This window comes from Hibiscus syriacus, unplaced genomic scaffold (genome assembly GCF_006381635.1).
Source record: "Hibiscus syriacus cultivar Baekdansim isolate YM2019G1 unplaced genomic scaffold, ASM638163v2 tig00110584_pilon, whole genome shotgun sequence".
NCBI classification, from domain to species: Eukaryota; Viridiplantae; Streptophyta; class Magnoliopsida; order Malvales; family Malvaceae; genus Hibiscus; species Hibiscus syriacus.
Window position 1 is genome coordinate 4238109 of NW_024062792.1, and position 72089 is coordinate 4310197.

Genomic DNA, 72089 nt, shown 5'->3' on the forward strand with positions numbered 1-72089 from the left:
CTTCATTTCTTCATGTAAACTCACATATCATATCATGTAACATATATCTCATGTGCATGTAATCATATAAATCGTATCGTATAACTTATATTATATCTCATGTGTTCATGTAAACATGCATGTTATATTTTGTTCATATATACATCACATAATCCTTTCCTATAGTTCATATTTTATTTTCCCATATGGCATATCACATAGCACATATAATCACATATCAATTCATATAATCAAGTATACATACATTTCATGTCATTCACATCCTTATAATCAATACTCCATACACTACAACTATTGGAAATAGACTTATCACAAGTCCAATTCCTTATAATCCTATAAACTAAAATGCACTTATAAGAATCATATCAATCATATAACATTTTAGGAGTCACTTCTTACCATAGTAACTCTGTCACTGGCTAATCACAAGCCAATGTTCTTTGATAGCATAAGTACAATTAAATTGCACTCACCTTAGCCTTACTTTGATTCGATCCTAATTCTTTGATTATTTCGGAACTTGTTTAGGCTCAATATCAACATAAATATAACATTTCAAAACAATTATCAGAAGCCTAAACCTTAAACTAGATGTTAATAACTTACGTCGGTTTAATGAACCAAAATTCCATTTTTCATTTAGGGGGTATCGATACCCCCCAGGGGGTATCTGTACCCCCTGCACAATATGGAATTTTCGTTCAAGCCTAGAAAATCACTGTTCATGCCTGAAAATTCACTATAACAACTTAAATTCTTCATGTTTCATTCATTTTTCTATTCTTAACTCAAATATACATACTTAAACTAATTTATATTCATTTATTTCATCTTAAACCACAAAATTATTTCTCCATATAGAAATCAATAATCATACCAAATTTTCCATGTTATCCAAACTTAATTCTAACACTTCTAACTGCTTATTCTCATAGATGACAAGTCAAATTCAACTTCAAATTCAACTTATTAACTCTATTTCAAGATTTCATTTAAGAACTCAAAATCTTTAATCTCTCCTATACCTTTCATCTTGTTGTTTTAGAACAAATTAAGCTTTCCTTAAGCTTAATTATCATCTAATGATCAAAACCTAACCTTTAATTCAACAAATAATCAAGTAAGTAGGAAACTCACCTTTGCTTGTATGCTCCATGGTGGAGAAGAGAAGAAGATGAGAGAAAATGAATTTCACGTGGGTTTCCCTTATCTTATAAGGGACATAAAAATCTTTCTTGTCAAATGACCATTTTGCCCTTTAATTTTCTTAATAATTACTATAAACGTTTAGGACATATCTCCACATAAATCATTGAACTATTCAACTTTTCCACTTTAATCACCAAATTTCGAAATTTTATAATTTAGTCACTAACCCGTAATTTGGGATGTTACAAGACTCTTATAGTATCTTTATTATGTGACTCCCAGCCAGCGATATGTGTGGCTCATAGTCAATTTTAAAATCATAAGAAAAGGCACATTTGCATAAGACATGAGTCAATAAGACATTTAAGAATGAATAGAGTACTCTCTCTAAAGTATGTTAAATAAAAAAGGAACCTAGTTGATCCACTTACCAAAGGCTTAAGTAGGAAATTGGTTTTGGAATCATCGAGAGGGATGTTCCTAAAGCCCGTTGGTTGAGGAATTGTGGATACCCAAGTCAATCTAATTGGGTTCAATATGGTCAAACGAAACCATGGAAAGACTGATGGTGTACATAAACACCCATCCCTATGGCGAAATAATATACATCACAAGGTTGAGCGCCTTTGCTCTTAATAAATTCATAGCCCAGTTTTTTTGTGGTCTTAGTAAGAAAAAACTTGATGAATTTACCACTCTAATTGAATAAATACTCTTATTAGGTCTATAAGCCTATTGAGAATGACTAAAATAGACTTACCACTAGTAAGGATGAATTCAACCCCAAGAATTTGGGTGATCTTATTCGAGAAGGATTCATTGAATTCACCAATAAAAGAGGTTGAGTTTTATATTCTTAATGAATTATTATCCCAAAGTTGGGTGGTTCATTGTTATATGAACTTGAAGAATTCACCTATTTAATTGTGAGATTAAACTTAATATAAGAGTTCTTAATAATTTCATAACCTTGATTCGGGTAGTTTATGAAATTACCTACGTAAATGGGAATGATTAGCCAACTTCTATAAAAGATGTTGTGCCATCTTTTTAATACACTGATTGGAATCCTAAGTTATTTTTGCTTTATTTTGTTTATCAATCGATGACTTTGATGGATGAATGAGGTTAGTAATGTATTATAAGTTCACCCTAATCCTAACATGTTCAAGATTCATTCACTTTTTTTTAAAAAAAAATTACTTATCTCACTATGTTCGTTCAGTAGTTCAATATATGTTCATTGGTATTTAAGCTACTAATCTCACTATTGCTGTTCTTGTTGTTTAAAAAAAATTAAAGATATATTTACGTATTAATGGGGGGAATGTTAGTAATGCGTCTTGGTCAATTAGCTGTATATTACAACTTGATTTTTGGTGGCACAAAATTTTATATTAATCACGTTATTTTAGTGACTAATTTCATTCTTAAATGGATGAATCTACACCATGTGCGAGGCTAGGTTCATTACTAGTGCATCTCTCATCCAATCCCATTTTGGATATTGTTGACCCTTGTTTGAAACAACCTTTTTGGCCGAGATTATAACAATTGTAATTGTGCCTTAATTTCAATCCTTTCCCACTGTAAGCTGCATTTTCCTTATAAATAACGATTGATTTTCATTAGTTTGGATCATCCTTCAATAAGATTTCTAAAGAAAAAATTATTCTCTCAGTTTCTCTATTGTTTCTTTGTTTCGTAAATAAGAGCAATGCCACCATTTCGTCTACTCTAGATTTTGAATATACGTTTTCTAAAGAGACTGTGTTATCCTCGGGGGCATCGTCCAGTGCAACAGTTACACCAATCGGAGTGAATTTTATTCTAAGGAAGTGGTTCACCATGATATAGTATAAAAATAATCTATTTTATTTTTATTTTATTATTCAATCAGTGCTAACGCCTCAGTTTTGCAGTAATATTTCAACAATCATAACATATTTTCTACATACATGAGATAATAAATAATATGTAATCATTCATGCTCAATACTGATCCATGCATAAAATTAATCGGCAACCAATATACAAAATCAATAAACCTTAATTTTAGAGGTTATTCATCCTTATTTTGTGTGACTAGAGGATTTGAGTTTATTTACCTTTATGATCATTGCTCCAACACATCCATAAGAGACATTTTTTTTTTAATTTTGATACACAAATTGCTTTGGGTATTTGTGGATTGGTATCAGTGTCTCTAGTTCCCTTAATAACCCATACTTGTCAAATTTTAAACAATTTTCTATTTTTAATAAGACAAGTATATAGACTATGACCATGATAATGACAATGTGAGCATTTTGTCATTATTGAACTAGATGGATTTCTTGAAATGATTTCTTTTTCTTTTGTTAAGCATTCAAGCTTAATTTTTAAAACACAATTTTTTTCCAGATCTTCAATTTTGATTTTTGAAAACTCAAAACTTATCCTCAAAATTTATTTATTTTTTCAAAATTCAATTGTGATTTCAAAATAAAATTATTTTTTATTTTAAATTTAGAAATCAATTTTTTATATTTGGAATTCATAGTCTCAAATTCCAAATACAATTCATCATAGGTATCTTATAACTCATTAAAATAAGAATTTAATTCACAGAGTTAAAAGTTACCATTGAATCTTATTGGATGGCAATGAGACATAGGTTGGCTACTTTATCCTCGTCATTAGAGACATATTCATTATTTCAAGCAGTCAAGAAAGCATTATTTTTACTTGATCTCTTCTTATTTAGTAGGGAACAATCATACTTGACATGCCCTATTCTTTGGCATTCAAAGCACACTGAGAGTCCCTTCTTTTTTCTTGATTCATGCTTCCCATCATTTTCTTTAAAAGTCATAAACTTCTTGAATCTTTTAATGTGCTTGGTCATCTTCACTTCTTCACTCACCTCTTCAGTTGAATCTTGATTATTCTCATTGGTGAACATGAAGGCAATTCCTACCTCCTTCTTCTTCTTGTCCTTCTTTTCTTCTTCTTATTTCTTTGGAGTCTCAACTCATGAGGGAGCAATGATCCAATGAGTTCATTAAGAATGAGGGCGGTAGCCTTTCCTTCCCATGACATTGGCAAAGAAGAGAGCATCTTTCACATTACTTTTTCATTAGAATAAAACCTTCCCAAGGATCTTAAGCTCATTGATAATGGAAGTGAATCGATCAGACATCATCTTTATCTCTTCATCTGGCTTCATCTTGAAGTTCTCATAGTTGAGAGTTGAAAATGTCAATCTTGGACTTCTTCACTTGGCTTGTTCCTTCATGGGTCACCTCCAACTTGTCTCGAATCCCCTTACCATTAGAGAATGAATATATTCTACTATATTTGTCTGGGACAAGAGCACAAAAGAGGTTGTGCATGGCTTTGGCATTGAGTTGGGCTAGCTTCATATCTTCATTTATCCATTATGACTATTTCCTTATAAGCGCGAGAGAGCCGTTAATAATTGTATCTCAAAATTAAAAGGTCAGTGTCTTGTATGAAAAACACCATTTTATTCTCCAATACGAGTAGTTGTCACCATTGAAGTAGGGATTCCTTGTGATGGAGTGAAAATCCTCGAGGTAGTACGAGCTAGAGGTCAAAGTCATCTTCTCAATTGTGTTAGAACTCGATAGATCTTCTTTAAGGATTGTCTCTAATATCAATTTTTGGGAATTTTTAGGCTTTAAAGATCAATTGAAAAAGTTCCAAGAGGGGATGAATTGGTCTTGTGAAAAATTTTGGTGTAGAAGTAAAGGGATAGGAAAATTTGTACAAAGATTTAGTGTGGTTCAAATTCCTCAATGAAGTCTACATTCACTACCTTAAATTCACAATAGGGATTTCTAACATATTCATTAATTTCTTCTTTTTTTCTAGGAATTAAGAGTAACTTTTACAAATCCATATATTTTCAAGGCTAAGATAGAATCGCCCTCCTTTTTATAAAGGGTAAAAGATGTAAACAAAAAAATAACAAAATGTGTTTGCAATAATTAAGCTCACAATAAAGAATTCTAAAGATTTGCAATTAAGCTCAAAGCACTTACGTACAAGAGAAAAAGGAAAATAAATAGTGAAAGGGCTTTTCTCTTGATCTTGATTGTTGGGATAGGTCTTTTAACCTTCTTCAAATGTTCTTGTGTAATTTCTAAAAGTTAAAAAGTGTTTGTGGTCATTTTTAGCTGTTGGAGATGATTTGGAGCTGTTGGAGACTTTAATTGCTACAAAATAAAACTGCCCAGAATAGGAAGTATTGGTACTTTCTTTATAATATTTAAATAAACTAGTCATTAATGATAAAAAGATTATATTTTAGTTCTTTTTACTTAAAATATTGATTGTCTAAAATCCATTGACATAGCATTTTAGCTTCATTTAGTTGTATTTAGAACATATTTGCATGTGGTGGATAAGTTTTGTCGAGGCAGAGTTTATTTGAGTAAACTGATGCTACTGAGGAGAAGGGTTGTTTGTTGGTTGTGAAGATATTGGAAATGACTGACGAAGAATTTATTTGTCAAGACAAATTAATTTGATAGGACCATTATAATAGAAGACGACGACAATGAGGAACAAATTTTCTTGCTAAGGAAGTTTTTATATCACAAGTCTGACACAACTCAAGACAAAACTACTGACGTCATTTGGCTAACTTTCCAATACACCTCATGTGAAACTATGCCCCTGCTAAGGAATTTTAGACCACTACTAGCTTCCATATTATTCACATAATAGGCATGAAACCAAGGATATTTAGGGAATTTCCAAGGGCACTAAACCCTAGAAAGTCACACTATAAATATCTCATTATACCACCCTAAAGGAGATGAGAGAACATACCCTAAAAGTGAGGCTTGGAGAAAGGCGACTATAGTACATCCTTTTCCATCGTCCCCCACTCGATCGTCCTTGGTGGCCTCCATAGCTAGGCTTTGCCGAAGCAGTGGTCAGGCTCTCCAGAGAGGCTGGCCACTAGAGTAGTCATGGTGGTGGTCTGATGACACGGTATAGCTCTGTTCTGGGAGTTTTTCTTTTGCTTGTTCTTTATTTCCATATCATTTAAGGGCTTGTATTTAAATATTATTTTTGGGATGATGTTTTCCACACCATAAAATGTTTTTGTGGTGTTGGAAATGCTGGAATGATACTTTATTCAATTTTTAATAAATATTAAGTATGTTTTTGTTGAATGTTGTTTTGTTCACTGTTTTAATATTTTGCCTTGGCACTGTAAGATCTTTTGAAAGATTGTCTGGTGTCATGGAAAAACATTCCTACTCTTTGTAAGAGCTTGTGAAAGATTGTCATATTTCTAAGAGTTGATACCTAATATTCGAAAGAGTTACGTTAGATCTACGTGAATAAGGGAACTAATCCAGGATGGTGAGGTTCTAATCCACCTTAGAGATAAGGAAAGGGTTTCATTCAAAAAAGAATGGTGAATGCTTGTGTAGATAGGCTAGAGCTATATTTTACTCTAAGGGGTATTGTCGCAGCAACAGTTTAACAAACCAAGGGCTACAGTTCATGCTGGGTAGTATTTCCGTAGAAAAAGTTCTAAGAACACTCTAGTAAATCTTGTCGGGCAGCATAGGCATAGCATACTAAATCATCCTAGACATAGAATATTTTTTTGTCGTAGTGAATCCAACCCTAGTGCTCCATTAGAAGTCTGATTGTGTGAACTTTTTTAGAATATATTGAAATAAACATTTTTCTTTTCCTTAACAACTTTTATTTGTTTACCTTCGCATATTTTTCTAGCCACGATAAAACTTTTCTACTCAATTTACAATTTTTCTTACCTCGACCATACATTTTCCCATCGGTTTGCTACACTTGTTTTTCCTTTGTGAATACCATTAGACAAGAATCTTAGGACTAGTTAGTGACACCTAATTCTAGCTATAGCAATCATAAAAATTTCCCACCAATCCCTGTGGAGACGATAACTCACTTACTACTATATTACTTGATTTAATTTTGTATACTTGCACAGAATTACGTGCCACCACACACACTTATACACGTGATCATGTTTTTGGCACCGTTGTCGGGGATTGACAACTAGAGGAATTTTGATAATTTTTCCATATAAATTTTTATTTTCTTGTCGTATTTTTTAGTTAGTTAGTTTTTCATGTTTGTTTTTCTTATTTTCTTTTATAGGTTTTTGTCATTGCATGACTAGGATATCTGCTGACGAACCATTAATACCCATCAAACCTGAGATTGAGTAATTGTTCAGATGAAGGCGACGTGCTCAGCGTGCTAGAGGCAATATTGGTCAATTTGGTGGCTCACCTAATGAAGATGCTATACAACATGTGAGTGCTTTCCTTGAAGTGTGTGATTTGTTTAGGAAACAAGGTGTGCACGAGGATGTTCTGAAGCTAAAATTATTCCCCTACTCTTTACGCAACCGAGCAACAGCTTGGTTGAGTGGAGTCCCATCCGACTCAATGGAATCTTGGGCTGACTTATGCAAAAAATTTCTACTTCAATATAATCCGCCCAATATGAACACCCAGATTTGCAACGACATTGCAAGTTTTCGTCAAGGAGATGATGAATCTATGTATGAGTGTTGGGACTGATATAAAAGGTTTTTTCGCAAGTGCACCAATCATGGTTCCACGACTAGACTCAAGTTGTGATGTTCTATAATGAAGTCAACGCACCGATAAAAGTGATGTTGGATGCCTCGACGAATAATACTTTTCTTGACAAATCACCCGAGGAAGTTTTTGATGTCCTTAATAGGATAGCTAACAATGATTATCAATTCCCATTTACAAGCTTGGAATTGGAAGAAAAGTATCTGGGGCATATTAAATTTACGGCAAGTTTCTGCCAAACTTTCTGCCATAACAAATATGTTAAAAAATATACAGCGTTTTAGTGAGGTAAAAGAAGTCAAGGCAACTAGTTCAGCATTTATTCTATGCCGTGAAAACTATCATGAGAGTGAGTGCCCAGAAAATCAAGAGTCCATCAATTTCATGGGTAATTTTAATAGAAGCAACAACAACCCCTACTTTAATACCTACAATCCAAGAACAACAATAATCATGCAGGCAATTTTAATAGGGTACAGAAAAATGTTTTTAAACCTTCAAGTTTTCAGAATCAACAGATGCCCTGGAAAAATATTAACAATGGTTCAGCATCTTCCTTAAATTATAATTCCCTCGAAGCTTCACTACAAGAATTTATGGCCTCGACAAAAGATTTCATGGCTTCAACAAAGGCCTTGATGCATGAACACTCGTCAACAATCAAGAACCAAGGCAATATGTTGCAAAGCCATAGCTCATCTTTGAGAACGTTAGAGAACCAAATGGGCCAAATTGCCATGTCATTATATTCTCGCCCACAAAAAAGCCTCCCTAGAGACACTGAGGTCACTAAGACTCATGGAAAGGAGCAATGCAGTGCATTTATGTTGAGGAGTAACACTTAGATTAATCTTGATGATAAGTTTTGGGGGAAGATGCAAGAAATTTCTTTCCAAGGCATTACACATGAAGAACCTAAAGGTCAAGCTAAACAAGAAGATTTACCCGATGAGAAGGAAAAGGATGAGGGCTCAACAACTCACCCTAATGATGGTGGAAAATTTATTGCCAATGCAAAAGTTTCACCCACACTTCCCTCAATGGTTGAAGAAGAATAACGATGAGCTCCAATTCAAAAAATTTGTTGATGTCCTTGATATGATGTATATCAGTGTTCCACTGCTCAAAGCCATTGAACAGATGCCTTCCTATGTCAAATTATTGAAGGATATTGTCACAAAAAAAAAAGGTGGAAAGACTAGAAAATGTTACCACGGTGAAATAATATTGTTCTGCACTAAGTAGACTACCGCCGAAACAAAGAGATCCTGGCAGATTTATTATACCATGTTCCATCGGTGAAAATTATGTTGGAAGAGCCCTATGTGACTTCAGATCCAGCGTAAATGTGATGCCCATGTCCATATTTTTGAAGCTTGGAATGGGTAATGCTCGACCAACCACCATGATTTGACAACTAGCTGATCGATCTCATATTCATCCTGAGGGAAAAATTGAAGATGTCATCGTGAAAGTGGACAAATTTGTTTTTCCAGTAGACATCCTCATTCTAGACTGTAAGGCCAAAGAAAATGCACCTATTATTCTTGGGCTACCCTTATTAGCCACTGGGTGAATTCTAATAGATTGGGATAATGTCTTCAACACTCTTAAATATATTGATGATTCAGAAAAATGTCATTGTATTGGAGATAATGACTCAATGGAAGAACCTTGAACGGAAAATTTTAGCCAAGGTAAATTTTTACATCTAGATGAGAATAATACTTGTTGCCAAGATAATATTTTTCAGATGAATGAATGTAAAAAAATTTCCACGGTGATATTTTACAGCCAGATGGATACAATAATTTTGGCCCAGGTGAATTTTCTCAAAATGAGGCAAACAAAAATATTTTCCTAGGCAAAATTTTTTCGATTGAGGCAAATGACAGACAAAATGCGAAGTCTGAGGATATTCATTGGATGTGGAACAATCTAGCTTACTTCATTCTAGACCATGTATGAGATTTGAACCCCTTAATTTCAATTAATTCATTTCTCCAAAACATTCGCTCTAGCATGCACCTGCCATGGAACTTAAACCTTTGCCATCACATTTGATATATGCTTAACTAGGTAGTGATGATACTTTGCCAATTATAATTTCTTCTAGTCTAATCCCCGAGAAAGAGGGTAGTTTGTTGCATGTTTTGTCACAACATAAAAAAGTTCTCGGGTGGACTATGACAGAGTTGAAGGGAATCAACCCTACAATATGTAAGCATAAGATCCAGATAGATGATTGCCATGGTAATTCTATGGAATCCCAAAAGATACTTAACCCAATAATGAAGAAAGCAGTGATGAAGAAAATCATCAAATGGCTAGATATTGGGGGCGATCAATCCCATATCTGATAGATCTTGGGTCAGCCTAGTTCAATGCATGTCGAAGAAGTATGGTGTGAAATGGTAAAGAACAAGAATGATGAGCTTTCGACAACGAGAACCAATACGGGTGGAGGATTTGTATGGATTATCGAAAACTAAATAAGGCGACCTAAAAGGACCATTTCCCCTTCCTTTCATCTATCAAATACTTGATCATTTGGCGGGCAAGGCATTTTATTGTTTTCTAGACAAATATTTTGGGTATAATTAGATTACCATAGCACCCGAAGATTAGGAGAAGACCACCTTCACCTTTCCATATTGTACCTATTCCTTTATAATGATGTCATTCAGATTAAGCAATGCCCCGACAACTTTTTAGAGGTGTATGATAGCCATTTTCTCATATATGGTGGAGGGCTTCTTGGAAATATTCATGGATGATTTTTCCATCTTGGGCGATGACTTTGACTGATGCCTCGACAATTTATCTAAAGTGCTGAAGCAATGTGAGGAGTCCAACCTTATGCTAAACTTGGATAAATGTCACTTTATAGTGACAGAAGGAATTGTGTTGGGACACAAAATTTCTCTCCACGACATTGACGTTGATAAAGCCAAGGTGGAAGTGATTGAGAATCTGCCTCCACCCATCACTATGAAGAGGATAAGAAGTTTCCTATGGCATGTGGCATTCTATAGGCGTTTCATCAAAGATTTTTCAAAGATTTCAAAATCTTTATGTCTTTTGCTGCAACAAAATCAGTCATTCGTGTTCAATGATGAATGTCTCAGCGCGTTCACGAATCTGAAGAAAAAACTTACCTCGGTACTAATTGTTGTTCCACCTGACTGGGATGCCCTTTTCAAGCTGATGTGTAATGCAAATGACTATGCAGTAGGGGCAATGCTTGGGTAATGAAAAGTTAAAATCTTTTATGTCATTTATTATGCTAGTCGTACCCTAAATGATGTACAACTTTTCTATACCACCATTAAAAAAGAATTGCTTGCCGTAGTATTCGCTTTTGATAAGTTTGGCGCATACCTTATGGGCACTAAGGTCATTTTATAAACTGATTACTCAGCCATTAAATACCTAGTGAATAAAAAGGATGTCAAGCCTAGGCTTATTAGATGGATACTCTTGCTGTAAGAATTTGAATTAGATGTGAAAGATAGGGAAGGTACCGAGAACCAAGTAGTAGATCACTTGTCTAGGCTAGAGAACAAAAACAATTTCCATGACATGAAAGAAATTCAGGAGGAATTCCCTGATGAAAAAATTTTATTTTTCGCGGGAGCGCTGTGGTATGCTGACATAGATAACTTTCTTGTTAGTGGTACTATACCTCAGATCTATCTTGCCAGGGTCGAAAAAAGTTCAGACATGATGTACGTCATTATTATTGGGATGAACCATTCTTATTCAAGCAATATGGAGATCAAATAATCCGAAGGTGTATCCTCGAAGAAGAACACAATGAGATCCTATTTCATTTCCATACATCCCCATGTGGAGGGCACTTTTATGGGATGAGGACTACAGCAAAGGTCCTCCAATCTGGCTTTTATTAGACCACCTTATTCAAGGATGCGTAAGACTTCTATAAGTCATGTGATCATTGCCAACGCACCAGGAATATATCAAAGAGAAATGAGATGACATGGCAAAATATTTTGGAAGTTGAACTCTTCAATGTATGGGGAATCAATTTTATGGGACCCTTCTCATCATCCTTTGGTGATCTGTACATCCAAATGGGTCAAGGTTGTGGTAACACCTAGAAATGACTCCAAGACTGTGCTAAAATTCTTTCATAAAACATATTCATAAGTTTTTGAGGTCCAAGAGCAATTACCAGAGATGAGAGCACCCACTTTGACAATAAAATTGCCATGGCATACCACCCCGAGACTAATGGACAGACTGAGGTCTTCAACTGTGAGATCAAGCAAACACTTGAGAACGTGGCCAACCCAAGAAGAAAAGATTGGTTACCAAAGCTCGATGAGGCACTGTGGGCTTATCGCACAACATTTAAAATGCCACTAGGGATGTCTCCATTCAAGTTAGTTTATGGAAAAGCATGTCATTTTCCCATGGAACAAGAACACAAGGCATTTTGGGTCATTAAGAAACTTAATATGGATGCATAGCTTACTGGAGAAAGGAGGTTGTTAAAGCTAAACGAGATGGAAGAATTTAGAGCTCAAGCATATGAAAACGAACGTCTCTAAAAATAAAAGACAAAAAATTGGCACTACAGAAAAATTTTGTCGCAGTAATTTTTTTCCTGGCCAACAAGTACTGCTCTACAACTCAAGGCTCAAATTGTTTCCAAGCAAGTTGAAAACCAGATAGTCAGAGCCTTTCATAGTGCATCAAGTGAATAAGCAAGGCATAATAGAAATCATGAACTTGGATAATAAGACAACTTTTAAGGTGAATGATCAAATACTGAAGGTGTACAACATAGCACCAATCCTGCTGACAAATCGGAGTTGCTACTCCACAATGCCTAAAAGTTTACTTCTCTTCTTTGAACAAATTTTTTTCCCCAGACAAAATAATTTGCATTCTGTATATAAATAATTCTTCTTTATTTTATTCTACATGAGTTATTTATCTTTATTTTATACTCTAGTATTGTTTCTTTAGTAATATTTTGACACATGTAAGCTTAGGGTTAAGGCTCACACATGGAAGGAAGTAAAACCCTAATAAAAATTTTAGGCTACAATTTTGAGAGGGAAATATCTTTTCTTTTTTTATTTTATTCCTTTTTTATCCCATCCTAAAATATTTTTCATTTATTACCCTATCTTACTTATTTACTTTTCTTTTGTTAACCCCCAGAAAACCGCTCACTAACTCATCTTTTTTTCTCAAAAACCACTCACTTTATTCTTTTCTCTCTCACAATTTCTCTTTCTTTCATTTTCATCTTCATCTTTTTATTTTCCTTTATTTTTTTCCTTTTTCCCCTGAAACCTCCATAGATTGTCATTTCAAGTCTAAAATTTTTGCTTTCTCCATTAAAAATCTGTCGCCAAGACAACATGGTTCATTTCAAATCAAACTCGGGTGCTTCAACCTCTTTTGTTACGGCCACAAACTTCCAGTGCTTTCAAAGTACTGATGCTGAGAAGAAGATTAAAATGCTACAACAACGCCAATTCTATCTTGAAGATGGGATTTTATTCCCTAAAGTTGATGAGGAGCCTTTCGGGCCTGAACTGATGGATATTATCAAGCAATATAAGTGGGAGAAGTTTTCCAGGCACCCTAAGGTTGTGGCACCGACACTGGTAAGGGAGTTCTATGTACTTTTGGGAGATCCTTTCCAGCACTCAGTGTATATTCGAGGAAAGTTTATACGGTTTACTACCTCCACCATCAACCACTATTTCTAACTAGGCAAGGATAAAAACCAACACAAGAAGATCCTTACCGAGGCAGACTCTGTAACTTATGATGGAGTGCTTGAAGATTTATGCTTTAGTTTGGCCAAATTTGAAGGCAATGCCCCAAACCACAAGCTTGCTAATTGATGTTCCCTCAAGTTGATCACTAATCTATGGAATCAATTCTTAAAGGGAAAGTTGATGCCTACATCCCACAACAGAACTGTATTATTGCGATGATTGATCATGCTTCATTCTATCATCTATGGGCGGTCAATTGATGTTGGAAAAATCATCTTCGAACAAGTCCATGAGTGTGCAAAGCGGGCCAAGGGTAATTTACTTTTTCCATATCTAATCACTGCTCTAAGTAGGAAGAAGAAGGTACTCGATGAGCCCTTGGAAGAATTCATCAAGTCCAAGGAGGAGAACACAAAGAAAAATGTGTCTGAGCTGATGAGTTTCAATGATAATGCCTCGACTAAAGGCCTGGAGTGTGGTGCAAATTCTATTGCTACGGTGATGATGGATGTTGTCATGACCACCACATGAGAGATGAGAGAACGGCTCGAATGGTTGGAAGGTCATATGTAAAACTTCTTTAAATATGTCAAAGCGAGGGATGCCCAACTGAATGCATTCTTCAATGAGCTATTGTCAGTCACCAATGAAGATCTACCGCCCTTCCCTGATGATATTTTGTGCAAGTCAGCACCAACATGCGGTAGCACATTCTTTGCCTTGGTACAAAATGTTCCACCTTAGTCTTCAATCAGTGTCCCTCCCCTTGCCACACGATTCTATCTGGTTCCTGATGAAAGACAGGCCAGATTGATGACTACCTCAGCTCGACCTCTTCCTTTTCCTCAAAGTACACTCAGGTGATTCTGCCCAAATTGTTCGAAGAAGAATTTGCCCCAGCCAAAGTTGTTGTTGAACTAGTTGATGCACAGTCCACCACAAATCAGCCACCAGATTTGACCACCGAGCCGGTTATCGATCCCGAAGCTAGCCAGCCCTTGAACGCACCTGTTGAGACCTCACCAATTGAGGAGATGCCACTACAAGATAGTCCTCCCAAGACCATGTGTCACATCAAATGCTTTGATGGTCATTTTGCTATTTTTCCTCAATCACCGCAACACTTAGATGAAACTGGATCTGTCAGCCTATCCTCTGAAGCGACACCGAATCCGAGCATCCAGCAGAATTGACCCACCACAATGAGGTAACTCTTTACATTTGCATGTATTTTAGATTAATTTAACTTGCTTTCATTTTTATGCATTGAGGACAATGCATCCCTAAAGTTTGGGGGAGGTGGTGTGCTTCACACTAATAAATTGTATTGACAATGATTAGTACATGGCATGAGTAATGGTTAGGATAGTTGTATGGAATGAATTAAGGATGCCTGATGATGAAAGAAAATTTTTATTGTCTAGACCAGAATTATTGTACATGACTGTTTAGAAAGATATAACCAAGCTTAGGACTTGATTCTTTGTGATCTTGTTAACACGATTGTAAGTTTTCTATGCTTAAGGTACTTAGAAAGCTTTTAGGATATAACTTTTGTGTGCCTTGGTATAAAATGATTGAAAAGATTAAGTTGAACTCCTTAGCATTTTGAATTTTGTTGAATTGCAAATAAATGCCTCAGCATAACTGTAGAGGGACACTCCTCTCTGTGACAGCATTACCTGGAAACCCCCTTAAATAAATAGTAGCCTAGGCACATGAGTAAATAAAAGTAATCACGGGATGACTCTACCTGACTAGCTCGGGGGTGGAAGGTATGCTCCCTTTCACCTAGAGTGTGGGACGGTAGGTGTGATGAGCTGACTCCCCTTAAAGCAGTGTTGAAAAAAATTTGAAGTTACATGTTGAATAAACAGGAGTGAAGCTATTCTTAAAGAATAATTTGATACCTTGGCAAAACAAAAGAACTTACTTAAGAGTTTTGTAAATTCGTTAAGCATATACTAGATATAATCACGTACACACACTGACAAAGAGTCTTAACCTATGGGAAGGTGCTTGATTTCTAATTTAGTCTAGCATGTTAAAGATAAACTTGTTGCTGAGGGATGAAATTTTAAACCACTTGATTGATCTAATTTATACTTTACCTTGACACTTTATGTTTATACTGCTCATTCTCCATTGCTTGAGGACAAGCAATAGCTTAAGTTTGGGGGTGTGATAACTCCATATAAAGACTATATTTTAGGTCCTTCTACTTAAGTTATTGATTGTCTAAAAGACATTGGCATAGCCTTTTAGTTGCATACAGTTGCATTTAGGAAATATTTGCTTGTGCTGGATAAATTTTGTCGAGGCAAAGTTTATTTGACTAAACCGATACTGCTGAGGAGAAGGTTATTTGTTGGTTGTGATGATGCAGGAAATTACTGAGGAAGAATTTATTTGCCGAGACAAATTAATTTGTTAAGGCCAGTGTAACAGAAGACGACGACTATGAGGAATGCATTTTCTTGCCAATACGATTTTTTATCTCACAAGTCTGACGCACCACAAAAGAAAAAACTACTAACGTCACTTGGCCAGCAGTCCAATACACCTCACGTGAAACCATGCCCCTGCTAAGGAATTTGGAACCACTACCATCTGCCATATTATTCACACAATAGGCATGAAACAAAGTGTATTTAGGGAATTTCCAATTGCACTAAACCCTAGAAATTCCCACTATAAATATCTCATTATATCACTCTAAAGGAGAGGAGATAACATACCCTAAAAAGTGAGGCTTGGAGAAAGATGGTTGTAGCACATCCTTTTCCACAATCCCCCACTCAACTGTCCTTGGTTTCCTCCATATCTAGGCTTTGCCAAATTAGTGGCCAAGCCCTCGACAGAGGTTGGCTGCTAGAGCAGTCATAGTAGTGGTGTGATGTCATGACATAGCCTTTTTCTGATATTTTTTCTTCATCTTATTCTTTATTTCCATGTCATTTAAGGTCTTGTATTTAAAGATTATTTTTGGGATGATGTTTGTCACACCATAAACTATTTTATTTGGTGTTGGAAATGCTTGAATGATATTTTATTCAATTATTAATGAAAGATTAAGTATGTTTTTGTTAAATGTTGTTTTGTTCACTGTTTTAATTTTTTGCCTTGGCATTGTATGAGCTTTTGAAAGATTGTTTGAGTCACTGCAAAACATTCCTAGTCTTTATAAGAGCTTTTGAAGGATTTCCAGTTTTCTAGGGGTTGATACCTAATATTCGAAAGAGTTAGGTTAGATCTACGTGAACAAGGGACCTAATCCAGGATGGTGAGGTTATAATCTGCCTTAGATATAAGGAGAGGGTTTCATTCGACTAAGAAGGGTAAATGCTTGAGTAGATAGGTTACAACTATAATTTACGCTGAGGGGTATTGCCACAACAACAGTTTGACCAACTAAGGGCTGTAGTTCACGCTGGGTAGTATTGCAGTAGCAAAAGTTTTAAGAACACTCTAGTAAATCTTGTCGGGTAGTATAGGCATAACATACTAAATCATCCTAAACATAGAATATTTTTTTGCCATAGAGAATCCAACCCAAGTGTTCCTTTAGAGGTCTAATTGTGTGAGGTTTTTCAAAATATATTGAACTAAACATTTTTCTTTGCCTTGAAAAATTTTATTTGTTTACCTTCGCATATTTTTCTCGCCATGACAAAACTTTTCTACTCACTTCACTTTAAAATTTTTCTTGCCCTGGCCATACCTTTTTGCATTTGTTTGCTACTACTTGTTTTTCCTTTGCAAATACCATTAGACAAGAATCTTAGGACTAGTTAGTGACACCTAGTTCTAGCTATAGCAATCACTACAGCAAAATTGTTCTATAGCGGTGTTTTTAGCGGCGTTTTGAGAGTAAACGCCATTAACTTTAAACATATAGCGGTATTTCCATTCAAAACACCGTAAAATGGTAAATTTAGTGGTGTTTTATACAAATTTCGTAATAGGGTTCAAATATAGTGGAACTTTTTCAACAAACACCGCAATAGGGAGTACTTTAGCAGAATTTGTGAAAAAATGTCGTAATAAGATTCATATATAGTAGCGTTTTTACAACAGACGTCGTAATAGATTAGTACTTTAGTGGCATTTTTTCAACAAACGCCGCAATAGAGTTGTATTGCGTCATTTATAACGGTGTTTTTTGACCAAACACCACAAAATACTCTTACTTTAGTAGTTTTTGTATACAAACGCCGTGAAAGACTAAGACTTTCATGGTGTTTGTGAACAAACGCCGCTATAGACTTGTACTTTAGTGGCGTTTTTGTTATAAATGTTGCAATAATCATGTAATTTAGTGACCTTTTTGTAATAAATGTTGCAATAGTTATGTACCTTAGTAGCGTTTTTAATATAAATACATCTATTGTTCAATCCTTTATCATATATCCCCAATTCTCCTGCCCGATCCCTAATTTTTTAGCGCATCTTCTATCTCTCTAAAGTTCTTCCTTGGATTAGCAGTGCATCTTCATCAAATCGGTGCACCACTCAGCACCGTCGCACCGCCAGTGACCACCATTGCACCACCAATCATCATTGTTGCGCCGCCAGTCACCCCTCAAGGCTGAAAAATTGGTACTCTTTTAGTCTCAGTTGTTGTTTGTTGTTGTGTTGTTTTATTCTCTCTTTTTTTTCTAGCATGAGCATTGTACTAGGGTTTTTACTCTTTTAGTCTTCATATTTCCCCTATTTCCTCAGTTTTTACTCTAATTGGAGATTTGGGTATTGTTTGTTTTTTCGGTTTAGTATGTAATTTTTTTTTTATTTATGATTTTGGATATGTTGCTTTTATTTGAATTTTCAGGTCTCTAATTTCAGGTTGAACATCTAAATTTTTTGAATTTCCAGGGCTTCAAATGAAAATGATTTTCAATGGTATCGATCAATGCTAGTTTTGCTTCATTGTTCTAGTTCCTGTTTTTATATTATAAGTAGTAAAAGTGATTGGGATGGTTTAATATTTATTTTGGGTACACAATCTTTCTTAGTTCAATGACTTTGAGACTTGATTCTTAGGATGATTATTTTTGGTGTGCTATTGATTTTTTAGGACATGTGAGGCATGTTGTTTGTTCAAGTTCGAGACTGTTTCTTCATAATTAAAGTGAGAATGGTGTTTAAGTTGTTTTTCCTTGATAATCTAATGCTCTGAGTGTGAATTTGATAGTAAGTTCGTTGAAGTTCATATATCGATAGTGTATTTGATAAGCTGATAGAACAACATCAATTGCTTTGATTCAAATACTTGGCTCGCAAAAACAATGACTTTATTGTCTTTATTGTGACTTAACAATTGTTTTGTGAATAATCTTTCAAAGTTACAAAGTTAGTGTGACATAGGAGATTTGGTTGTCCTGGTTGCTACTGTTGTGATTATTGCTTTGGTAATGCAAGGTCCTGGTCATTGAAACCAACAGTTCAAGTTCATTTATTACTTTTTTACAAGTATTAATTTATATTCTACATTGTAGGAAATCACGTCCGGTAATAGAGTTGGACGAATAAAGCTCTTCGAAATGACGTATACAAAAAATACGGCTCTCCTATGGCTCATGAAGCTACAGAAATTATGGTATATTTACTGGACATAAAATTTGCATTATGTTATATTTATAGTATAACAATTTTTTAAATAATGTTTGAATTTTTTCTAAATTCTTAATTGATTATCAGGAAAAATTGAGCGATAAAAGGGTAGAGTACGAAGCTACGGCTTCATCCCATGCTTCTATTAATGCGGACGAGATTGAAAATCAAGTTATTGCTGAAGTTTTCAGTCCTGAAAGATATGGTCGAGTTCAATGTCAGGGATCATTCGCTACTCCAACAAAATATTTTGGATCCAGCTCATATCAGTTCATGCCATCACACAACCAATCTTCTCAACAAGAAGTTAATCGATTAAAATAACAGTAGAGTTAAGTTGATGAAAAAATTGCTAAAATGAAAGCTGAAGCGAGAGAAGCAGAGAGAGCAGCAAGAGAAGCAGCATTTCAGAAAAATATGAAGAACTTCAAAATCAAATTGAAACTATGAAAAAGATGATGCAGCAGAATCAAACGAAGAATTCATCATCCTAAGTGTTTTCTTATGTTAATGCTTTGTTTATGTTTGTATACAAATGTTGAACTATATTATATTTAACTTGGATGTTTGTAAACTTTGATTTATTTATATTTTTATGTATTATTACTTAATGGATATACTTTACATATTTATTTATGATATAAACCTTTATTTTATCATGTTTATTAATGGATGTTGTGTTTTATATTTTGTAATTTATGTAATATGTTAGGTTACTGCTACATGAATATTGGCAGATACAAACGGATGGTGAGTATCCAATTGGGTAGTGAGTTTGGGTGAATTTGAAAATATACTCGTACGAGATGTAGATTTAAAAAATTTATCCGTTGTAGATAGTGAGTAGGTATGGGTATAAAAATATTAAGTGGATATAGGGATGGGGTATCCGCACTCGTCCCGCCCATTTGCCATTCCTAGAAGCGTTAAGACATGCTTCAAGCGAAAAATTCTTTACACACTTAAAGTTAGAAAGTTAGAAAAATGTATAATTTAGACAATTTTTTCTACATTAAGTCGATAAATAAAAATGCTAATGTTTGAAGACGACTAGAAATAAACTTATAAGATCAAAATCTTGCCAACTGATACATGTCAATATGCAGAAACACACAACGAAGTGACCGGAACAAGGCAGAACATGGTTGCAAAATATAATCGACAAACTTGATCCAAATACAATTCAAGTTAAATATATATAATATAAATATAAAAACAAAAAATAGTAAAAGCATAAAAATTATCATTTGATGATCAATATGTTCTAGGTAATGGTCCTGCCTCTCTGATCTAATCAGCAGATAAAGAAACTATAGTATCGAATCGTTTCCATGGGCACGTACTGTAAAAATACAAGGATGCATTTTTACATATATCTCATATTGTGCTGGATCAATGCTAAAATTTACCAACTACTCAATTGTTTCTGAATTTTAGAATTATTAGAAGATTTACCCCCTTTGTCTTTGTAGGAATTTCTAGAGGTATTATTCTTGTGTCCTTTGCGTGCTGCTGCCATTGCACGTCGTCTCTGCTTGGCCAAGCTCTTCATGAGTTCGGTGTCATCTTCGTCACCATTCTGCTCATCTTCATCCTGTAACATCAAAACTAGCATTATCAGCATCCTCAAGAAAATATAGAATAGATACGAATATAGTTTGGATAAAGAAAATATATATACCTCATTGCTTAAGTTTTGACCTTCAGGATCACAGGTTGGGCCTGCTTCAGAGCTATGCAGATTTTCTTCTACTTGATCTTCCTTGTTACAATTTGAAGTTGGCTCTTCCTGAATTGTTTTGTGGTAAGATCATCAGCATCCAGATATGTATATTATGTTTGTAATAACTCAGAAATGTTCATAATCCAAAAGCTCCAGAAGAACACACCTGATCTAAGTGCAATGAATCAAAACCCTTTATATTAGTTTGATATAACTCAGAATCATGTTCACCATGAGAAACATCATCCTCTTCGACATCACCTTCAATGAACTGCAAAAAGTAGCATTAGCTGCAATTATTATGCATGATATGATCCTATGAAAGTCTGAAAGAAGACTTCAGCACATGGCATAGGTAAAGAATAGATTACCAATGCATAAAACACATGCAAGCACATAAAATGGTAATTACAGTAAAATATGCTTCACCGTACTTTCTGAATTTCATCCTCATCTTTTCTAGTAAATCCACTGGCAGCAAGCTCCTTGTCAAGAAAACCGGCAGTTTTGGCTATTGAAGAAAAGGAAGGTCTGCTACTTTCATCTGGGTCTACATCTGAGTTACCAATATCATCAGAACGTTCTTCAAAGGACAAGTTAAACCTACAAAGACAAGAAAAGATAAATAGGCATAGATTGCAGCAAGAAAGAAAATGGGATAGGCTTTCATCAAGGTATTCATATGTACCGAAGAAAATGAGAACATAGACAACGATACATGGATTATATTGCTTCGGAATTCAAAGACTTTATGCAAAGAAAAAGGGATCACAAAATAATTATTAGAGTTCCTTTGTCTTCGTGACTAAGTTGAGTACAATAACACAAATACTTCAAACATAACACGTCAACTAAAGGGAGTTTGTTGTAGCCACTTAACTATTTTTTTCTCTGTACAATTTAAAAGTTCATGGAGTTCTCTTTCGGAATGAATGCCACTTAATGAGAGTTAAGTAAAAGTAAGCATAGTCGTTTCAAGCTTCAACTGTCACCATGAGGAATTTGATCAAGGCATGTTTCTATTGAAATTTTTTACCTAGAGCAACCACAACTTCATCTTCAACTACAAATAGGATAGGACAAAAACAAATGCAGCTAGAGAAGGTTATCATTTGAAAGTAAGAACCCAATAATCCCCTCCCGGGTAAAAAAAACTCAGAAATCATGGTGTTCAAATACAAGACGAGGTTGTTTACTAAGGCCAAAATAATTACCTCCATAGATATTTATCCATGGAGGAGAATCAAAGTAAATGAACTCACAGCCTATGCCAACAAACTTGTCAAAAAATGACCATATATAATGGAATATTAAATTAGAAAAACGACTACTGACCTCTTGCCAAAAAACTTGTAAATGCATTCTATATCACGATCAAAGTACCTGATCATAACAGAAAATTTGAAATAAATAAGTATACAACAACTAATTCACAAGTAAAGTGATCACGAGAATTAGGAACAGCATCAGATAGAAGATTGTGAAACATACATCTGTGCATTACGGTGTGAAACAGATACCATTTGGGGAAAATCAATTATTGTCACCTTTTCATCATCATCAATCTACAGAGAAGAAATTTCAAATTCATATTATTAATTTAAAAGAAGCATTTCTTTTTTAATTGAAGGAAATTGACACAAAGTAATGACACGATCTTACTAAAGTTGCCAGCCAACAAGAAAACAACTTAGATTAGAAAAAAAAATGGTCATTGTGATAAAATAAAGTGTCTCAAAGGAATACCATTATGTTAAACTCATTGAAGTCGCAATGAATTAGGCCATGTTCTGCCAGACGAACAACAAGGCCAATGATTGTTTCAAATACTGTCTCTGGGTTTTGCAGCTGTTTCACTTGAACACTGCATTACGGGGGGGCGGGGGGAATGAGATAACAAGTAAATCCAATAGACAGTAAAAGTGACTGAAAGTCCAATGAAAGAAAGATAAGATGAAAAAGGGGGGGTAAAAAAGTAGCTACCAACACAATATGAAGATAAAACCTAGAGTTATAATGCAATTATGACAACACATAGCAAACTTATTTAAAACTGCCACACTAATTAACATAATCAGTAAAATTTATTGAAACAGCTAAGCCTACTCTCATCAACTATGTTGAACTCATTTCAAGAGAAATAGGATGAAAAAGATTTAGTTTTTAAGGGGCAACAAGTTATAATTCTATACGCTTCTTTCCAACAACCAATTTTATTCATTCACTTGCTAAGGACGGATGCTAAAGCCACTTGACACATGCAACAGGATTATATGCAAACAAATCCATAGGATTAAGGAGAAACCCTTACAGTGGGTAACCTTGGATAAGTGACATAACTACACAATGTCTATTACTGTCCACAGCATTTGGTACAGGAAAACCATGCTCTTCCAAAGCCTGAATAAGAGAAGTACACGCATAAGTCCTACTTTTGTTTACTACAAGAAAGAAACAAAGGACGTAATGGGAAAACATTTTAAAAAAGAAACCTTCATAAATGCAAATTCCTTGAGTGCAGCTAACCGGGACAAATAGAGCCAATTATAACTACTACGATGTCTCAAATAATCACGCTTAGATTTGACGGCCCTAAAGGAAGTTCTACCAAGCCTATGCAACTTCATTGCCATCACAGTACCATCTTCACTCGCAACCTCAAAGATATCTTGAACAAGCAAAAAATAAGATAATGTTAACTGTCATTAAACATTTTAAAATACACAAGCTGGTAGATGTTGATAGAAAGAGTTACCAGACTCTTTGCCAACCCCAATTTGACGACCAACAGCGGTGAAGACTCCACGGTTGACCATGGTTTTAATGGCAAGGAAATCATAGCCAAGATACGTAAGACGAAACCCATCATCTAAATTTAAGAGGGAAAAGATAACTTTAACGCCTTGTTTGGTTACACAAGTATTAGTTAGCACAATGAAAAGCTTAATTATTACATGAGTATTAAAATAATTTTACATAAAACATAAAGAAGAACTAGTACAGATTTAAACTTCAAATTAGGAGGGTGGTAAAAACTCCAGTATAAGATAAGATCTCTTCAAAATAAGTAAAATATTTTACTTCCCTTTGTTCAAACCAAGACATCTGAGTGGCTCAAATTTGCAAGGGAAACCAGTTTATTGAGAACTCATGTACCAACACATCTTGAAAAAATTATATGCATAGAAGAATTGTAAAACACATAATGGTCATGTTCAGTGTTTAAAAAGGCGCAACTCAGGTGCGCCTAGTCGCCAAGGCGAGGCGAGGGTGAAGATCCTAATTAGGTCTAGGCGAGGCGATTTCAATGAAGAACAGCAAGGCACGCCTAAGGCGCACTAGGCGCTGAGGAGCAGAAAGGCGCCGCCTTTTCAATTTTTTGTTGTTTTTTTTTTGGTCTTTTTTTATGTTTTACATGCCAACTTATATATCAAGTTATCAACAACAGAATAGAAGTAAAAATGAAATGTCAATGAAGAAAAGAGTAAAAAATGGTGGGGGTGATTAGAAAAGAGAGTTTCATGGGAGACATATGAAAAATTGGCGTCAAATACAGATAGGGGGTGCTTTACCTTGTATAATTACTGTTTGTCTTGAAGTTTGAAAGAGAGAAACAGAGGAGGATAAATAGAGGCCACTTTTGGTGTTAAAAAAGACAACCGACTAAGCAAGCAAAATCAGAGAGAGGCATGCATGCACAAATTGAGAATCGAGGAGGAAAAGATAGGTTTCAATGAGTTTTGTTGCATAGTGATGGGTTCTTGAGCAGCACGATTAGCACATGGTGAAATTTGAATCCATGAGAAAGAAAGAAAAGTTTGGAAACACAATTTAGAAATACGAAAATGGAGGATTAGGGTGGATAGATGAGGGGTTTAGGGTGTAGGTGGTGTTAACAAGGAGGAAGACACGTTTGTTGAGAGGTGAGAGATGGAGGGATAAAAATGAGACAAGTAAGAAGTTGATATCAATTCATTATTAGACTTTTATTTATTGTTTCAGTTTCTTATATAGAAGTGTAGACCAAGCAAGAAAGGGGGTTTTGCTAGGGTTCTCAAGGTTCAATGGTTGATGGAACAAAAGTGATATTTAATACATAAAACGCTGATAATGAATACTCTTTGGTATTTATATTGCATGAACTATTCTTTTTGTTTGATTACACAATTAGGAAAACTTGTATATCTTTTATTTTTAAAAAGTGCGCCTCACTTCAATAAGGCGCAAGGCGCCTTGCACCCTTTTTAACACTGGTTATGTTTGATTATTGGCTTTTCTACTTACTATTTTGCTTATAAAAATTTCCAAGATAGAGCAAAACAAAACCAATAACATTATACAAACTATTCTTGATGCTATATAGGAAACATGTTTTTCATCATTAAACTCCAGTAAAGCAAAAAAGAAATATAACTTTCAAACCAATATATAAAAAGAACTTAAAAAAGAAAAGAGAAAGAGAAAGTATAAAACTAACATTTGGAAGAATCATGATGCACAAGTTTATGCTTGAGTAAGTTCTTCAAAACCTTGTAAGTGCCTCCATGCCTACAATCAAAATCAATACTACATTTTATTACTCGCAAAAAGGCATATCTATAATCATAAATCAAAATAATAATATTATTACTTGAGGGAAGCTATACGACCGATTAGCTCTGAAGGCACGATTTCATGCTGAAAAAAAACGAAATAAAAAATAATAATCAAGGATGAAAATTAAAAGATAAACTAATAAAATAAATTAAAAGTAATAAAAATCATACATTTCGCATGCCCATCTCGACGGCGGTTAAAACCCTAAAATCATCTTTGGAGAGATATCTTAAAACGTCGACGTCCAGCTTCATCTTGTTCTCTTTTACTGATAATTTAGTACAGCTTCAACACAAGAATTCAGTTCCTTGAGCAAATGACGGCAACTGTTAAGAAGATGAAGCTGCGCGACATGGAAGTGAGATTGAAGGAAGCAACGGCCAGCAGAAACTCGAGGATTGTCGGCTTAGGGCCCAAAACGTTTTTTCAGCTAATTTAGGGTTTGGGTCTTTTAGGTCTAAACCACCAATTGGGTCTTTATAAACATTTTATTTTTATTTTCATGTATTTATTTATTTATTTTTGTGTAAATATGTGTGCTTGAGATATTTATATTATTAATATGATCAAGAAGTAAAATATCATTAATTATAAATTAATGATGGGATAATATTATAATTATAAAATATTTTTAAAATTTTCACTTTTCTATCAATAATAATATATTATTTATTTTAATTTATTTTTTATACTTTTAAAATTTAACTTAATATATTTTTAAAATTATATTTATATGTGATATTTAACTTTGAATATATATTATCTTGTAATTTTATAATAAAAGTATATAAAATTTTATTATTAAACAATAAAAAATATTTTAAACAATACTACTTTCTAATAAAAGAAATTTCAACCGCTTGAATTAATATCTATTTTATTGATTAGAGAAGTGTAAACATTCTTTTTCTCCTTGGTTATTTCTGAAACAATAATCCAAATACTCTCAACATTTTCCATCACCTACTTCTCTAGATTCGAGGTAATGTCTTTTATCGGCGCGTGGACGTCACGTATCAGATTTTCAGTATAACTTTGTTTCAGGCTACAAGCTCTGAGATAGTCCCAGATCCATAAACTTGTGGCATCTGAATCGCCTCTCTGTTTTTTCTCTTTTTCAACTTTGAAAATTCTGATAAATTATTATGAGGTGTGTAAATAATAATATTTCGCTTAGTTATCCCGTTACATTTGCAGATGGAAGGCAAGATGATTCCAGTTCTAAGGTATTCTTTATTTTCAAATTTTTAGTTTTAGATGAGATGCTTTGACTTAAAAATAAGTATTTGACTTAATGGTATAGTTTTTTTAGTTATAGAGAACTGAAAGAAAATCATTTTGACTTCACTTTCTGGGTTTGGTTTTTTAGGTGACTTTGTTTGAAATTATTGATGTTTTACAATATAGAAGTTTAAATGGAACTGTCATTGGTGGCTTTAGAACAAAGTTAAATGCTCAAAAGAATTATGGAAGGGAAGAACTGAAAATTTAAAGATCAAATGAACAGAACTATGATGGGCGAAAATATTGCAAAAGGATATTGATCAGATTCATTGGAATATTGTTTCTTTTAGGAATTGTCTATTTATATTGTTTCAGATTCTGTCGAAGTTAGCAGTTTTGTTTCTTTGTTTGATTATCATGAATGAGATTCACCTTCTTATGTGAAATGGCAGCAACTAAAAAGTACTCTACCTTTATATGTTATTGTGTGGATTTAATACTCCTAATTATTTAGTCCATATATTGTGTAAAATACTTAAGTTTGTGAAAGTTTTTTATCAATGCATTTATAAATTACTTTTGTGAGGCGAACTATTGAATTGTTCAGTAACTTAACCATGGCTGATCATATTGCAACAGCATTCGGTGGTGAACATGTTTACATTTGCCTCAAAAGTAAACTTCATGCATTATATTTGTGTGCCTTCTTTGTTCTTCATTGGTTTAGAGAATGTATTGTTCTTTAGGTCAATTGGTTGAGGCCACCTTATAATGGTCTGCGTAAATGTGATTGTGATGCAGGAATATCTTGCCAGATTTAAAGGAATGATTCTTACCTGCAATGGGCTTGGTATTAGTCTTACATCGACATGGTAATTCTTTTGAATGTCTTTTTTTTTTCACTTCTACCCCGTTATATATATACACAGATATATATATTTGTTGTGGGAGGGCAGATGTTTTATTTAGAATGGATGTTTTATGTAAAACCTCACAGAAAAGGATCATTCTCGTATCTTCTTTTTACTAGAACTTCCCCCTAAACTTAGTGATGAGCCAATTTCTAATATATTTTGATCTTGCCAATAGCTAAGGCGACGACTTAAGCAAATTTGAGTTTGAAAAAATCATTACATTTTAGTTCACAATACAAAGATTGCAACTACGACACTTAGGACAGATTCCAACACTTTCCTACTTATGCTTATAAATATTATGAACCCCTAATCTAAGTGTATGATAGAAAATAATAGTGGCTGGTGACATTAATATGGATATGCCATGTGGAGAAGAACAAGCACCTATATGACTCTGAAGCTTAGAGTTGGTGTTTGAAGACTAATATATATGATGGTCGAAATTTGCTCTACATATTGAACTAATTCTAGAGTCAAGAACTTTGAAGTTCCACTTATACGATACTGTTCATAATCAGTGGAAATGCTCAAAATTGTATCAATGTTTGTTCTTCCTGTTCCTTCACCTTTCCAAATGCCGAAACAGATAATTTCCCAAGGTTTCTACTCCTTTGGTCAATGCCTACTGATCCAGCGGTTTCCTCATCATCTTCATTAGGGAGTCATAAGCCGTTTTATCTCTCATCTATCGATTATCGAGTTTCCTAGTCTTATATTCAAGGTTGATTGTTCCGCCTATTATGAATTGGTTTTAGATTGGATGCTTAATAGATACATGTTAACATCCTAGTCTTCAATGTTCATTCAGGACACAACTAACAGAAACAAATGAATGTGCTGAAGAAGGTTAGCTCGTATTTAAAATTTACGAAGATTGCCATCCTTATTTCCGAGTAACTCGGGACTATTGGTGAATTTAAGAATGCCAATACCTTGTGAGTAAACGATTCCAATCTTTTATCTACTTGTCAAACATGAATGTATCTCATCTTCTTGGTATTATTACATCTTTATCCGAAAGTAAAAAGAGATTTGTGATGGTGATGTGAGATGTGTTGGAATGAGGCATGATTTTTTAATAGCGTAACCGAACGTATAATGGATATGTATTTTAGGCATTCATAGCTGAAAATATCATTTAATAGTTTATTGAGCATTGGTAGCAAAGTGTACGATCTTATACCACAAATTACTGCCATGGATGATGAGAATTGTGTACTTTGGAAGCTATTATTTCCCCATTTTAATAATGTTGGGAAAGAAGAAGAGTTTGTTTATTTATAGATTTTTGGTATTTATGAAAGTGTTGAAATAGTATTTTTTGACTTTTGAAGTTGTATATTTAATATCTAGGAAAAATTCCTTTTTATTTATTGCTACAAAAAAGTTATGTGACACTTTTAAGAATGAATTGAATATAATTATAAAATGTCTTAATATAAAAATAATTGTCCAAATTTATCCTTGAAATATGTTTTAAGTGTCTAAAGAATTTTTCGTTAAAAATATGTTTCTAACATTTTTTTAGTTATACTTTTAGGTGTCTATCGTTTATTTTTTATTTTTTAATAATAAAAATATTATTTTTAATTATAAAATAAAAATGTTTAATTTATTTATAAAAAAACTCAATTTTCATTGAAATTATAAAAAAGACTAAAAAAGTTCAAATCTCTCATATCAACCATATTGTCAACCGTTGTCGGCCATCTTTGACCACCATCGTTATCGTTGAACGCCATTTACCCATTGATCAATCGTTGTCCTTATCGTCACCCAAAATCCCTAAATCTAAAATTTTCAATATATAATTCCTTAATTCTCAATTTTAATTTTTTAACCTAAACGGTCGTTGACCATCATCGTCGTTGTCCAACGGTTGGATTTTGATCAGAATAGAACGGTGGTTCGAATGATGGCGGCAGTGGCATATGGATGTCAGAATCGATGAAGAACAATGACATAGGCTTAAAATCCGATGAACTTTTGAACGCTCCTCCACGAAAAATAGTGGCGTATTACGACTCAAGGCCAACAGGGATTTAATCGGGGTTCGATACCAGTGATGATAACGGTGGAGGTGACAATCACCGCCCGCCAACCGGCGACTTTGGAAGGGGGAGGGGAGTTGCACAGGGTTTTCTATTTGATTTTTTTAAATATTTTTTATTTTTTAAATAAATTCTCAAAAAAATCAAAACTTGACACATGTCACTTAACGGAGATATTTAACGGTGGTTAACGTCCAGGCGCTTAAAAATATAACTTTTGAAACTTTAGGCACATATTTTTAGCGAAAAATTCTTTAGAAACTAAAACGTATTTGGAGGTAAAGTTTGTGCACTTATTTTTGTATTAAGCCTTATAAAATTTATAAAATCTTTAAAATATTTTTAAAAAACTGGAATTTTTGTGGAATTTTTTTTGGATTTTTAAATATATTTTATGAATTTACAACTTTCTTAATTTTAATATATATTATCTATCACATGGTATTTTAGATGGCACGTTCTTAGAATATTATATGACTGTTTTGTAATGTAAGAATATAGCGGGGTAACATGTTTAACAGAAGAAAAATCTAGAAATCGAATTGAATAGAAGAATTTCAGGCATCAAAGTGACAATGAATTACAATATCAAAAATCAAAATATTATTCAACTCTTTAAAATTAAAAATGAAAAGACTTAGTTTTAAATGTACAAACAAATATGATGACTTGGATTATAATTTAATCATAAGAAATCAATTTATTAGCAATTTGATAAATGGTTGCGGCTCTTTTCATGCATACAGTTGCACCTCACCCACGGTATCTTCAAGAGTCTTATGCACTCTATTGAAAAAATCAAATTGCTAAAACAATTGATTAAAATTTCAATTTGGACTAAGTTGATCCAACATTAAGAGTGACAAGTTGGAAGATTCATTTAATATTGTCAAACATAAATTAGTTCAACTAAAAAAATATAAGAATTGGTTTAGTTTTGGATATTGCGTTCACATCTTTTACCGTTAAATCTATAAATTTAAGAAGAAAAATTCTTGAAATGGTCGACCCTAAAAATTTGCATATTTTTTCTTGAAATGATCGATCTGGGTAATTTTGTGTGAATTTGAGTGGTATTCTTATATTATTTTGTCAGTTATCATATTATAATACCAGTTGACAATTATAAGTTTACAACTTACAAATTAGATAAATATTAAGTTGGATCAATATCAAAACGGTTTAATAATAAGTCAGATTATTTACAAGACGAGTCAATTAACAAGTTGAGTCAATTACAGATCAGGAAAAATCAGATCTCGGATCTTTTCAAGTCGGCTTATATCAGTTATTTACATGTTAATCTAGAATTCGGGTTCATATCAGGTCGGATGCAAGTCCGAATCGATTATCATATTATCAAGTTCAATTCGTACTCAGATCGTTCTCAGGTCAGATTGAGGTCGAGTTTAAATCCAAAATAAATAGGCCCAACTCGAGTTTAGGTCAATATCAATTTGAAATTGAATCAATTTCGGGTTATAGTCACCTCGTGTCACAAATAGTTCATACTCTAATTGATTTCAGTCAATTTTTTTGAGTCGAAACAATTTTTGCATCTCTACCCGGAATATAGTAACTGAAAATGACGGCAATGAATCCACTTTTTTGTGCAATTTGTTTATAAGGTAGTATCTGTTTAGAATCTTTCTTAATTATCAGTATTGTACAAATATTTTACATACATAATTATCCAGACATGAATTTAATGAAACCATTTTCTATTCTAAGAGTTAATTAATTAATTAAATTCGCTTAGTCCAAACAATTTGAGAATCTCAAAGGGCATGAGACTTGCTTTATGAAGAGTAATATTTTTTTTATGGCCTCAATGAAGAGCTGTTCTTTGGCTGATGATTTGTACAACACAGTATTTGGGCATGAAACATTAAAAATAGAAACAAAGAAATTTAATAAAATATTCGGAGCGAATAAAGTTTTTAGAAGACAACAAATCAAAGAATATATGGAATCTTATACTTTAAAAAAGTTTCTAGTAAAAACCATACAAGTGGATTATAAAACAATGCATAAAAATATAATTAATTAATTAGGTAAATATCGTTATCAAAACATGCGTTTTGATAATCTGCATAAACAACAAGACACCCTTTGGGTGTCGGGAGGTGTCGGGAGGTCTAAGAAAGGGTATTTTTTTTTATTCTTTTTAGAGTACGTTTGGTTTACGGAATGTAAGAATACCAGTGAAAATATAATTACCAGTGGGAATAAGATTACGAAGAAAGTTGTATTTTTGTATTTGGTTCGTTTAATAAAAATGTAAGATTACAGTATTTTGTTAAAGGAATAAAAAATTATTAGAATGTATATTTTACCAAATTATTCTTATTATATATTTATTTTTTAACAAGTGGAATTCTACTATAATTTTACTATTCTTAATTTATATATTTTCTTTAAAAAATTTAAATTCATAAAATTTATATAATTTTTTTACAAAATTGAAAAGATAAATAGATTTAATGAAAGGGTAAAATTTTATTTTAACCCTTGAACTTCATATAAAATTCTAATTATGGACTTTTTTTATAAATATAAAATAGTTTAAGGATAAATTTGTTTTTTTAATCTTCGTAGAATTTTTTTTATTAAATGACAGAAGAATGATATTTTTGGGAAAAAAAAATTAAAGACATTTTAGTCCAAAACGCCGGGAATGTAATAATACCTAAGGGTAGGGGTAATAACATTACCGGTAATATACCCTCAAAATACCACTGTTGGGAATAACTTATTACCGGGGATAAGAATGTTTGTCAACCAAATGGGGGAATGACATTTCATTCCCCCCGGTAATCCAATATGACCTGAACCAAACGCTCCCTTAGGTGTAGGGAGACTTTTAATGAGGTCCTTCTAATATTCCCTAATGTATGATAATTTGTAGTCATACCGTTGACCAAAGAAAAAAAAAACAGCCTTTGGAGAACAAGAAAATGAGAAGTTCTTCCTCACATGATCATTTCCCTAAGAGGGAAGTTCTACAGTGCGACATCCTTAATATACGCCTAAAAAAAGGCTACTGGTTTTGTTATTATTTAAATAACAAAATCGGTAAAAAAATTACCTAAAACAGTATTATTTCTACCGATTTTGTTCTTTGTTTATATATATATTACAATTTTTATTTTTTTAGAAAACTTAATAATAATATTATTTTTTAAAGAAACATCATTTTTAATAAAAGGGTAAAATATAGTAATGGTCACTGAATTTTTCTGAAGCTTGCATTTAGGTCCCCCCACTTTTAAAACTTATAATACAGTCCTCCAACATTTAGTCCGTTTGCAATATGGTTCCCGACGTAACCAGCCGTTACACTGTCGTTAGAAGAAGATGACATGGCCCTCCTCCAACATTTAGTCTGATTGCAATATGGTCACTAAACTTTTCAGGCGCTTGCATTTAGGTCCCCAACTTTTAAAACTTGCAACACAGTCCTCAATTTCATTCTTGCAAGGATATACAGAAGCTCGAATCGGCAACTGAAACGGTTTGCAAAGAGGGGTCGAAACGGTTTTTGTGTTTAGGGAGTAAAGAGATTGAAAGATAGAGAATTGTACAGCGATTTATAGTGGTTCGACTTCTCAACCAAGTCTACATCCACTCCCTTAGCTCCTCACCAAGGATTTTTCAACAAATTCACTAATTTGTTCTTTCTTTTTAAGGACAAAGAGATAACCTTTACAACTCCCTAGTTTTTCAATGGCTAAACTAGAACTTTTCCCTAGCTTTTACACGGGCTTAGCTAGAACCTTTCCCTTTTACAAAAGGATAAAAGAAGTAAACAAATAATCCTCTCAAAGGTAGGTGTTTACAAGAATTAAGCTCACAAGAACAAATATTTACAAGAGAAAGGAAAATAAGAATAAAAAGCTCTTCTCTTGTGTTTGATTGCTTGGATAGTTGTTCTCTTGTTTCTTCAAGTGTCCTTAGCTTGTATTTATAGCTTGGAATGTGTTTGACGTTATATCTATTCATTGGGGATGTTTTGGAGTCATTTGGGGATGATTTTTCTACAAACATAGGTTGCCCATAACAGGGTGTATCGGTACACTATCAAGGTGTATCGGTACCCCTTCATTAAATTCAAATAAACTAGTCGTTACTAGCCGTTGCAGCCATGGTTTATCGATACACTAGCGTATGGATACACTCATAGGTATATCGGTACACTATTTACATTCGGTGTTTGATCAGTCACATGTGTATGGATACACATGCAGGGTGTATCGATACACCAGTGTATGGATACACTACAGGGTGTATCGATACATTGCAGGGTGTATGGATACCCTTTAACACCCTTTAACATTTTTGTTCAAATCCCATTTTAATGGACTTTGAATTATTTTTGAAACCTTTTTAAAACTTTGAATAAATTTCATTCAAGTCCAAAAACATTTTGTCTTAAATTTGTTATATCGAAACATAATTCAACAATCTCCCCTTTTTGATATAACAAAACATTTGAAAAATTGTTTTTGGCAAAGCTCCCCCTTAATAAAATGTTTAATGAAAAAGGTACCAATTGTTAACAAAAGGATATCAATTGTTAAAAAAATACCAATTGTTGGAAAATATATGAAAATGTTAAGCTCCCCCTTTTCATTAAGAAATTGAATTTTTCAAACTAAATTTCTCCCCCTTTTTGTTATATAAAAAACAATTCAATCTTTAAAGTTCTAAAATAACATTGGAGAGTAAGTGATAAATTTGACATTTAAAATTTATTTGAAAAATCAAAGCTCCCCCTCAATAAGTGTATTCCAAACAAAATTTAGCTTTAAAAACTTGACAATTAAATAAAATTGAATTTCAACAAAGAATAGCAAACATGTTAGTAGCACATGAAATTCAATATATCCAAGTCTAAAATACTTTATGCAATACCAACAGTTGAAATTAAGTACATATGCATAAAGTTTTATAAACAAATGTTATGCATTTGAAAATTTTGATATCAATTGTTAGAGAGATATCTTATGCAATCTTAAATACATGCATAAACATTTAAATTTAGGTAAAAAAATTTAAAATTTTGATATCAATTGTTACAGAGATATCATTCGCATTGAGAATCAAATTTGATCAAAAATTCATTATGATGAACAAAAAATTATGAAAAATCATTAAAAAAAATTAAAAATGTTCATCATAAACTTCTTTTGAACATACATGAGATTAAAACAATAATGCATAATCATTTAAAAACAAAACTCAAACATGCTTAAAATCAAATGAGCAACCAAATAACTAAAATCAAAAGCATTAAGCTTAGAGGTTACCCATTCCTTTTTCATGTGTGGCTAGAGAATCTTGAATATCATCATTTTCATCACCATTGCTCCCACACACCTACAAGAGACATTCATTTCGATTTTGGTATCCAAATTGCTTGGATCCTTGAATGTTAGTTTCAATGCCCCTTATTCCTTTCGAAACTCATACTTGTCTAATTTTAAAATGTTTTCCTTTCTTCGAAGGACAAGTATGTTCCTTATGACCATGAAAATGACAATGTGAGCATTTTGTCATTTCTAAACATAATAAGTTGTTTTTAGAAATTATTTCCTTTTCTTTTGTTAAGCTTTTAAGCTTAACTTCTAACTCAAAAATTTTCTTTTCTAAATCATTTATTTTGATTTTTGAAAGCTCTAAATCATTTTTCAAAATTTTGTTTTGATTTTCAAAATCAACTCTAGCTTTCAAAATCGATTTATTTTCAATTTTGAGTTTTGAAATTAATTTCATATATTTGGAATTCATAGTCTCAAATCCCAAATACAACCTATCATAAGCATCTTGTAACTCATCAAAAGTAAATGAATTAAATTCATTTGAGTTAGAAGATACCTCAAATTCTTCTTGAGTGGCTATGAGGCATAGGTTGACTATTTCATCATCATTGGAGTCATCTTCATCACTCCAAGCTGCCACATATGCCTTCTTCTTGGATGATCCATTCTTTCTTAGAAGGGGACAATCATACTTGACATGCCCCGTTCTTTGAAAATTAAAGCACACAGGGGGACTCTTTTTCTTGGTTGATTCATGCTTTACTTCCTTGGAAGTCATGAATCTCTTTAACTCTTTTAAGAGCTTGACCATCTAATCTTCTTGTTCATCATCATATTCATCCACCTCATAACTTGAATCTTGATAGCTTTTATTGGTGGATTTAAAGGCAATGCCTACCTCCTTCTTCTTTTTCTTCTTGTTTTTATTCTCTTCATTCTTTTCTTCTTCCTTCAACATTATCTCATGAGTGAGAAGGAAACCAATTAGCTCATCGAGAGTAAGAGACTTTAGATCTCTAGCTTCGATAATGGCGGTCTTCTTCGATTGTCATGAACTTGGAAGAGAGTATATCATCTTCCTTACAAGCTTCTCATTAGGGATTATTTCTCCAAATCCCCTGAGACCGTTGACAATCACGAAAAATCTATCCGTCATGGCTTTGATGTTTTCATCAGGTTTCATCTTAAAGTTCTCGTAGCTATGGTAGAAGACTTCTCTTTGATTCCCTCACTTCGTCGGTTCCTTCATGAGTGACTTGGAGCTTATCCCAAATCTCTTTGGCACTAAAACAAAATGAGATTTTTCCATATTCATTTGGGCCTAAAGCACACAAGAGAATATGCATAGCCTTAGAATTAAGCTGGAACTTTTTCTTCTCTTCATTACTCCAATCGTCATATTCACCGGGTGGAGTGTAGTAACCCCTCATGATTGAGTTTCAAGCTCCTAGATCGTAGGCTCAAATAAAGTACATAATCTTATTCTTCCAATGTGCATAATTTGCTCCATTGAAGAAGGGTGACTTATTGACCGGTTGCGAATCCATAATAGGTGAATCTTCAATGTAATAGGCACCGGAGGTTGAAGCCATATTTTTTTCGGTTGTGTCGGTAATCGATAGAGCTTCTTCGAGGATCGTCTCAAGGATGTTAAGCCTTCTAACGAGTTAAGCTCTGATACCAATTGTTGGGATTTGCAGAAGCTCTAATCGATAATCGAAATGATTTGCAAAGAGGGGTTGGAATGGTTTTTGTGTTTAGGGAGTAAGGAGATTGAAAGATAGAGAATTGTACAGCGATTTATAGTGGTTCGACTTCTCAACCAAGTCTATATCCACTACCTTAGCTCATCACAAAGGATTTTCCAATAAATTTACTAATTTGGTATTTCTTTTTAAGGACAAAGAGATAACCTTTATAACCTTCTTGTTTTTCAATGGCTAAACTAGAACCTTTCCCTAGCTTTTACACGGGCTTAGCTAGAACCTTTCCCCTTTACAAAAGGATAAAATAAGTAAACAAATAAACCTCTCAAAAGTGGGTGTTTACAAGAATTAAGCTCACAAGAATAAATATTTACAAGAGAAAGGAAAATAAGAATAAAAAGCTCTTCTCTTGTGTTTAATTGCTTGGATAGTTGTTATCTTGTTTCGTCAAGTGTCCTTAGCTTGTATTTATAGCTTGGAATGTGTTTGAAGTCATATCTAGCCATTGGGGATGTTTTGGAGCCGTTTGAGAATGATTTTTCTACAAAAATAGGATACCCATAACATGGTGTATCAGTACTCTATCAAGATGTATCAGTACCCCTTCATTAAATTCAAATAAACTAGTCGTTACTAGCCATTACAGCCAGGGTGTATGGATACACTACTGGGTGTATCGATACACTAGTGTATGGATACACTCATAGGTATATCGGTACACTATTTGCATTCGGTGTTTGAGCATTCACAGGTGTATAAATACACCTATAGGGTGTATCGATACACCTATAGGGTGTATCGATACACCAGTGTATGGATACACTGCAGGGTGTATGGATACACTGTAGGGTGTATGGATACCCTTTGACACCCTTTAGATTTTTTGTTCAAATCCGATTTTAATGGACTTTGAATTATTTTTGAAACCTTTTTTTTTAATAAATGCCATTCATGTCCAAAAACATTTTTCCTTAAATTTGTTATATCGAAACATAATTCAATAATTCTAAACCCAAAATTCTAAAATAATTTAATTACATTTTAAACCCTAAATTCTAAAATACTTTAATTTTGGGTTTATAATGTAATTGAAATATTTTGGAATTTTGGGTTTAGAATGTAATTGAAGTGTTTTGGAATTTTGAACATGAATTTACTATTTGATAGTGTTTACTTCAATATAAATTTGAGGTTTGTTGTATCCACATCCAACGTTTACTGTACTTTGAACATGAAAAGTGCATCTATCATGTTTATTGCATAAACCGTTGAAGTAAAAGTAACAAGGTCAATTTGTCTTGTTCGTAGCTGTCGCACTTTGGTATGACAATCCAATAGGTTTGGATGGAACTTAAGCATGAACATCCAACGGTTGTGAAGATAGTAAAGAGTTTTAGTTCATAGGACTAGAACATACAACCAAGAAATAACTAAAATAAACCAAGAATATCAATTAATAACTCAATCAAAAGGAGGACTTAATAAATAAAGGGAAATAGGTTCGATCATAGTCACTCCAAAAGTAAGGTGTCAGATAGTCATTAGATGTCAAATACAACATTACCAGTTGCAAATGCATTAATGGCCTACCCTTTTAACATATAATTGCTTCTAATGCTCCATGTTTCTTATTCCTCAATAGCCAAACATGATGAGAATCTAAAGCATATAACGGAACTAAAATCATAGGACCCCATAATTCTTGTAAATTTATGGCATGGCAGCAATAAAAGACATTGTAAAATATAGAGGACACTGCAATGAACATATATATGCCATAAATGAATGTGCAAATGTGTAATGACCGGGAAACATATCAAGTAGCTGCTCCAAATATACTACCCTGTCATGATGCCTTTGGAGTTACGTGCATGCATAATTATCTTCTAAAGCTATAATTCAATACAGATTCAACTGTAAAATTTCCAAAACATGTAAAAAAATCCAATTTGTTCATGATATATCAGTCCCATAATCAACATGAACTTATTAAAAAGAATACGAGCTCATAGTATGCTGAAAACCACAGGTCAGATCAATACAATTCCCAGTAAACTAGTATCAGCAGTCTCTTAGATTGAGCCTGACGATTTCACTATGTCGATACTCACAACCAATTCCCTCATTTAAAGAAAAACCAAACAAGAAGATAAAAATATAGCCTAGGACCATCTTTTACTTCTATTCTGATAGACTGAATATCTTTCATAAGGAGTACTAAAAGTTTTGATTAAGAAGAAATAAAGAAAATTAGATGGTTTTGGTTCAAAACTAACATTGAATATCCAGATCCTTGACATGCAGTTCCAGAAACATAAAAAGTTCAATAAAAACGCACAATACGAGCTAAAAATGGGAAAGTGTGAAAGAGGAAAAACTTACTTTCGGATAGCCCAAAAGAGAAAATAAATACTTTCTTGCAAGTGAGGGGAGAGAGTAAGAAATAAAACAATCGGTGTTGCGTTCCAGCAATTCTTCCTTCATTTTTTCTTTGTAAATAAAAAGCTGAAAGACAGAGCACTGCTTAGATTTACAATTTTACATGGCGGAAAATTGAAGAACAAAAACCAAATGAGAGTGCATGTGAGCGAAAGAGACTGAGAGGTGAAGGCGTTGTTTGGGATTTCATTATATTTGATCATCTGTTGAAAAATCTTTAACCACAAGGATTAAACGAAGAAATTATTATATGTCATTTATACAAAATAGTTCCAGCTTTGTTGGTGACTTTCAACAATGATACTTAGTTCATCTTAGTAGTATTTGTCAACTCTGCATTTCTAACCCCATTTTTTTCTCACAAGCATTTCATCGAACATCTATGCTTCACTTGAGATGACATGTATCTGACATTACACCTTGAATCGTTGATGGTCCCGATAGTCCCTTGGTCGGGTCTTCTCTCAATGTACCCTTATTCAAGTCAACACCTCCACAGAATTCAAAGTTAGATTAGAATTTCCCATGCATCCCCAATTGAAAAGTTACGCTAGAAATGAGAAGAGAGAAGCGAAAAAGGAAATTTGAGATCGAAAAGGAATTTGGGGTTTAGAATGAAATTAAGGATTGTGTTGTAAGTTTTAAAAGTTGGGGGACCTAAATACAAGCGCCTAAAAAGTTTAGTGACCATATTGCAAACGTACTAACAACAGCGTAACGACGTCAAATGGCCGGTTACGTCGGGGACCATATTGCAAACAGACTAAATGTTAGAGGATTGTATTGCAAGTTTTAAAAGTTGGGGGACCTAAATGCAAGCTTCAGAAATGTTTAGTGACCATTACTATACTTTACCCTTAATAAAATTATAAAAAGACCACTAATGTTGCTGAACATCCCGTCGTCGATTAAACAATCACCCCTTGCCATTGCCCCTGTCGCTGAACATCCCCCTCCCGCCCCACCCTGCCCCGTCATCAGCCGCAGAATAATTACGCGACCTTGCCCCCAGATTCCAATGAAAAATAATTTCCCAAACCCCGCCCCTTACCCCGCAAAACCCAAATCTCAATTTTACACAATTGCTTGAAACAATTGTTTGTAATTACCAATTGTGTTAACTCACCCATATAAGTTGCATTAATTCACCCATATCAATTGTTTAAAGGAAAAGCAATAATATTTGAGTTAGAGATTTGACAATTGTTTGAACGAAAAGCAATAATACTTGAGTTAGAGATTTGAACATGAGATTTGAGATTTAAGGATTTTAATTTAAAGATTTAAAGGATTGGAGTAATGGTAAAGGTGGTGATCGGTTAGTGGATGATCGATCATAGATAGATGGCCCTTCAACATCAACAGCGGTGGTCGAAGATGGAAGGCGGAGATAATGGGACTTTGGAATTAGAGATTTTAGAAATTTGAGTTTTTTGAGATTTTGAAAAAATATGGGCTTCTTTTAAAAAAATAATAATAATATTTTATTTTTAAAATAATTTTTTAATATTGAATGCAACACATATAATTTAACGGTCTTTTCCATTACGGTATAGATATTTAAAAATGTAACGTTGAAAATGTTATACGCCTATTTTAAGAAAAAAAATTTAGATACCTAAAATTAACTTAGAGTATAATTTGGACACTTTTGCATTAATTCAATTTCTCTAATTATTGCATCAAACAATAATTTTAAATTTTAAATGATATTTATCAATCAAATCTTTGATTTTATGATCTTACCTTCATTCCAACTTGAAGTTATTTTAATTACTTTGTTCAAGTTTTATTAGTTAATTCTTATATAATTATTGGTATTCATCAGTCGATTGATTCATACCGTAGTATTAGAATCTAAATGTTTATCTTTGTTTGAAGTATTTAATCGTTATTTTTTAATAGTATGGAGTGATTACAATGTAATTTTTATTCAAAATCTTTCTTAATCATTGAGAATGCATGCATATCCCAGAGATACAACTGTTTAAACTCAAACCTCTAAAAAGAATAATATTTTTCTACCGTCAAAACCGCTTGATGAGTAAAAAAAAACACTTAAATTGTACTTTTTCATTTCCCATATTCTAATGGAAACATCAAGGTTAACTATGATTGAAAGTGAATAGGATTTATGTTGCTATAGAATTTGAAATTTTATAGTAACTTCTAATATTGGATTGTATGCTTTCATGATGAGTAAGCCTATTTAGACCTTGAAAGTGTCAAAACTATTAGGCTAATATATAACCCCGTTAAACTATCATACTTTATTTAAATAAGTTTTTATACTTTATTTGTAGTTTAATAAGCCCTTATTTTATGACTTTCAATCATATAAGCTCTTAATTGTTTATTTTAATTTTACTTTTACACATTTTTTTATTGGTTTCAAAGATTTAATCCTAATCTCTGACTAAAAATTTATATATACGATTAAAACTCTTTCAATCTAGCAAATTAAAAAAATGAAAAGAAAACATCGAATTAGAGAATTTTAGATAATAGAATTTATTTTCAAAATAATAAACCCATTTTTTAAAATATTTTTTCATCAAAATATTAAAACCTTGATAAAAAAAACATTTATAGGTGTTGACAACAAGTTGGTTTCGTTGACCGTTGATTGCTCATCACTTTTAGTTTAGGCGGAGAGTCGTAATCGATGAAGGATGACCGTTAATCAATATTTTTTTTGTAGAGACGAAAATTGATCATGGAGGATAATAAAGACGATATATGGGTTGTGATGGTTTTTTCGCTCATTTTCAATCTTGTTTGGGGATAATTATAGTTATATTTAGTGCATACGTTAGTGGTAGGGTTATTATAGTTATTTCTAGGCCAACAGACTAGATAAATCTTGTTGTCAGACCTCTGAATTATGCTCTGGTAAGTAACGTGAACATATAAAAGGTCTTTTCTATTTTACAACAATCGATTAGGAAGTTTGTATTCGAAGGTATATGTTTGAAGATGGAGTGTTGACAACTCACTGAATCCAATCCCATAAAAGCTTGAAAATTTTTGAAGATCATCACTGAAGATATAACATTAAGTTAATCAGAAAATTTTATTTCTGAACAAATAAATATTTTTATTTCTTTCAACTTTAGTTTTTTATATATAAAAAAGGAAGAAAGATAAAGCCCCTTTCAATTCAAATTTTCAGTGTCAAGAAACTGAGTATAAGAGTGCTTAGAAATTTTAATCAAATATTTTTTTTTCAATTTTTCAATACAATTTTTAGAACCTATTTTAGTATATCAAACTAAAAAATTTTAGACAGTGAAAATAAATTCAATATAATTTTTTTCCAAAAAGAAGTTTTCACTTTAATAATTCAAACCTTAATGTAAAAGTTTAAAATCAAACTTTTCCATTTTCCAACAAATAAATAATTTTATTTTCTTGAACTTTAATTTTATATAAAAAAAAATAGGAAGAAAAGCGTTTTTAATCAATTTTCAAAAGAAGAGTTGCATAAAGAGTGGTTAATTTTTTAATCCAACCGTTTGATCCAATTTGATAGTTTCAAGAGTTTTAATCGTTTATATTTAGGTATTTAATTAGAAATTAAGATTAAATATTTGCAACAATTAATATATTCCATGTGTAAAAGTGGAAAAAATTATAAAGGATGAGTAAAAGTCGTAGAATAGGGACTTATTTAACTACAAAAATGTTTAAGGCCTTGTCTAGACCATGTATGATAGTTTAGGGTTTTTTAAAACATATTACCTTAATTAAATTATTTTAAGTTATAATTGTAAAAATCATTATAGTTAACGGTTTCTTTTACTTTCAACAATTTAATTAACTCATTGAGCTACCTCAATTGTAAAAAAAATATTATTCTCTCTTGAGGTCTCGAGTTTAAGCAATAGAGTATATAAGGTGTGTACGTGTATTGTCAATTGACTAAAAATATTCTAAACAAATACTACCTTATAATCACTTATACTAATAAAAAGTAATTTAACTAAAAAAATTCTTAAAATTAATCGTCCAAATAAAATAATATGAAATCATTTTTTCTTGGCCTTTCTTTTGCTTTACTATTATGAATTCAAACATAGAGTAAGATCAAAAGGTATTATTTTTAAGGGTAAATAAAACAAATGGTCCCGATTATGAGGTACTATTTAAAGTTACAAAATGATCATTCAATCATAGAGTGTTGCTTTGTTGAGTCCCTCGACTATTAAAGTTATAAAATGGTCACCCGACTATTCATTATGTTCCAAACTCGTTATTTTCCGTTAAAAATTGGACGATACTTTAAGCTGAACATTAACTTATTGTTTGTGATATGATAAAATCTGATCTCATAATCTCAAATGACTATCATAGCTTAGTCATCATGTTAATGTCTAGCTCATCAACCACCAAATTTTTAACATAAAATAACAAGTTTGGGACATAACGAATAGTCGGGTGACCATTTTGTAACTTTTAATAATCGAAGGACTTAACAAAGCTACATTCTATGACTTGAGGATCATTTTGTAACTTTTAATAGTTAAGGGACCATTTTTTTACTTCACCATATTTTTAAAAATTAATTCATCAAAAAATTCTGAATTAAAGGAAAAAACTAAAATTTTAGGGTTTTTCTCTCTTTTAGAGAAAGTTCAGTAAATCATATGGTGGAAACATGTGAGAAGTTTGATATTAATATTGTTATTCATGTACTTTTTGTAAGTAGCTCGACTCTTTGGCTTGGACAAGCTAACATTTTGATTATTCTCATAACTCTATGATAATTTTACACAATTTATTAATTAGTGGTAAATAATTTACATAATATCTTTCAAAGACCATGAAACAAACGGCCCTTAGTTTCTTTTTTTTAAGAGGTTTTCTATTTCATTCCTTTATTTTGTTTTTGTTATATGCTTTTCTTATATTGCCGAATTGAAGCCAAAAATCTTTCCAAGTTTCCAATAAAAGGTAACTTGAATTATGCAAAGTTGCTTGTTTCATCAACATTCATATTTTAGCAAACAATTTGATATTATTGCACTTTCTAACTTGTACAAAACTTGCCAACAAAGTGGTCCATCTAATGCTCTCACAAAATCCAATTGTTGAAACTATCTACGGTACGCAAGTCTTTTTTCGATTTTTTTAAAAGTATATTCATGTCATTTACGCATTAATAAAAGTCCGGAACTCCTAGAGCTTGTTGCTTTAAGGAATGGGAAAATGAGCTCACACTCCAACATTTCAAGTTTCTTTCTTTTGTTTTTTAGTGTCATTGGTATTTTGTTTTTTTTTTCTATCAAAACAAAATTGAGTAAAATTTCATAAATTTAAAACCTTCAAAAGTTGTTTTGTTAGACATATATGTGTGTGTGAATAGTATATATTTTTATAAAATTTATATTAAATAATCCTAAAAGTTCTATTTATATTATAACAAAAATATTTATTTAATTTTTAAAATCATATTATTTATTTATTCCACCATCCCCTCACCCTAAACAAGCATGTGGAGCTATCATGGTGTAAGTGACCTTCTCCTAGGCTCATGTAGGTAGGGACGGAGCCAAAATTAAATATTGACAGAGGCCAAAATATTAAACTATTTAAGAAAAATATAAAGACTTATTAGGTATTTAAACTCGAAATTTAGCATGAACAAGCGACCTTAATGGTTAAGGGGATTGATGTTATCCTCAAGGTCCCGAGTTCAAGCACTGCGTATGTAGGGGTATGAGTGTTCATTGTCAACTAGTTGAAAGTATTTGTACATATACTACATTGTATTCACCTTAAATTTATAATAAAAAAACTCAAAATTCACAAGAAAACTTCTAATTTGTCTAATATTTAAACTTACAATGACCTAAATTGTAATCAGACTAAAAATTTGAGAACACGTACTTATCATTCTTTAGTTTGACCACTACTTGATTAAATATTTAATAAATATTTATATTTTTTAAATTTAAATATTTATTTTTACATGAACTAAAATACTATTAAACCAAAATTATATCGAATATACAAATTTTAATAGGGGTCGGGGCCCCTTGGGCCCTAAGGGAGTTTCGTCCCTGCATGTGGTTGGGATCTATGGGTCTCATATCATGCTCTTGGTTGAGGAATGGGGCTACACACTAATATTTGTTATTCATCGTGGATCTCCCTTCCAAGGGTACTTGTAGCTTTGAGATTATATTGTGGCTTGTGGACTAATATATGACTTGTCTATTTGGATAAGTTTCTATACGATTGGCTACTGAAATAAGGGAATGACTCTTGTCAAGTATGACATGGCTTATAACTGGTTCATCTAAGGAACATGCCAAGTATGGAAGGTTGACTTGTCTGAGAATTACCCCATTCAAGTGTCGTTTGACATAATAACAATACTGAGACGTTATATCTTTTACACATATAGTAAATAAATAATATGATTTAAAAAAATTAAATATATATTTTAAAATATTTTTATAATATTATAAATATATTTTTAGAATGATTTAATATAAAATTTTATAAAAATATATAATAAGTATTTAATTTTTTTATTTTAAAAGAAAGTGAAAATTTATTTTTTAATTTAATAATGATATAGGTAAGTATTAAAATCAATATAATAAAAAGAGGTCCGTAGTATAATTGAGTGGCTAAGCTTTAGATCATTAATTTAAAGTGTCTAATATTTGAATCTTATAATCATTGAAAAATATTGATTTTATGGTGATATCGTTGTATACATTAAATACAAAATGTGGTGAAATTAATTGAAATGTTTAGCCTTACTTAATGGTTGAGTGTTTTGCATCTTATGCGAAAGACTTAGCTTCAATAACTAATAGTAACAAAAATTATTTCTTTTATTTTATACTTATAGGTGGTGATGTGTCACTATCTAATTGGTTAAATAAAATTAATTAAAACACCGACAGAGAAAGAGAAAGATGACGTGGAAATAAAAAATCAACTAAATTTTTAAAATGAATTAATCATGGAGTGATCCTTATATTTTTTTAATATTTTACTTAATAAAGATAATTTAATTAATGATTTATTTTAGTGTGTCACTTTAATAATGTATTACGGTGCGTTACATGATTTGAAGACTCCTCTAATGATAAAAGTCTTATGTATAAAAATTTTTGATTATAAATTTGAATTTTAAGTAATTAGTTTTAGTAGTTTTATTAAAAGAGTTTGTGAAGTGTAAAAAGATAACAATATCCTTACAATAATATTTATTGTACTTCGTAAATAGGGGTAAACTTTTAATTATCCAACTGAGTTGATAAACGTTTAGTCGGTGACACCAAATTTAATCAAGAAATTAAATAATATGCAGACATGCATTAATAAAAATAAATAAATATTATAAGTAAAAAAATTATATTTCTAGAAATTAAATTATTAAATGATTATAGGTGGAATGGTAAAAGGTTTGTGTTCAAAAGCATTCGGTCACACTTTTAAATATCAACTAATGAGTTTTAATAGTTTTATTTATAGATTTGGAAAAAAATATAAAAATAACACATTTAAAAAATATATTTATTATATTTTATAAATTTAAGTTCGTTGTACCTCGTTAAAAATCCTCGTATTTCACAACTACTAGAGAACTCTAAAGCATTTTCAAATTTATGACGTCCTATAATTTTGGAGGATATAAAAAGTCTATTTAGAGGAAGAATATCGAAGACCTGGCGTTTGGTTGGATATAATCTTTTGAAATTGGGGAATTGAAATTCAATTCCAACACTTTTTAATGTTTGGTTCAAGTTTTTCAAGTGAATTGGAATCCCTCACGGCTTCAACTTTCTATCAAATGAGGGAAAGTGAATTCATCCAAGAATGGATGGAATTCAATTCCTTTGTTAGAGAGAATTGAAATTTGACCATACTACCCTCATCAATATTTTGGTAACTTATTCATATATTAAATAAAAATATTTTTTTATTATTTCGGGTCGGGTCGGGTTTCTAATTCATATATTCGGGTCGGGTCGGTTTTTTTAAGTGTGATATTCGGGTCGGGTCGAGTTCGGATTTAGGGTGAAAAATTCCCGACCCAAAAAAATATATAATTTTACCTTATATATTTAGGAATAATTACAATAATACTCCTCTATATATAATTTTTTTCAATTAAGTCAATGCTTTTATTGAATAAAAATATTTTTTTTATTATTTTGTGTTGTGTCGGGTTGGGTTTCTAATTCATATATTGAATAAAAATAGTTTTTGGTATATTTTTTGGTAACTAATTAACATACTCCGATTGGAATATATCTAAATATTGCTCTATCTTTTGGTAACTTATTAACATATTTTGATTGCGATGATTTTAACTTATGATGTTTATTAGCATGATTTTTATAATTTATTGAAATGAATAATTAATCAATAAAATGAAAAATTAATATTTTTTAATTTTTTTATAATATATTACTACATGTAAGTTGTAAAACAAACTAAAATAAAGCAAAAAAATAAGAAGGGCAATTCTGTCATTTTACATTACTGAAATCAAATTCTTTTGACATGTCTGCGAACCAAACAGAATATGAAATTGGATTTTAATTTTATTTCCTGCCAACCAAATAGAATTTGGAATTGGATTCCAATTCCTGACAGATTCCAATTCATTCACATATTTCAACTCCCTCATAAACATCCCAGCGAACCAAACGCCACCTAACTCTTAAAAAATAAGGACTGGCTTATATGATCCCTAGTAGATTCATATGATTTGCTAGGATTGAAATCACTTGAAATCTATCACATTGACTAGGCCTACAGATCATGTACATCTATGAATAACTATTATAGTCCTACGTCTAAAACCGACACTAATTAAATAACTAGAGAACAATGTATAAACTCTCATAAGGGTGAAGAAGAGGCTCACTCCGATATTTTACAACCAATTCTTTTAATAATCAATCAACACTGAAATATTGGTTACAATTCTCCGCTTAGGTTAAAAGGGGTAAATTGTCATCAATCGACTTAATCGTATTTATTCCACCAATAATTATTAATAAATATAGATACCCATCAAAAAAGAATCAATCACGATGAATCTCTCAAACTAATTATTCCTCAAAACCATTTACTCTAAGAGCGACACTGGTAGTCCAGTCGATATGAATCTTTTTTGCCCTTTCACAACACCGCTGATCATCCTTGCAAACATTTCCCCCAACCAGAATCTCAACAAAACTGGGATTTCAACAAACAAAATTTACACGCATAACTCCTAATCTTTAACACCGAGTCATGAGTTGTATAGACTTTGATCTTTTTATTGGTCTTCGTGAGAAAAAAACAGCACGTCACAGTTCATGATCTTGAACTTAAATCTTAGTAAGTGTGCGAAAAAACTAGAACATCATAAATATTATCATACAAGGAAGTAAACTACCCAAAAAAATATTACATTAATTTTCAGCATGAAAAAACTAACTCCAATTGCCAAATTCAAGAATTTATACATGAAAGAAATTTGGCAACAATCTTGAGAAATGAATCTGGTTTCTCAGTGGAATTTCTTACATATTGGAAATTAGAATTGAAGAAAGAAAACACCCGAGAATAAGTTCATAACAAATTGCAAGCATCAAAGCATCCAAATTCTCTCAAAGTTTATTTTGTCCGTGAAATTAATCAGAAGGAGAAGAAACGAAAATCCTAATATGGTCCAAGAAACTGAGATTTTGAGGCCTATCTTTACGCTTCACATAACCTTCGGCTTCCTTCTTCGAATACATCTCAAACCCTTTTCTCCCGTTCTTGTTCCACATCTCTTCCTCGTAGCTCTCGTGCGCGTAATACGCCTCCGTCGCGCACGTTAGCTCCCCGCTGCACCCTAACAACTCTTCCCCTCCCTTCTCTTTGTTTCCGGCCGGCGTCAGCCGGATGGGCCTCCGCTCGTAATGCCCTCGACTCGTGCCTTCCAACTCGTCGACGCGAGCAAGTCCCCGGGCCGACACGGCGTACAGCTCGCCCATCACAAATTGACCCGACCCGGACATGTTGAGGAGGAAAGGGACTCGATAAGGCCCGCAAACGAGCGGGTATTTCTCCAGGGTACGATACGAGCCTTTGAAAACGGCGTCGCCGGTTCGCATCAGATCTTGGAGGAGCACGTGATTGGAGAAGCCGCGTTTCAAGGTGCCGTACGTGAAAACGAGATTCACACAGTCACTGTTTTCGATACCCATTTCTTGTATTTTTTTTTTTTGAAACGAAGTATTGGAATGGTCGCTGTGGGTGTTTGGTTGGGTAGAAAGTGAAGGAAAATGGGAGGAAAAATAGAGAGTAATTGCAGGTAGTCAGGTAAAGGGCAGGATGGGGAGTTCTATTTATGGAGGATTCCATTTGTTTGGTTTGGAATTTTAACTGATAACAAATTATATCATTGAGGGTGACATAAATGTAATAAATCTTTTAGTAATTGGAAAAAAATTGCCATAAGTAGTACGGACACGTTGGTTAGTTCCTTTTATGTATAGGTTTCAAAGTTTAAATTATAATTATGAGTTGTAGAGACCACTTTTATAAATAAATAAGGACAATCATGAATGGTGGTTCAATGATAATATTATTAAAAGAATAATTACAAAATTTTAATACATTATTTTAATTAGATTTTTTACGCAAATATATATAGTTAGTTTTATTCAAAAAGAAAATTTTAAAATTATAATGAAAATCCACAATTATAAGTATAAACTAAACACATAATAAGATATTTCTTATAAACATTATCATGAAACTAGTCATTTAAGATCGTTTAGGGACCATACAAAGAAAAAATTATAAACTCATCCGAAGAATTCAAACAAATAAAGATGTTAATATATCTGACTACATCAATAAACAAATCACGAGTAATCTTGCAAATGAAGACTACCGACAATCGTGAATCAGAGTCGAGTGCTGTGAGAAAATTATCTCCGAACACAAAACGCACATCCAAATTTATTTTAGGGCCCAAAATAGGGCAAATCAACGAGATAATAAATAAACATCATATTGATCAGACGAACCGATGTCAAATCTAACTTTAAAAAAATAATTAAAAAACACCAAACGACCGATAAAAAAGACTGAAAACGTACCAAAAGGTAGAGGAAATCGTTCCGTAATGACAGAGAAAATTGTGTCATTAAAATAAAGTTACAAAAAATTAAAAAAAAAAGAATAAAGATGTGATATAAAAAAATAGATGAAAAACAAATAATATTGATAATCAACAATCAACTCTAAGGTTGATGTCGTCGCAAACCAACAAAAAGAAAGAAAAACCAAGGGACACATAGAAAAAGTGAAAACACTGGGTTTTTGTGGTTTTCGTATAATTTTTACACTGAATGTGATTTTTATATTTTTTAAGGCCCTTATATTAAAAAAAAACTAATGTGGCCCTCAAACTATTTTTATACACAATATGACCCTCAAACTAAAATGGGAAAAAAATCAATATGAGCCTTTGGTCAACGATTTTTATTGTTGACCATTACAATACCGATGTGATATTTTACGATGCTAATATGTTAGTCATGATGCTAACATGATGATAGACGGTAGCTGGTGAAATGGCAAATGAGCTAAATTAATTTTTTTAGTTAAGTTTGAGGGCAAAATTGGATTTAAAAAAAATTCAAGGGCTATTTATTTATTAGAAAAAATAAAAATATTATAATTTTGAAATATAAGAATGTTTAAAATATTAAATCTATAAATAGAAAAAATAAAAATTAGATTATTAAAAAAAATAAAAAAACTATATTATTTTTTACCTAGAATTTAACGTGATTTTATTTATATAATACTGAACCCATTAATCTTGCACAAAACTTTATTTTATATACACCTGACTTTCTTATCTCTAATTTTTTTTATAAAATTGAATTAAATAAATATTATAAAAAATAAAATTTTAAATTTTAAAAATATAAAATTAAAATTTATATATAAATTATCATAAAACAATATAATTAAAAATATTAAAAAGAATAATCATAAATTTTAAATACAAAATTTTATTATATTTTATTCTTTTGAAATATCTAGGTTTAAATAATTGTGTTTACAAAATATGTGTTTATTGTCAAGACTAAAAAAATTATGAATATATATTATATTATAATCACACTTACTATTAACAAATTATTGGATTTGTTATATATTATTAAATTTATTTTTTATAATTTAATTATACATTTTGGATATTGATTTATAAATTAATATATAATTTTTAAAATTGTATTATTATCACATTTTATAGAAAATTAATAATTCTAACTCATTAGGGTTGATATAGTGAAATGAAATGTCAGGTCCTTAAAGAACGTTTAGATGTGAATCCTATCCTTATAAGTAGAGGAAATAAGATTGACAAGATTGACTCTATAATGAATTTTTCTAATACCTAATTTAGATTAATAAATTAATAATTCTTATACCAATCGTTATACGAAAAATAAAAAATTAACGATATTTATGCTGTTTATTATACTAATCTTAGGATGAAGAAAAAAAGATAACAACATTAATTATAAAATTTATTTTTTATTTTGAAAAATATAATTTAAAAATATATTGAACTCTTGTTATAACGTTTCGAAAAATAAAAAAAAATAGTTTTAGGATCGTTTTGATTAAATTTATTTATTTTAAGAGTCACATCAATATTTTGTTTAGGGTGTAATTAGATCACATGAAATATTTTTTTTAATAAAAATTAATTTTAAATATTATTAAAACAACTATTGGGTCTACGTAACAAAAAAGTAAATTTGAGAATAGATTACTGTCGGAACCGTCCTTCGGTTAGGCTCGGATTTGGGCTTCGACTTAAGAAAATTGGGTTAGAGTCGCCACCGACCATTTTAAAACGAATTTAGGTGGGTCGGACACCATCTTACCTGATCTGCGTTTCACCATAAATATATCGGGTTCGGGAGTCGGTTACGGTCAATGAAAGATTAGCACCCTTGAACCGCCCTTTCGGTACCAATTAATTTGTCGGTTGTCTTAATTTGAAAAAATTTAAATTTAAAAATGCAATTCAAATTACTTACCTTTGATCGATCGAGATTACTACTAGAAAAGTCAGAAACGATGTTAGATAGAAAAATAAATAAATAAAAACAAAAGGTAAAAATATAAAAAAATAGAAAAATAGAAAAAATATAATAGAAAAAAATATAAAAAATGAACCAAAATAAATAATTAAAATAAAAAAATAAAAAATAAATCAAAGAAGTAAAAAAATGAAATAAATAAAAAAGGTAAAAAATGTTAAATTTCAAATAAATAAAAAAAGGAAAGAAAAATTAAAAAAAGGAAAAGAAATACATTTAGGGAAAAATATTTTTTTATTCAAAAGTAAAATATAGGGTCAAAAAGTTTGAAAAAAAGGAAAAAGAAAAGGTTAACACTTAAGGAAAATAAAAAAATGATAATAATTTTTTATTTAAAATTAAAAAAGGTCAAAAAGGTTGAAAACAAATAAAAAGGAAAAAGTTAACGTTGAAAAACAAAAAAAAAACTAGTGTTTAGGGAAAATAAAAATAATAATAACAAAGTTAGTTAACAAAAAAAAAGTAAATAAGAATAAAAATAAGAAATAAAAAATAAAATAAAATAACACAAAAAATAATTAAATTACATTAAATTACAAATGAAAAGAAAAAAGGTTAACTATTGAAAAAAAAGAAAATTTGTAATAATAATAAAAATAAATAAATAAATGAGTAAAATAATAAACAAGGAGTAAATTGATAAAATTGGAAATATGGAGGCAAATTTATATATGGTGACCAAATTGAATTGCGACTCAAAATGTCAGGGACGACGGAAGGAATTTAATAATCTTGTATTTGTAGGATGGTCATTGGTATATAAATAACCAAAAATCCTCTCTTCTCCCTTCACTCTTGCCATTTACTCAGATATCATTCTCCAAGCCTCTCCCAACTCTCTCAACATCCCAAAGACCCAAAGCCTCACCAAATGCTCTCCTCTACCCCCCCAAACACGAAATCGAAGCCCGATTCCCCTAAAAAAGCTCCAAACAACGTAGATCTGAGACAAACCATTTGATTTTCTAACCTTTTCCGAGTGGCTCTCCGAATCTCCAAGGCCTCCTTCTCCGAGTGTTTTTTTGCGTTTATGTTGCTAGTTTACTTGGGGCTTGACTCCTTGTGTTTACTGTTTTTCTCTAGTTTTTGTCTCGGCTGTTCGATCTTTTTTTATGTTGGTATGATGGTATCTTTCTGTTGTGTGTTGATGTTGGTTCTCTGACTATTATCTTGTTGTGATGGACTGGTTTGATGGTTTGTGTTTACTCGATGGTGGTATGATGGTCTCGGTATTTTGTGGCTATGGCTTTTTTTCCCCCTGTTGGCCTCGTCGGGGACTTTTTATAGCCCCGGTGTTGGTTGTTGTTACTTCGAGATAGGGGGATTCGTGGGCTGTGGTTGTTCCACCATTTTCGTGCACGTCGTTTGTGATCTCGGCCATCCCGGGATGGGTCAGTCCTAGGACCGGCTGACCGTTTTGGAACTGATTCTTGATATCCTGGATTATGCGGCGCTTGTCTGCTTGGATGTGTAAACCCTAATTTTAGGGTTTAGACTAGTTCAGGCCCCAAACCTATTAGACCCGAGCAATGGACTTCTCTTAGACCCAATCCTAGACCTAGACCACAAAATAGAATAAAGGAAATTAAATTAAAGTAATTAAATGAATAAAATGAAAAGAAATAATAATAATAAATATTAATAATAATATAGACTATATAATATATATTTCCAAAAAAATATTTTTCAAACTATATATTATATTTAAAAACGTTTTCAAAACTATATATCATATAGTTTTCAAAAATAATTTTAAAAATATTATATACGTTTTCCAAAATGTTTTTTTAAACTATATATTATATAAATTTTTCAAAAATGTTTTTTAAAAACTATACATTATATTTTCAAAATGATTACAAAAATATATGTTATATAATTTTCAAAATGTTTTAAAACTTATATATTGTATATAAGTTTTCAAAAACGTTTTCAAAAACTATATAATATATATATTTTCGGAAACCATTTTTTGAAAATTATATGTTATATTTTTCAAAAACACTTTCAAAAATTATTCTATATTACTATATATATATGCCTATAATAAATAAAAATACAAAACCCAAATTCGGACAAAAATAAGTGTCTACAATTACGCAAGGGGAAGAAAAAGCATTTAAAATGACCTAAAATTAGTACCTAATCGATTAATTGTTATATTTGTAATTAAAAAATTAAGGCTCTGAATTTAATTTAATTTAATTTAATTTATGATCCATTCTTTCAATAGAGTAAATGCAATGTCATTGACCATCCTAAGTTCTAGGGAGGAAAGGTTCACATTTCATTGCTCTCAATCAAAGAGTGATAACCCCTAATATGGAGTAGGACGACGTTTTTTCTTTTCAATCAAAGTGAAGAAATATCGACATTCCTTCCCAAGAATTCAAGATTTCTAAGGTGGAAGACGACATTTCAACACTTTCAACCGAGGAGAAATAACCTTCTAGTATGAAATAGGATGATAATTTCTCATTCCGAACAAAATAAAGAAACATTGATTGTGTCCTTACAATCTACCATTGATTTTATTCAAGTTAAAAGGATGCATCAAAAATTCAAATTAATAGAATTAATCATCCATTTAAGATGGATAACATATATTCAATTATTTATAAACATTATATCAAACCCTCTAATAGAGTCAAACAACTTTTATTTGATAAATCTAAATAAAAGAATATTATTTTTTCACCATCTTGATTAATTTTAATATGTCATCATTTTTTTCGTTTCACTGGAAATATATTTTCTTATTTTAAATTACCAGAATAGGATCGGTTGGTTGGATTAGAACAATATTTTCTTGATAATTTAAAATGATCAATATTGTCTTTAGTCCGATTATGAGATTTGTCGAATTATCCTTATGAGGCTATCATGCTTGTAATTATTAAAAATGTCATCAAATCAATCAACATGCTTCAATGAAAATTAAATTAAAGAATAAATTTAATTAAACAATTAGGACTGAAATATAAATAATATAAAAATAAAGGCAAAATAATAAAGATAAAATATTAAAATTCACCATGTTCTCCCTTAATCACAATCCTTAATCCATTTTTAAATTTGATAATTTAAGGTGAATTTAGTTGTTAATCAAAGTTTGGGCCTTTTTAAAGTGAAATTGAGCCCAATTGATAATTTTAAGGGCTAATTTTTAATGTGGGAAAAATGTGAAGGATTAAAGGTTTAATGTTTCCCTTGAGGAAAACAAATCAGATTTTGGCCTTGTTTTTAATTGCTAAATGCGTGGGGCTTGGAGGACATATAGATAAGGCGTGACAAACTATGTTAGGTGGATGACAAACTTTCCACAATGAGTGACGACTTTCATGGAAAATCAATTTTAAATGAACTATGTTAGGTGGGTCTCATGAGATTGGATATTATAATATTTCTTCGAGAACTCATCCCTCACATGTAATGAGTTCCTTTAAAATATATTAATTTTTTCTGATTAAAATAATTTATATATAATATTTTTAAAAACAAATGATGGATCTCGTCAGAGGTGACGAATTCCTTTGAAATTTAAAAATCATAAATGTTAGGTAACTATTGAAAATGAGCAAATTCTAACTACTATAAACAATTAGTTGCATAGAACTCATCTCGGGCGTGACAAATTCCATGCAACTAGTCATTTATAATGGTTGAGGTTGGTTTTTTTCTAGTATAAATAGAGCTTTAGGGTTTAAGATGTGTATTGTGATTTGTTGAGGAAAAAAGTTGTGAGAATTGAATTTTGAAGAATTTGTGCAAATATTTGATGTAAGTTTATATATATTTTTTAATTATTTTATTTTTTATATTGTTAAATGTGTGAATTGTAATATTATTTCTTTTAATATTTTTTCAATGTGTAGATTTAAAATGTCTATCAGAGAAGAAATGTTACATTGATGTCCATATTTTATCCCTTGAACTCAGTCCGGTAAAAATTATTTTGTTATATTTTTAAGTTTTACATTTTTTTAAATTTTATTAATTATTTGAAATTTAAAATATAGGGAGAAGAAAGAACCATTTGACATCTAGGAATGAAAAGTGGTAAGCTATATCAGTGGATTATTATTTATGTTTAACAATCCATATTGTATGGTACCATATTTCTTCGTGGTTTAAGGTAATGACTGCAATGATTTTGGGGTTAATTGAACCTTGGAGACACAAAATACATATGTTTCATTTTTTGAGTGGAGAATCGACGATTAATTTGGAATATGTTGCTTACCAATTTGGTATCCCTATTAATGATACGACATTGGTGAGACATAACGAGTACAATGTAGGTGAGATTTACGATAGATTGTTGGGAAATGTGCCTCTAACAAATGTTGTGGATGGGATGCATATATCAATAGCGTGATTGGAAAGGGAGTTTCAAGTGAATGGTCAATCTACAAAGCAAGATGTAACACCCATAGCACGTAAACAACTAAGAATACGAGCCATATATCTCACATTAAACTGACTAACGATTACTATTCACAGTTACTTAATTAATTATTTTTTTAAACATTCATAGTTTCAACTTTTTATCAACTATTTTTATCTACTTGAATTTTCATACCATTTGAAAAGAAAATATTTTTTTTACTATATAATTTTAGGCATTAAAATACTGATAAGCTATTCTAGTCAAATTAAACAATCCTAATTTAATATTACATACCATATAGTCAAAACTGATAGCATAAATATACATGCCACTACTAGTCAAAAGAAAATTCAACAATTTCATACTGATATTGGTATTATAGATGATCTGCATATGATGCTTGAAAGGCTCCTCATAAAACGTTTGTATCTCAATCATACCCTACGCATGAAAATCATCACGTGCTAAGTATAACTTAGTGAGGCATTAATACTAAAGGTGAAAACAAATAAATAAAGTATCAAATACATAAATTTATTTAAAATAAAATAAACAAATTTTTAGAATTTCAAATCGACTTTCTCTTGCTGAACTTTATCAGAAACCTGAAAAGAATCATCTGATGATTTTAAAAAAAATCATAATAAGTCAGATCAGACAGAATAATCAGTCCATATTCTTTTGTAATCAGACACTTTTCAGAACTTTCGTATTTCATTTTTGTAGCCCAAAGTATATTTTAAGATAATATAAGGTACGTGAGTCAGACGAGTGTACGCAATACAGATCTCAGATCATCAGTCGGAACAAATAAGCACACACAGTGCTATCACATCAGAAATAACAATATACACACAAAGTGTATTCAGATAAGAATATATATACTAGTGTACACTTTGGTACACCACAGTATATCAGAATCAAAACAGATAATCACTCCACCTCATGGCATGCCAATTATACCTTTAACTCTCAATATAACATACAGTGGGCTTTCAGTTCATTTTGTAATTATTTGATAAACATCATATCATAATCAGAAATATATTTAATTCACATTCGTAAAACATGACATGGGCAGTTCATACCCAAAATAATTCAAATAAAATTTATAAAATAATCGAGAAAATATTCCATCATTAACAATAAATATCATTCTTTAAAATCATTATAAAAAGAATTCATTCGAATACATTTTTTAGAAAATATCATATAAAAAAGTATTGGGTAATTTCCTACCCAAAATAATCATAAATCATTTATATGTCATTATGGAAATATTCAATGATTAAAATAAAACCATACTTTTAAAAGATAATATGAGGATGACTTATCCAAGTCTTCCTTAATCAGAATAATTAAATAAATAAATTGCACTCACTTTTGCCTCACTACAGAACTTGTATACTATAATCCTAGTCACGAACTTTTCCTTTCCTTTCAGATCATTCGGATTGCTAGAGTTATCATAGTCTGACAATACCAAATTATAACACAAAATTGTTCAAACTACATATTAGTATCGTACTAATATAAATTGATTTTAATATTTGAAAATCTACAAAATAAAAATCGATATCAACTAAATCATATTTCTATTATAATTTCCAACTTCTCAAAATACTCTTCCAAATCCATGAATATTTATTTTCATCTTTAACACTTCATCTTTGCTAAATTACACAAATAAGCCACAAATTGTGAATTCTTTTTAGAATTCACTTCAACCTTTCCATTTAATTCATAATGGTCCTTCACCGTTATGATCATTGCACATAAATTACTAAAATTCCATTACTTAAATAAAATGCTCAAATCAATACCTCAACATTTCAAACATTTATAATTTCAACTCAAACTTTCTTAACTTTTAATTTTCAACCACTAAACTTAATAAATTTGTAATTCAACCTCAACTCAATGTTTAATTCAAAATTCAACATACTAATAAATTTTACAGCATTCAATAATGTACTCAAATAATACTTCTTCATTTAAGAACTTGTAAACAAGTCTCCAAAGTTTTGGAACCTTTCGAATTCCACCATCTAACCAATAAAATGAATTCTTTTATAATCTTCTCAACATTTCCAATTTATTCAAAATGGTCTCTTTCCATTTAAATTCAATTCCAAACATCCAAAAATATACTCAAACATTTAAACATTACTCTTCAGCTTCTAATCTATTTCTACTTAATTTCTAAAATTTCCATATGCAGACAACTCATACTACCTTTAAAGAATCTGTATTCTGTATTGATATACACACTGGAATTTAATTTCATTTCTTCCATTGAAAACTAGACTCAAATACAAATCTATCCATATAAATAACTCCTTCAAGTTCATTTTGTACAATTTATGCTAAATTTTCAAAGTTGACTGACAGAATCTGTTTTGTGCAGAATCTGCTGTTCCATTTTTTATCTTTCCTCGGTTAAAAATTCATATATTTTTGTTTATACTTTGAACTTGATCCCCATTTGTTTTAAACAAAACAAGACTGATATAAGAACACAAATATATAAAAATAACCTCCAAATTATTTTTACAAAATTTCTGGTGAGTTTTCAAACTCACTGCAAGATTCAAAATCTAAATTGTTTTCATTAATTTGCATCCTTAGGTTCTTCATCATTTCTCACAACCAATTCCTTAAAATCACTTAACTCTTCATAACCCCAAATCGTAAAGTATCATCACATAATCATCTTCACCATGAAATATTGGTACCAAATGATAGAGAATTTCATGTAGATTAATTCTCTATCTAATAGTTAAATCCAAATATCAAGTATATTACTTCAAAAATCAAAATAAAAATCCTTACCTTGAAGAACTTGGAGTTTCAGCAGCCTGCTGGAGGAGTGAAGAGGAGTTCACGAAAATTCTCCAAAAAAATCTCATACTTTAACCCCTTAAAAACCAATTTAAAACTAATTTTTAAAAGACTAAATTACCATTAATGAATCTAGAAAATTACCAAATTCTATTGTCATATCATCCATTAAAATATTCTTTGGTCAAAGATGAACCAACTCAAATTTGACTTTCAAATTGGCCATGCAATTTTCATAAATTGCATTTTAGTCACTAAAATTCCACTGTTCGGTCAAATCTGAAAAATTGCACTGTTATGAGCTAAATTTCTCTGATCTAAAATATGAAAATAATATTTCCAACTATTTTATAACATCCTTCAACTTTTTGTAAAATTTCGGCCCGATCCGATTATCCGATTTCAATACCGAACTTTACTACTTTATAGCTTTTAACACAATTCCCGTACCAAAAATCTGATTTCCACTAAAATCTCTGTTTTAATCCAAACTGCTCATTTACAAGCTAAAATATATAACTTTTAAAATTTACAATTTTGGTCCCTACACTTTTATAGTTTATATTTTAGCCAATAAACTTTCAAAACTTACATTTTAGTCACTAGTCAAAATTTGGGGTATTACAATTCCCCCCCTTAAATAAAATTCCTCCTCGAATTTTTCCATACGTATCTACATACTTGCATTATACAGATGAGGAAACTTTTTCTGCATATTCTTCTCGTTCCCAAGTTACTTAATCAACTTTATGATTCCGCCAAAGAACTTTTACCAATGGAATCGTCTTATTTCTCAGTTCTTTAACTCCATGTGCTAATATCTTTACTGGCTCCTCTTAATATGATAAATCTGATTGAATCTCAATTTCCTCTGGTGTAATCACATGTGAAAGATCTGATCGATATCTTCGAAGCATCGATACATGAAATACATTATGGAACTTATCCATCTCTAGAGATAACACCAGCTAATAAGCTACTGGTCCAACACTCTTTATCACCTTCTTGATATTCAATCTCTTTTCTCTTTAAATCAGTATAAGATTTCTGTCTATCAGAAGCTATCTTGAATTACTTTTACTTTTCTTCCACCTCCTTAATCAGATTTGGACCATTTACATCTCGATCTTTTAATTCATACCAATTCAGTGGCGTTTAAAATTTCCTTTCCTACAATGTTTCAAAAGGAGGCATTTTGAGACTTGATTGATAACTGTTGTTGTAAGCAAATTCTGCTAAAGGCAAATACTTTTCCTATGATCCTTTGAAATCAATAACACATGCCCTTAGCATGTCTTCAAGTATCTGAATAGTTCGCTCAGATCGACCATTTGTCTGAGGATAGTAAGTTGTGTTGAAACTTAGTCGAGTTCCTAATGTCTCATGCATAGAATTCCAAAATTTCGAAGTGAATCTCAAATTTCTGTCTGAAACTATCGAAATAGGTACTCTATGAAGTTGCACTATTTCTCTGATATATAACTCAACACACTTGTCCATATAGTAATCCTCTTGAACTAGAATAAAATGTGTTGTCTTTGTCAATCTATCCACAATCACCCAGATCGAATCTTTCTTACTAAGTGTCAAAGGTAAACCTGTCACAAAATCCATGGCAACTCGTTCCCATTTCCACTGAGGAATGGAGATAGGTTTCAACAACCCCGGAGGTACTTAGTGTTCTACTTTTACTTGCTGTCAGGTTATACATTTAGAAACAAACTCAGTGATAACTCTTTTCATACTTTCCCACCAATACTGACTGTTTAAATCTTAATACATTTTGTTTCTTCCTGGATGCATAGTCAAAGAACTATAATAAACTTTGGAAAGAAGATATTCCTTAAGTTCTTCATCACCTGGTATGCAAATTCGATTATGGTACAAACATTCATCAGACTTAATTTCAAATCTTTAATTTATCTTTTATTCGCTTGTTCCATTCTATTTAAAAACTTTTTATATATATTCTGTAGATCCTTAATTTGATCCAATAGGGCATGTCTCAATCTCAATTATGCAATTATCACACCATCCTTTTTCTTTTATAATCGTACATCTAACACTTTCATAGAGGCAAAGATTTTTTTTGGCTAAGTGTGTCAGCTACCACATTAGCCTTCCCCGAATGGTAATCAATAAGGACATCATAGTGCTTGAGAAGCTCAATCCATCTTCTTTGCCTTAGATTTAATTCCTTCTGAGTGAGAAAATATTTTAAATTCTTATGATCTGTATAAATGTAGCATCACTCACCATACAAGTAATGACGCTATATCTTTAAAGCAAACACTACAGCTTCTAGCTCTAAATCATGTGTCAGATAATTTCGTTCTTGTGCCTTAAACTGCCTTGAAGCATAGACTACTACTTTACCTTCTTGCATTAAAACATATCCCAAACCATTATGGGACACATCACTGTAGATCACATAATCCTTTCCTGACTCTAGCTGCACTAATATTGGGGCCTCTTTCAGAATCTTTTTAAGTATATCAAAGCTTTCTTGACACTTTTCAGTCCATACAAGTGATACATCCTTTCGGAGTAACTTGGTAAGAGGAGATGCAATTATCAAAAAATTCTTCACAAATATCCAATAATATCTAGCTAAACCCAAGAAAACTTTGGACTTCCGAAACATTTTAAGGAGATTTCCACTCCATTATCGCTTGCACTTTCTTGGGATCTATTCTAATTACTTTTGCTGAAATCAAGTGGCCCAAAAAATCGACCTCTTACAGCCCAAACTTCACATTTTGACAATTTGGCATGTAACTTTTTATATCGCAACGTCTGTAGTACGATACGAAGATGTGGGTTATGCTTCTTCTTAGTCTCAAAATACACCAAAATATCATCAATGAACACAACCATAAATTGATTCAATACGACTGAAATACCCGATTCATCAAATCCATAAATGATGCTGGAGCATTAGTCAATCCAAACGGCATCACAACAAACTCATAATGACATATCAGGTTCTGAAAGCCGTCTTTGGAATATATTCTTCCTTTATCTTTAGCTGATGATACCCTGATCGAATATCAATTTTCGAAAATACTAAAGCACCTTTAAGATGATAAACATATCATCGATCCTTGGGAGAGAGTATTTTTTCTTTACTATCACTTTATTCTGTTTACGAAAATCAATACATAATTACATCAATCTATCTTTCTTTTTAACAAAAAGTATCGGTGCAACCCACGTAGATACACTCGGTCTAATAAAACCTCGATCAAGTAGCTCCTATAATTGTACCTTTAATTCTCTGAGTTCCATTGGAACCATCCTGTACGGAGCCATTGAAATAGGTGCAGTTCCCGGGAAAATATCAATTTTAAACTCTACTACTCAATCAAGAGATAATCCGAGTAATTCATCAGGAAATACATCTCGAAATTCTCGAACTATTAAAATATCCTAAAATTGATTTTCAGATGTTCTGGTATCAATTTCATTTACTAAGAAAACTATACAACCTTTTTCTATCATTTTCGTTGTTGTCACTGCTAATACCACATTGGACAAAGATTTTTCTTTTTCTCCAATTACTATTATCTCGGTACCCTTTACATCCTTTATAAATAATCGCTTCATGCGGTAATCAATCCCAACCATAATGCTGAGATAACTAATCCATGCCTAATATAATCTCAAACTCGTCAAACAGTAACTCCAAAAGTTTCACCGAAAATACAACCCCTTGAATCTTTATCGAATAATTTCTACTAATCCCTGTAACTCTAGAACTATGACCCAGTGGATTTACAGTTATCATATCACTATTTATGGGTTCTAATGGAATTTTTTATTTTTAACTAATTTTGAACTAACATATGAATGCGTAGAACCCAAATAAATCAATACAAATGCAATCTCATCATAAAGATAGAAAATACCACTTTTAGATTTATTTCGGTACCGATAACCGAAACCTCGACCACTTTTAGGCTGAAATGAGGATGACACTCCTGATATTTTAGTTTGTCGTCTCCGCTCTACAATATAACTCTCATTTTGCGTCATTTTCAAATCTTTTGCTTTATTCACCACTTCCGGAAAAGTGGTCAAATTTGCAGTCAACATTAGTTTCATGAGTCTAGAGTGGAGGCCTCAAATAATTTTCTGACATATGTCTCTTTCAATGAGAACCATCTCTGAGACATATCGAGCAAGTTTATTAAATTCACATTTATACTCGTATACAGATTTACCACACCGAATCAAATTAAAGAAATCATGCTTCATCTGGGTAATAAACAACTCACTAATATATTTCTTCTAAAATACTTCTAGGAAAAACCATCAAGTGATCTGATCTACAGGAACATGTGTCATCATGTTCGTCCACCATATACGAGTCTGGCCTCGTAATAGTGAAACTACTCCATCCAATCTTTCATTCTCAGAACAGTGAAGACTGTTAAACATTATTTCCACATCATTCAGCCACATATTTTCCACTACTGGTCTTCATTTGCTTCGCCTTTAAATTCTACAGCTCCTAAACTTTTTAATTCCTTCAGAATCGATATTCTCGAAAATGGAGGATGAAGTGAAGACAGAGAAAAGGAAAGTGCTGCAGCTAGTTGATATCGAGCCATGATAGCCCCTAGAGCTTGTAAAATGTTTCATGATCTGGAGCCGATACTCCTTGATGTCTCTGTGCCCTATAGTTGAGGTACATAATTTACCTTGTTATTATTCCCTCTTGTTCGGTGGATTGTCTTATGTCTTCCGATCCTAACATATAAATACAATCACAAATTTACGTTAGTAAGGAGCAACATCATAAATAAAATCATCAGACCATACCAGATCAGTAATTTCGACATCCTAATGGCATGTACATATTTATTATATAACATAGGCTCGGTTTAGGCCGAGAATCGGCTAAACTTGCAGCTTTGATATCAATAAATGTAACACCTATAGCACGTAAACATCTAAGAATACGAGCCATAGATCTCACATCAAAATGACTAACAATTATTATTCACAGTTACTTAATTAATTAATTTTTTTAAACATTCCTAGTTTCAACTTTTTATCAACTATTTTTATCTACTTGAATTTTCATACCATTTAAAAACAAATTATTTTATTTACTATATAATTTTAGGCATATTAAAACACTGATAAGCTAATCTAGTCAAATTAAACAGTCCTAATTTACTATTACAGACCATATAGTCATAACTGATAAAGCAGACTGATATCATAAATATACATGCCACTACTACTCAAAAGAAAATTCAACAATGTCTTACTGATACTAGTATTATAGATGATCTACACATGATGCTTGGAAGGCTCCTCATAAAACGTTTGTATCTCAATCATACCCTACGCATGAAAATCATCACACGCTAAGTATAACATAGTGAGGTATTAATACTAAAGGTGAGAACAAATAAATAAAGCATCAAACTACATAAATTTATTTAAAATAAAATAAACAAATTTTCAGAATTTCAAACCGGATATCTCATGCTGAACTTTATCAGAAACATGAAAAGAATCATCTGATGATTTTCACAAAATCATAATAAGTCAGATTAGACAGAATAATCAGTCCATATTCTTTTATAATCAGACACTTTTCAGAACTTTCGTATTTCATTTTTGTAGCCCAAAGTATTTTTTAAGAGAATGTAAGGTATGTGAGTCAGACGAGTGTGTGCAATACAGATCTCAGATCATCAGAGTCAGAACATATAAGCACACACAGTGCTATCACATCATAAATAACAATATGCACACAAAGTGCATTCAGATCAAAATATATATACTAGTGTACACTTCGGTACACCACAATATATTAGAATCAGAACAGATAATCACTCAACCTCATGGCATGTCAATTGTACCTTTAACTCTCAATATAATATACAGTGGGCTTTCAGTTCATTTTGTAATTATTTGATAAAAATCATATCATAATTAGAAATATATTTAATTCACATTCGTAAAACATGACATAGGTAGTTCATACCCAAAATAATTCAAATAACATTTATAAAATCATCGAGAAAATATTCCATCATTAACAATAAATATCATTCCTTAAAATCATTATAAAAATAATTCATTCAAATAACTTTTTCATAAAATATTATATAAAACATATTGGGTATGAACTAGCCATGTCTTTCTTAAAAATATTATATAAAAAAAATATTATATAAAAATCATTATTAAATTATTCAATGATTAAAATAGAACCATACTTTTAAAAGATGATATAAGGTTGACTTATCGCAAGTCTTTCTTAATCATAATAATTAAATAATTAAATTGCACTCACCTTTTCCTCACTACAGAACTTGTATACTATAATCCTAGTCACGAGCTTTGTCATTTCCTTTCAGATCGTTCGATTTACTAGATTATAGTCTGACAATACCAAATTATAACACAAAATTGTTCGAACTACATATTAGTATCGTATTAATATAAGCTGAATTTAATATTTAAAAATCTACAAAATAAAAATTGATATCAACTAAATCATATTTCCATTATAATTTCCAACTTCTCAAAATACTCTTCCAAATCCATGAATATTTATTTTTATCTTTAACACTTCATCTTTGCTAAATTACACAAATAAGCCACAAATTATGAATTCTTTTTAGAATCAACTTCAACCTTTCCATTTAATTCATAATGGTCCTTCACCATTATTATCATTGCACATAAATTACTAAAATTATTGTACTTAAATAAAATGCTCAAATCAATACCTCAACATTTCCAACATTTATAATTTCAACTCAAACTTTCTTAATTTTCGATTTTCAACCACCAAACTTAATAAATTTGTAATTCAACCTCAACTCAATGTTTAATTCAAAATTCAGCATACTAATAAATTTCCAGCATTCAATAATTTACTCAAATAATACTTCTTCATTTAAGAACTTGCAAACAAGTCCCCAAAGTTTTGGAACCTTTCGAATTCCACCATCTAACCAATAAAATGAATTCTTTTATAATCTTCTCAACATTTCCAATTTATTCAAAATGGTCTCTTGCCATTAACTTCAATTCCAAGCATCCAAAAATATACTCAAACATTTAAACATTACTCTTCAGCTTCTAATCTATTTCCACTTAATTTCTAAAATTTCCATATTCAGACAACTCGTACTGCCTTTAAAGAATCCGTATTATGCATTGATATACACACTGGAATTTAATTCTGTTTCTTCAATTGCAAACTAAGCTCGAATAAAAATCTATCCATATAGATAACTCTTTCTATTTCATTATGTACAATTTATGGTAAATTTTCAAAGTTGACCGACAGAATCTGTTTTGTACAGAATCTGCTGCTCCGTTTTTCTGACCTTTCCTCAGTTAAAAATTTATATCCTTTTGTATATACCTTGAAATTGATCCCCGTTAGTTTTAAACAAAACTAGACTGATACAAGAACACAAATATATAAAAATAACCTCCAAAATAGTTTAATAAAATTTCTGGTGAATTTTCAAACTCATTGCGAGATTCAAAATCTAAATTGTTTTCATTAATTTGCATCCTTTGGTTCTTCATCAATTATTACAACCAATTCCTTAAAATCACTTAACTCTTTATAACCCCAAATCATAAAATCTCATCACATAATCATCTTCACCATGAAATATTGATACCAAATGATAGAGAATTTCATGTAGATTAATTCTCAATCTAATAGCTAAATCCAAAAATCAAGTATATTGCTTCAAAAATCAAAATAAAAATCCTTACCTTGAAGAATTTGGAGTTTTAGCAGGCTGCTGGAGGAGAGAAGAGGAGTTCACGAAAATTCTCCAAAAAAATCTCATACTTTAACCCCTTAAAAACCAATTAAAAACTATTTTTTTATTCATTTTGGCCAAAAGACTAAATTACCATTAATGAATCTCGAAAATTACCAAATACCATTTTCATATCATCAATTAAAATATTCCTTGGTCAAAGATGAATCAGCTTGACTTTGAATTTCAAATTTGGCCATGTAATTTTCAAAAATTGCATTTTAGTCACTAAAATTCCACTGTTAAGTCAAATCTGAAAAATTGCACTGTTCTAAACCAAATTTCTATGATCTAAAATATGAAAATAATATTTCCAACCGTTTTATAACATCCTTCAAATTTTCATAAAATTCCGGCTCGATCCGTTTATCCGAATTCAATTCCAAATTTTATTGCTTTACAGCTTTTAACACAATCCTCGTACCAAAAATCTGATTCCTACTAAAATCTTTTGTTTTAATCCAAACGGTTCATTTACAGGCTAAAATATATAACTTTTAAAAATTACAATTTTGGTCCCTACACTTTTATTGTTTATATTTTAGCCACTAAACTTTCAAAACTTACATTTTAGTCACTAATCAAAATTTGGGCTATTACACAAGAGGTCAACCACGCAACCTATAAACATATCTTCTTCAATTGATTGGAGCGATGTTGTTATTGGATAAATACAAAAAAATTTAGTACACACTCAATATCTTAATATATTACAAAATTTTAGTGAGTGTCGTATATATCGTTTAGATTCTACGATTCTGACATTTTTTATACTGTGAGTTGTGCAATGATACAATCGTTTAACTTATGTTAGGGTGTTGGTCTTGGCCTTTTAAAAAAATGAATATCCTTTATTTTTTTAAAAATAGATCGCGTAATTGATTAATCCTTAGTTTTTTTTAAATTAGGGTTTCAATATTTTTTTTATTTCCTTTAAAACTCCTAGAAGAAATGATAATATTATATTGTTTCAATTAAAAATAAGAAATAATTGCCTTAACAAAAATTAGAGAATTAGTTTCTTCTTTAACTGGAAATAAAAATAATAGTGTTATTTTCTTAAATTTTTGCAAATGATAATATTTTACTATTTCAATTAAAAATAAGAAATAATTATCTTAATGAAAATTAGGGAATTAGTTTATTCTTTAATTGGAAATAAGTAATAATGAGTATTTCTCCTAAAAATCTTCTATTAATAAATTTCAACATTTTTAAAGAATTAAAAAAATAATTAATTAAATTCATACCAGAATTCATAAATTTTAAACATTAGGGACAACGTGTAATTGAAAGTATCTATTCCTGGCGTTACTGGGGTCGATGACGACTTCAACCTTTTTTCTAACATTTATAAATTTCTTTATTTTTAACACCTAAATTGTGCCCTATTAAAAAGTCATCATGACAAGTGTCTACCACCATTATTTACTTAAGGATTGAATATATGATTTGTTGTAACGTCGTTGCTTCATTTCACTAATGTGGAGATACATGCCGCTGATATAGTGTAGTAAAAGTTTGGGTTACATCAGCCCATTCCAACAAAAATATTTAACATGGACAAACTCCACAAAATTGATGCACGTGAGAAGCATCAAGATGATTGGTCTAGGAAGCATGCTGCATTTATACAAAATTGGAATGAGTGGCCTTTATATGTGCCTTTTCATTCTCGGATGGTGCAAGATGATTTTCATTTCACAATATCAACATACCTTTGAAATTATGAAGTAAATGAGAAACCCTATTTAACCCTCATACCATGCTTTAATGGAGAATCGGTCACGATGGGTAGGAGGTTCATGGAATATAGTGCCACTTGTTGAACCATCTCTCACTGATCCTTTAGGTCCATGGGATGAATTTCTACATGCTTAACCATCTATTTATTTTGGTGTACATCTTGAGTCAATGACATCACTGATGGCATCAAATGACTTAAATAGTCTAAAATTATCACCTAAAGGTAGAAATCAAAGTAATGGACTAATGTACAATACACGTATTGAACATGAAGCAAACAAAGAAGATAAAGTCAGACAACCACTAAGAAATTGATGAGCCCTACTTCATTGTCATTGAACCACTCTATGATATTGTCAAGAATTAAGAAAATGTAACTATTTGTTAAAAAGTTAAATTATTAGCTTGTAATAAATTATTTAAAAGAAATGATATTATGCTATTGTTTACATTTTATAAGTGTTATTAAATTGGAATTAAGCAAATTTTAATAAATTTGAAAAAAAATTAAAGTTATTGAGAATGATATATGAGAGGAAATTGTTTTATAGGGTCATGGATTAGAGAATGCTCCAAATGTTTGAAGCCGTACACCAACACAGTCGTAACACCAAATGCCTCAAAAATGATTTGCCTCCGTATCACCATCCTATTTTAATGCATGACATTAATTACGATGATACGAGGAATCCTAAAATCCCTAAAAAGCCATAGATATTAGCTATCTACTAAGGTTATTCAAACGAAGGATCTAATGAGTTAACGATTGTGTCCTAATTTGAAACTAAAAAGGATGCACATCTAACAGTTGATGAGTACTTCATCAAAGCCCATCTTCAATTCTATATCACCAAGTCTGATAAAAAACATATTTCGTGAGGTTTATAAACCATGATCATGAGTGTAACTGGATGATACAACTTTCATACTTACAATGAAAGATGTTGTAGGAAGTCACCATGTTCAATGGGCAACACACGTGTACAACGAGCTTGTTGAAACAAAACCATAAAAATTCCGATTCAGATGTCATTTCTCATATGTCAAGTTTTTGGTTAAAACAAATCCAAGGATACTCGTTTCAATGTTAGTGGCATCTATCTGGAACACATTTGGTTATATTTCGTCTTACTACAAGCCATGAATGGCCTATAACGAGCTACTGCCTCTGCTGTGAGCAATAAATTTTTTCATCCCTAGAATCATTATAAGATACTATACTCACCTTGTGTACAAGTTTCACAAAGAAGTTATCCCTAGAAAGAGGATTTTTAGTGGCTTATTCTGGGCTTTCAAGTCATCTACTGAATTCGGTACTATAAATTTATGGTTCAAGTTGATGAGACTTTTCTCTCTGGGGTATAAAAACACATCTTGATACTTTTTGGTGCACAAGATGGTGATAAAAAGATTTTCTCCATTGGCTTCACCATCGTTAAAAATGAATTGAAGGAATGTTGGAGTTTCTTTTTACCCCATTCGTGTTCCCATTTTATCACTCAAGATGATATTTGCATTATATCAAACAAAGCGTCTAAGAAGTTAGCAACAATTGAAATATTGGGAAGTAGATAGATGCATCCCCATGCATATTCGACATATTTTATTTGATATATTTTATGTGTCATATTACCTCTAATCCTATAAGGAGGTTTGGAAAAAAATATTTGAAAAAAATATTATCAACATGGGTAACTAATACATTATTTTTATTAATTATTTTTATTTTATTTATGTTCTTCATTTTATATTCTTAAATTCACTTTTTCAGGGTATGATTTATTATAACGAAACTTTCGTGCATGAATAGAAAATTTAAGAAGATATGAAGAAGTTTATAACTTCCCAATTTAGATCCACAAGAAAATATGGTCACAAGCTTATGATGATGGTTAAAGTTACGATCATATGACAACCAACCTTGCTGAATGTACAAATTCAACGCTTAAAGAGACTTGACATCTCTCGATAGTAAGTATTAGGGAGACATACTATAGGTTGGGTAACGTTTGGGAAGACAAAGGGGCACAAGTAGATGTTATGATCAATGATGGGAGACATTGGGCTCCAGACTTGGAGAAGGCAATGAAAAAGAAATCAAATGCATACAACATCAATGATTGTTCATAATTTTGACAGACTTGATGTTGATTATGTTATCCAAGCTCTTGTTCGACCACATAAGGGAGACAATTCTACCACCTATACTAGTAATCTTAATAGAATATGGTTTTATTTTGATCGATTTCAATCTTTTAGATTTTCATGCACTCATGTTGTTGTTGCATGCATGCACGTAAATATTGACCCATATTCTTATATTGATGACTATTATAACATGCACACTATGTGAAACATATACAGTTGCGAGTTTAAGTATCTTTGAAATGATGCTTATTAGCCTACAAACCCTAGTTTCTAAAAAATAGTTATTTAATTCATAATTACGTAAGAAGTTAAAGGTTTGATCTGAATCTACCCAAATTCATACTAATATGGATGATCCTCAAAGAAAGAAAGGTCAACCAAAGCTTTATGGACATTGCAAAGGTTAAGGCCACAACAGAAAGCATTGTCCAAGTCTTCCAAAATACCGAGCTCGCGATAAAACCTTCATGAGTGTGTTCAATTCATGTTTTTAGTTGTACTTTTTTAACTTTGTTTATGTAGTTCTCTAAATTAATATCTTTCACTTCATGTTTTTAGTTTTACTTCTTTAAAGTGTGTTTATGTATTTTGAACATCCTTCTATTTTATGATTTTCTTTTTTAAGATTATGTATTTTACACTTTCACTTTATTTCTTTCTTATGTGCACATCATTGCAACTATTCATAAATAGTTTTAATTTAAATGCTAATTACTTAATTATTATTAAATTTTTCATACATATATTTAAATCCTAAAAAACAATCCTTTCACTCTATTTCTTACTACGAATCCTACCATTACACCCACAACATTTTTTCCATACAAAGTTTTTATTGTTTTCACTTCTCTACAAGTCGTTTGCTACATCAGATTGGCAAGTCTTCATATTTTTATT

At 31.5% G+C, this 72089-nt stretch overlaps 2 protein-coding genes and 1 long non-coding RNA gene across 4 annotated transcripts; 1 reads left to right on the forward strand and 2 right to left on the reverse strand.

The window, feature by feature from the left end:
• Nucleotides 1–20268: 20268 nt before the first annotated feature.
• Nucleotides 20269–25894, reverse strand: LOC120133594 (serine/threonine-protein kinase rio2-like). Its single transcript, XM_039150154.1, has 13 exons — nt 25627–25894; nt 25491–25537; nt 25338–25408; nt 23616–23729; nt 23353–23528; nt 23172–23260; nt 22607–22724; nt 22352–22425; nt 22196–22243; nt 21295–21463; nt 21027–21131; nt 20819–20926; nt 20269–20731 (listed from the first exon to the last, which is right to left on the reverse strand). The coding sequence occupies exons 1-13, from the start codon at nt 25708–25710 to the stop codon at nt 20543–20545; spliced, it is 1392 nt and encodes a 463-aa protein (XP_039006085.1). The 5' UTR covers nt 25711–25894; the 3' UTR covers nt 20269–20542.
• A 479-nt stretch (nt 25895–26373) lies between these two features.
• Nucleotides 26374–28688, forward strand: LOC120133608. Of its 2 annotated transcripts, XR_005517113.1 has the most exons (4): nt 26374–26438; nt 26654–26682; nt 27482–27552; nt 28406–28688. It is a non-coding gene; the product is annotated as an uncharacterized LOC120133608 (long non-coding RNA). The 2 variants fall into 2 exon arrangements; XR_005517112.1 differs by having other exon boundaries at nt 26386–26682.
• Nucleotides 28689–48525: 19837 nt separating this feature from the next.
• On the reverse strand, nt 48526–49444 carry LOC120133558 (putative gamma-glutamylcyclotransferase At3g02910). Its single transcript, XM_039150124.1, has one exon. It carries the CDS (start codon nt 49323–49325, stop codon nt 48765–48767), a length of 561 nt encoding a protein of 186 aa, XP_039006055.1. The 5' UTR covers nt 49326–49444; the 3' UTR covers nt 48526–48764.
• Nucleotides 49445–72089: the final 22645 nt, after the last annotated feature.

What these genes read in the sequence shown, in the direction of transcription:
- LOC120133594 (XM_039150154.1), bottom strand. Translation starts at nt 25,710, where the DNA reads ATGAAGCTGGACGTCGACGTTTTAAGATATCTCTCCAAAGATGATTTT. An exon ending in GCATCATGATTCTTCCAAAT is followed by an intron (nt 23,730 to 25,337) that starts GTTAGTTTTATA and finishes TCTTAAATTTAG; the next exon opens with ATGATGGGTTTCGTCTTACG. An exon ending in CTTATCCAAGGTTACCCACT is followed by an intron (nt 22,725 to 23,171) that starts GTAAGGGTTTCT and finishes CCCGTAATGCAG; the next exon opens with TGTTCAAGTGAAACAGCTGC.
- LOC120133558 (XM_039150124.1), bottom strand. Translation starts at nt 49,325, where the DNA reads ATGGGTATCGAAAACAGTGACTGTGTGAATCTCGTTTTCACGTACGGC.